The sequence below is a fragment of the Paramacrobiotus metropolitanus genome, unplaced genomic scaffold (assembly GCF_019649055.1).
Source record: "Paramacrobiotus metropolitanus isolate TYO unplaced genomic scaffold, Prichtersi_v1.0 Parri_scaffold0000035, whole genome shotgun sequence".
Taxonomy (NCBI): Eukaryota; Metazoa; Tardigrada; class Eutardigrada; order Parachela; family Macrobiotidae; genus Paramacrobiotus; species Paramacrobiotus metropolitanus.
Window position 1 is genome coordinate 18479 of NW_026570255.1, and position 71197 is coordinate 89675.

General features: G+C 46.1%; 4 protein-coding genes and 2 long non-coding RNA genes across 7 annotated transcripts; 3 read left to right on the forward strand and 3 right to left on the reverse strand.

Annotated features, from left to right (window-relative positions):
- Window positions 1-9245: 9245 nt before the first annotated feature.
- Window positions 9246-12901, reverse strand: LOC129589468 (uncharacterized). The gene is made up of 3 exons (XR_008690600.1): window positions 12674-12901; window positions 12478-12606; window positions 9246-9466 (listed from the first exon to the last, which is right to left on the reverse strand). It is a non-coding gene; the product is annotated as an uncharacterized LOC129589468 (long non-coding RNA).
- A 3502-nt stretch (window positions 12902-16403) lies between these two features.
- LOC129589467 (uncharacterized) lies at window positions 16404-20887 on the forward strand. 2 transcript variants are annotated; one of them, XR_008690599.1, is made up of 5 exons: window positions 16404-17420; window positions 18859-18961; window positions 19027-19593; window positions 19827-20229; window positions 20518-20887. XR_008690599.1 is itself a non-coding variant. In XM_055484245.1 (4 exons), the coding sequence occupies exons 1-4, from the start codon at window positions 16607-16609 to the stop codon at window positions 19972-19974; spliced, it is 1632 nt and encodes a 543-aa protein (XP_055340220.1). In that variant the 5' UTR covers window positions 16404-16606; the 3' UTR covers window positions 19975-20887. The 2 variants fall into 2 exon arrangements, 1 of the variants encoding a protein (XP_055340220.1); XM_055484245.1 differs by having other exon boundaries at window positions 19827-20887.
- An 11446-nt stretch (window positions 20888-32333) lies between these two features.
- On the reverse strand, window positions 32334-35583 carry LOC129589517 (uncharacterized). Its single transcript, XM_055484310.1, has 4 exons — window positions 34783-35583; window positions 33761-34723; window positions 32824-33068; window positions 32334-32620 (listed from the first exon to the last, which is right to left on the reverse strand). Coding segments are annotated over exons 1-4 (1878 nt in total). The 5' UTR covers window positions 35452-35583; the 3' UTR covers window positions 32334-32619.
- A 2003-nt stretch (window positions 35584-37586) lies between these two features.
- LOC129589521 (uncharacterized) lies at window positions 37587-40134 on the forward strand. Its single transcript, XM_055484315.1, has 4 exons — window positions 37587-38518; window positions 38606-38705; window positions 38985-39713; window positions 39774-40134. The coding sequence occupies exons 1-4, from the start codon at window positions 37681-37683 to the stop codon at window positions 40081-40083; spliced, it is 1977 nt and encodes a 658-aa protein (XP_055340290.1). The 5' UTR covers window positions 37587-37680; the 3' UTR covers window positions 40084-40134.
- An 8695-nt stretch (window positions 40135-48829) lies between these two features.
- On the reverse strand, window positions 48830-49546 carry LOC129589535 (uncharacterized). The gene is made up of 3 exons (XR_008690617.1): window positions 49491-49546; window positions 49193-49423; window positions 48830-49119 (listed from the first exon to the last, which is right to left on the reverse strand). It is a non-coding gene; the product is annotated as an uncharacterized LOC129589535 (long non-coding RNA).
- Window positions 49547-53831: 4285 nt separating this feature from the next.
- On the forward strand, window positions 53832-55558 carry LOC129589529 (speckle-type POZ protein-like). The gene is made up of 2 exons (XM_055484321.1): window positions 53832-54258; window positions 54684-55558. The coding sequence occupies exons 1-2, from the start codon at window positions 53954-53956 to the stop codon at window positions 55342-55344; spliced, it is 966 nt and encodes a 321-aa protein (XP_055340296.1). The 5' UTR covers window positions 53832-53953; the 3' UTR covers window positions 55345-55558.
- Window positions 55559-71197: the final 15639 nt, after the last annotated feature.

Here is a 71197-nt window from a genome sequence, read left to right on the forward strand (position 1 = left end):
TGCGCCGATGCCTGTATCGCGGCGACCATCGCATATGAGATCGGTTGTCCAGTTTGGCTGTCGATGACATTCATCTCCTTCTGAGTTGGCGTTGGTGATCTCGTCCGGGATTCTACTTGAGGTGGTGTGGCTGCATATTGTCTCGGGACCATCTCAACTTGGCCGAAACGGATGGTTACGCAGTCAGGTTGACCACGCTGACCTTCTGCCACCTTGTATTTATCTTCTCCAGCTGCCCATGAGCGGAAGAAATCCTTTATATCGACCGGTACTTCGATCTTTTTCGTGCGTAACGCCTTATAAAGATCGTTGTCAACTCGGCAGCCATCGATGAGAAAACCGACTGCCTTTTTCTCTGTGATGATTCCTTTTGCATTAAATCGCATCATGGTCGGTAGTACTGTTCCAGTGTCTCTTTTCCTAGTCTCAACTTCCTAGCCATGGCACTCACGTAAGCCATATACTTTTTCATCTCGATCTCCGAATTCGTCCTTGAACATGTTCAGCCATTCCAAGACCGTATATGTCTCTACTTCCGCCTCTTCAATATCACGTTCGCCATCAAACCAGATCTTTGCTGGTCCTTTAACAGCGCTGGCGATGTCAGTTATCATCTGGGCATCGGTCATCTCGTATGTTCGTTGGGTATCTTTTACCAATCGCGCCCATCCGTTCAACACATCGCGATTACCATCAAAGGTTGCGAGCGTGACTTTCCGACGCATCGATTTTAAAGATCTGGCCAGTTCCTTGCGTCGTTATCTTGTTCACGACGTGGAGCACGTTCCCTATTGCCTTCGTCTCGATCTTGTTGTGCGCTCCTTCTCCCATGTTCATGTCGGAAGGGTCGTTCATCTCGATCGTCTTCGTTAGTGATGACTTTCGTTTCGATATATTGTTGTTGCGAGGTCTCGCCGTACCTCATATGAGGGTGAGTCTCTGATGAGGGTTGATTATCTTTTCGGTTTCAGTTCCCGCTCCTTTTTCCGTTTTAGGACCTCCTGTGCCCCACCCGTTCGTAGCGGCATCTAGAAGTGGAAGCTCCGCCCGCTTCTTGCGCCTTACTGTAGCTGGGCGGCGGCGTTTCGGTAGTATCTCCTTTTGCGCTTCCTCTCTGCAATAGTTCCTCCCTGTGTTTAATCGTTATCTGGAGGCCTCTGTTCTCATCGTTGTTTGATTCTGAGGGTAAGCTGCTCATTCTCCGTTTTCAATTGATCCTTCTCTTGTTTAAGCGTATGCGTACAATTTTGCCTCTTAATGGTTTGCTCATCTACCTCTTTTTTGTTAGCTGCTCTCGCCTTGGTGATCTGTTCGCCCAGCTGGTTCACCTCTTGTTGCAGTCTCATATACCCGTCAGCTGCTGATCTCAGCTGGTTTTTTATCTGGGTGACTTCGTCTTCCCGTGACATCGCCGTCTGTGTCATATCGATCAGCTCCGTATTGAGTTTGATGTTTTCATCTGTTAGTTGATGGACCTTTTTCTGCAGCTCCTTCGCTTCCAGTTCAACTTTTGTTACTTTTGTATCCAGTCGTCGTGCTTCATCTTTCCATCTTTGGCCTCCTTCGGCCGCTTTTGTACCAGCTTCTTTGAGCTGTTCATTCTCTTCGGTGCCCTTCTTAATATCATCTTTAAGCCGCTCACCTTCGGTGGCTTGGAGATCTCTCAGGTCTTGTGCCACTTTGAGAGCATCATCAGCTCGTTTCGGATGATCTCCTGACTCCTTTTGGAGGATTTCGATATTCTCATCTCGTAGCTTCAGATCGTTCCTAAGCTTGAACACGTCCTTATTCACCGCTGACAATCGTTTGGTCGCTTCAGCTAATTTGGTCGCATATCCATCTCGTTTCTCCTCAGCTTCACCTGCCTTTTGGGAAGTTCATCACACTGATCTTTTAATTCACCTATATGACGTGACCTTTTTGCAAATTCCTCTGACCGACTCTCGTTGAGATCGTTTACTGCCATGTAGCTTTCCATCTCCCTATCATCCGCGACTTTTATCGATTCTTCCGCGATCTGTTTCTGACGTTCATATCGGACTTTGCATTCTTCCGCTACGCTTTCAAGAGCGCTTTGTTGTTGTTCCAGGTCATATATGCGCGATTGCAGTGACCCCAGCTTATTCCTATATTCGTGTTTCTTTTCGATTGCCTGGGCCTTTTTTCCTTTCAATGAAGTCTTAAGACCTCTGACTCGTTTTTTCAGGCCTGAAGTGGGACTGTTTGGAGATGGTGACCGCACATTGACGATCTTTCCTGTCTGATTCCGTTCAATCAGATTTTCGGGGATGTCCTAGAAGAGCGTCAATCCCTGAGCTCGATCAGCTTCCTTCATCGCGGTTTTGAGCGACATGTTCAGTGTCATGTCGTCGTCGGTGAGGACTGAGTCTTCATTACGGCGATTAAACTTCATTTCGTCAAATGCCATTGGACTCTCGAAGAGATCCTCGGTTCCAGTTTCATCGCCAAGTGTAAGATCATCACTGGAGGCCCATCATCACTGGAGATGATCTGAAACGATCTCTCCCGCAGGCGCGGGAGATCGTTTCAGATCATCACTGAGCTCTCTTGAGTAGACACTGCCTCGAGCGCCTTCAGATATATTGCCTCCGACCCGCGTAAACCCTTCTTCACGGGGATTTTGGAGCTCGGGTGTTTTTTTCATGTCCCACTGGACGTGAGTATGGGTGCAGATCTTTCTTATACGGATTATATGCGCCTTGCTGTGATCCGTCAGAGCCACGGCTCCCCCTGACTACTGTTCGATGTCGGTTCGATGGCTTTTTTTGTCCATTGTGATCGGATAACTGTGACGCACTAGCTAACTTTGCTCACACACACGTTATAATGAGATCGTTTAAATCTCTAAGGTCACTTTTCGGCTGACCGAGTTCGATCAAGTTCGGTTTTAAAGGTCATTTTTTTTTAACAAAGAGGTCGAGAGGTTTGCCTCAAACTGAGCTCGTTCACCTGCTGATATCAATGAAACTGCTAAAAAGATCGTTTCGAGTTCGTATCTAGTTAAGATAGATGATCGCAGCTTAGTAGTAAAGGTCACTATTTGATCTGATCTGCGGTCAAAGGTCACTGATGATCTCGATCTGATCAAGCTCCGAGATGGTCACTTTTGGGTCAACTCGTTTCACTTAAATTCAGCTTTGTCTAATTGAGATTAGATCGTTTACAATAAGAAAAGTTCGATTTGACTACAGGCAAGATCGTTACGAGATCGTTTTGTTCGATTTTACCAGTAAAATTTCGACCAGTCAGAACTCGCTTAACTGATCAATCTCGTGTACCTGCTGAAATTTTCTGATTGGCCTGACGTCACAGATCAACGACCAGACTTGCGCGCCGTGTGCAAAAGCTACGCCTACGTCTAGCTCAGCTCAGTACCGACCAATGAAAATTGCGCTTTTTACGCCTCAACCAATCCGATAATTATTAACGTATTTTACTTGTCTACCGTTCCGATCCCTCAAAAAGATGATCCAGATGATCTGGTTTCTTCTCCAACTCCGATCCCGCGCAGCCGTATTCCGCACGGTTTTGGCGCCTTCCTGTCCGACATGTTCCGCCTTCTGCTGGGCTTGTCAAGCCTACCAGCAGGTCGCTCTACGGCCAATTTGGTGGAGCGCGTTAAACTGACTCTTGGCACCTCCTTCGGTGCTGCCAACTCGTGGCTTCTCGGCGCTGGTGCACAACAGCCTTGACCTCAACAAGGGGTGCCCGCTGCCTAGGAGTGGAAACAGCACAAGTTCTCTGACAGGAGAAACTTACACCGCAGCCGTCTCTGATTGGATGTGCACGACGGGTTCTCCTACAGGAGACGCTCTAGTCAGTGCAAGCGCTGATGCTTGCAATCCGATCGATGAGTGCGCCTTGTTCAGATAAGGTAACCAGTGCCTTACTGGTAGAATAGGATCAATAAGATCCAGATCAATGTGGCCGCTCGCCAACAGATAAACAAATTCACTCAGAAACCGTCTGTTCACGGCACTGCTACCATATTACAGTGGACTGGATATGAGTCCAGGACAGAGATCCAGACTGACAGGACCCTGTGTAGTGTAAAACGTAACGCCTACGGGAATAAATGCGCAACGCACGACATCCAGTTAACGTTGTACACTTTATTAGCGTTTTTGATCGGGAATCATAACACACACTAACGTTCACACCTCTCAGAGAGCCAAATTCCATCTGCTCTCAGCAATGCCAAATCACTGCAAATAGTGAACACAATGAACGGCTGTAGCCGTCAACCAATCAGAAGCGAGACACGCCACAATACATTGAAATCGCTTGAAAGACTTTATCGCTGTACGTGAGCCGCTTCTCTCCTCACAGTTTCAACAACTTTATCGCTGTACGTGAGCCGCTTTTCTCCTCACAGTTTCAACAACTTTATCGCTGTACGTGAGCCGCTTCTCTCCTCACAGTTTCACAGTTTCACAGTTTTTTCTCTCCTCACAGTTTCTCTCCTCACAGTTTCAGTTGATGAATAATCAGCGGACAGAACTACTAATGAAACAGATAAAAAAGCATGGCCAATTTGAGCACTTCCGCTTCCAAACACAATATAGTACCGCGCAGTCTCATACTGCACTTTACTGCCAAACGACAGCTTGAGATAGATGGTTTATTTGTGAATATTGCTATTGGAAATCATCGCGTTACCGCGGCATAATGTGTTTTATTTCACCTGACGTACGGTCTAAATTTGTAATAATAGAAAGCATCAACATTTTTTACAACATCAGAATTTCATTGAACTTTTCTGCTCCTTCAACTTTTCTGCCCCTTCCCATAACCGACGCCGCGTTGCCGCGCTGAATCTCCAGTGACAATCTTTGGCGTAAAAAGTTCATGAGAACGGACTTCCCCCGTGTGTTGCTCGAGTCGTTTGCCCAGTGCTTTGATCATGGCGATAGCGGATGGCCCCCAAGGGCCCATTGTTTCGAAAGCTATCGGTGCAAAGATGTATCTGCCACTTAGGTACAAATAAAGCCGGGAATTCTTTTCTTCCGCTTCCAACGCCGCTGCACCTGCGTTAGCTGCCGTAAACTTGACGTGGGAAGGCGCAACCGTGTCGACACAAGTGACGTCCCATGCCAAGCACATCCCTCTCTGCCAGGCGAAGTTTGTGCAGCCATCACGACGTCGTTCGGACGTATGCGATGTGCCACGCGGCTCCAGTTGTGCCGGAATCCTAGCTGACACAAGGGATCGGCATAAGATGCTGTTCAGCCCGCCGTGTCGTGGATGTCTACCAGCAGAGAATGTGCAAGACAGACCATGGTGCCCGTATTTACCGACATGTTTTTGGCACTTCATACAATCATGATGCTCACATATCGCAACTCCCAATCTCAGACCTACGGATATTTTAAGAGTATCGTCGTCCAGAAGGTTGCCAATGTGAGCAGAGGGTAACGCATTTAACCAAATTCCGGTCTCTGGCCTTGACTGTGCAAGAAGTCGGGCTTTATTAACTTCATCGTCACGGTAAACTTCCAACAGCGTAGACAAAGAAATGTTACATAGCGGCATATCCAAAGTCTTTTGTTGCTTTCGGAAATTTGGTTCCGGCAGACCAGGTAGTCAGGCGTTCTTTTTCCACAAAACAAGAGCTTCAGGGAATTCAACAGCAGCATGACCGGGCAGCAATGAGGCTAACAATTTGAATACGGAGTGAATCGAAGCCAGAAAGGCTGGGAGTGCTAATTCCTCCGCCCGACGTATTCCGATACCGCCCCTGCTGACAGGAAGGCTAGCCTGTCGCCAGCACGGGTAATCGTCGTGACTTGTTCTGACATTACAAAAGGTTTGGAAACAGGAGCGCATCATCTCATCCATTTCATACAGTTTATCTGGATCTCCACGCGTTGCAGCATCTCAGCATGTAAATGACTTTCGGCGCGCCGAGGCAGTGTTTCAGGAGATACAACGCAATATGCTGTGGTAGCAGCTGAAGCCGTTCAGATACTCCAGTTAGTGTGGCAGCTTTCTCAGTGAGCGATGAGCCAATCGCGTCGTCCAGCACAGGGGCTCCAAGTAGTGTTAGAGTAGAGCTCGACAAGATACGGAGCTGTGGGTGTCGAGCAACAAAATCAGCAATTATTGCTTGTTGAACGCTAAGCGGCCCTCCAGTGACAAATAACTCGCACTCAGCGATATTAACGTCCAGTCCAAGCGAGCCTGCGTCTTCGGCAATTCGGGTAAATTTTCCAGCACGCTTGCTGGAGATCCGCCTAAAGTTCCGTCATCTAGAAACCAAGCGTTGAGCTCCGTGGTTAAGGTAACGACCAAAACCTGCAGAACAAGACAGAAAAGCAAGGGACCCAAAGGATCTCCTGTTGTACGCCCCATTCAGATGACCAAATGTACTGCTCCAAAAATAACGACGAATGGTATCCGTACGCAGACTGTAGAAAAGCATCGTACTCCGGGAAGTGTTTGTGCACGGCATTAAGCACGGCTGCTCTGGACACGGTATTAAAAGCATTATGCATACCTCTGCATACCATTTTATCTGATTGATCATCTGCAATTTGATATGGCGAAAAATAAATCGAAAAAAATGGAATGGAATGGAATGCAGAAATCGTGTACGATAAGTTAGCGCAGAACGTTTTTCTAAGGTCGCAAGACGCCCATCCCCATCGGAGTGGTCCCTTTGCACTTCTGGGATAATGAAGGTGGCCTCGTCGGACGAAAAGATCGGGGTAGGAAGTCAGAATTTTTTTATTTTTTGATAGCTGGGGGATATTCTTGTTGTTGTTTTTAAGACAAAGGCTATAAAACACAAGACGATAAAGTTCATTTAGGCATTTGCACATAGAAAGTGCGAAGCCAAAATGTCACAAAAAAGGAATAATACCCGCAGTGCCGTTTCACAAACATACACGCCTTAGCCTATTTATAGAAAATGTGGCGATTGCGAAAATTACCAGAAAGCCCCCAAAGAACATACAATAATGAATAAGCTAGTGAATCCTAAGTTCCCAACGACTCACGGTAGGCGACGGTTTAACAGCTCGAAAAATCATTACAAATTTCGGTAAGTTCTATTTGAAAATCCGGTGTTTTGTGATTCTGTGCGGGATCGTCAGTAGGTTCAGCACACCGCCAACTGGAAGAGGAATTGAAGCGTCAGCCACGAACAGCTTCTCAATCTGGATCTTCTTCACACCCTCCACACACCACTGCCTCCCGCAGTAATGCAGCAAGCGACGCGGATCGGCCGACTGCAGCGCACACAACACCTGCTAAAGCCAGCATGTCATCCGTGCTGTCGGTTGAATTACGGTTGTGTTAAAGTCATCTGTCTCACCTTGCAAAGAACCTGCAGAAGTTCTCGTCGCTCCGGCTCCGCAGTAGCTCCCGCCAAAAACGTGGACAAAAGGTACAGCTGCTCACCGGTGGGTGAGCAGTCAATCAGCCCCGCCACAAGCGCCCTCCACACCGCAGGGGCGACATCGCCTGCGCACGGAATACTCTGCGTAACTATTATGCTAGATCAATAATGGATCCAGATACAGTGACCTAAACGGGGTATATCCTGTGGAATGAGCAATGCTGAAAGTATTGCGAACAGCGAAATAACACGCGAGATCCGCTCAGCTACTTTCTTACTTTATGACTGAAATCAACACTGAACAACACTGAGCGAAGAGCCCGATTCAGCGGCTCTCGCATGCGCACTAGGCGCCGTCCACTAGACATAAACAATGAACGGCTATAGCCGGTCTGCCAATCAGAGCGAGACACAACACAGACACGTAATCCGGTGGCGTAGACTGGCGAGGGTGAACGCCAGTGATCCCATCGCTCACATAACGTTAAGCGGAACAGGAAGCCTCAGATCGCTGTCTCGCTGCATGGACCAAATCATGTGCTCTAACGTGACGGTGTAGTCTGTCAGCTGGATACGTCCACAAGGGAGATTGCAGCTGGCGCTCATGAAACCGGCCAGATTGATGCTGAAGTTGCGAGACGAATCACGCGGCTGATGCAACACACACACGGACGGTTCGCCGTCGGATGTAGCGGGTGGCGACCATCAGACTGAATTCTAATCGATGCAAATGAACCGCTTTAAATCGGATGCCGGAATTGTGCTGTGAAATAAAGTGGTCTATGTCCAACGTTTTAAGGACGTGGCTGCCTTCGATGCAGCGTCCGCCATCACTGAGGACACACGCTGCGTTGACGCGGAAGAGCGTTTAAAGACGGGAGCAAGGTGACAATACATCAGCCACGGTTCTTTGGTACTACGGTTCGCGCTGTCCAGAGATTGGCTGCTAAGGAAGGCGATTCCGTAATAGCGTTCCACACCGCGCAGTTTCGTCTGCGTTAAAGTGTCCAAATACGAGAAGACTTCCAGATACAGTACATCTACACTGACAACGCAGCGACCTCGTCCAATGTCGAAGTTTTGCTCTTCGGTGAGATGACCGGCGGCGAATCTCACTTCCGGGAAATGTAGGGCCCTAACTTGCTGTGGAAATTGTACAGCGCTTCCTGCAAAACAGCGCCATGAGTAGCCAAGACGGTGTACAGTTCCAAAATTCAAGAACGTGAAAAAATCCTTACGAGCTCTTTGACGGGGCTGGATCGGCGCTGAATGTAGACGACACAACCGTTCACCACAACCACGCTGGCCGCTTGCGCAGGCGAATGGAGGGCCCGGGCGCTACCGCCTCCGGGAAAGTGTTATCCGGCAACGGCAGACAGCGCCTAATAAAGGTCTATTGTCGCATGCGTTCGGGCAGGAGCTCGTTGACGGGCTGTCCTAAGCGAATCCGCGTCAAAGGAACGACATCCATATGCTCCCTTGCTTGTCCCCAACGGACGACCGCCTCCTTGTACCTTGTGCTGCGTGGTAGGCTAGAAATCTCGCCGGGGAACCATGTCCACTGGAATGACGCACTCGCCCGCATCAGGACCTCCATCGGTGGAGCTGGCGAAAGCGGCGACGCGCCGCGGCAAGTTTCTGTGCGGCAGCGGTTGCTCTCACTCAGAACGGCGCAGTCAAAAGGGATGAGTTCACGGCGACGGTACGGACAGAGAAGGTCGGCAAAAAGCCCAAATTCGCCCACGTCCACGACGTACCGGTAACGGAGAATGTCGTCATGGTCCAGTACGTCCACTCTGTTCCCGTTGGCCATGCTTAGGAATTTGGCGCTGTCGAGCAGAGAAAATGCCAGTGTCGTTTGGAATACCATTTGCAACGGACGAAGCGCTCAAGAACGATGCAGACAGCGAGAACCGGCGAATCCAGGATCAGGTTCCAGGTGGCGCAGACGGCACGCAGCCGCGTCTGCGTCACCTTGCCGAAATGGAAAAAGACTTCCCGCCACAATTCCTTCGGCAACGCACGATAGTCTTCCTTTCCAACCGCCTCTGTTGCGCGTCTGCGCACATAGTTAGATCGCCTCACATCTCTTAGTACGAGTATGTCCTGAAAATTACACAATAACGCACGATTTCAAGTACGGATTGGTCTAGTTTTGTAGGAGCATCGTATTGTATTGCAAACTGTTACAGTGCCGCCGGTACAGTACAGTAAAGTAAGCCAAGGCCACGGCACCGAGTCTAGTACGCAATATTGTAACAGCTGGTTTGACTGCTTTTCTAGCGGGTAGGCTAATCCATCCATCTGTCGGCTGTAAGTGTGGAAAGGCTGGCAAGGTCAGAAGCGATGCCGACCGGAAGCTGACTACCGTTCAAAGGGTGACAGTGATGGGAGATGCACGATCACCCCAAAGTAATTAAGCAACACAGCACAAGGTCATCGCAGGTTTTTATTAGCAAGAACCGATAGCAAGAATCAGCGAGAAAAGCAAGCTGAGGAGCAAGAACGCATAACCTAAGACAAGATGCGCGGAAAGCGCGTAACAAGATCGGAGCTGCAGCAAATCTAGTTTCTAGATGTTGACAGTCAGATGCGGTCGGTAAAATTTAGAAAAATAAAGAATCTGATCTTCATAACACAACAACCAATAAACAGTAGAGAAGGGCAAGTAACACTTTTGCTGGCGGTACATCTAATTTCCATCGCTACAATATCTATAATTCAAAGTATATCTGCAGCTCATTGTCCAGTAAAGCTGTGAACAATCTGCATCCGTTCATCCGTCAGTACTCACAGTCTGTGACTTTTCTACGAATAGTAATCTCGTACGAGTAGCTTGGGCCTGGAAACTCTGCTTCGTTTTTGGCTAGATTCTTGTACCTGTACTGGTTATGGTCTTCCTTTACTGATTATCAGTTGCCGCAGATGCTGGTTCGTCGTGGCTGGTCTTCAGCTGCCCCAGTACCGCCTCATATAGCTGATTATGTTGCGCATTTGAATAATTTCAGTCAAATTCGGATCTCAATAAGTACCGTAATCATCGGTGCAGTTTTGAAATGAATAATAATTATAATGCTGTCACATTGTAGGACTTTCGCACTGCACTGCACTCCGTAGCCCGCTGTGCTCTTCTTCAGCAGCTGAACCTCCTTCTCCATTCGTATTCTTCTAATTGGACCGCAATAACACCGTCGACGTTCTGGGCAGCGATCAGCAGATGCGTCATGCGTTCGTAGTGGAAGCGGCAGAAGGTGGTCTCTTCGTCTATTTGCGCTGTCCCCACCGGCGACGCGAATACGCGCCATTCGGCAGCATCTTCTTTAAGCGCAGACTGGATGACAACGATCTCTGCCGTTTTCGTGCTCAGCGGCGGTCCGACGTTCCGGTGGAGATTTTGGTGCCGGAGACGGCATCGAATCCGTGGATATGGCAAAACGGTGATATGAGGCTCATCCCGCGACAAATAGACGACGGGACCGTTGTTCATTGGCAGAATCCGGACACGGGACTGCCCTGCACCAACTTCGTCTCCGTTGAGCGCGTTCGTCTGCGTTTGGATGTGTCAACCCGGCTACAACAGATAACGCACTGTAACGTGCTGAAGGAAAAAGATTCGTCCCTATGGCGACGTCGGACACCTGATATTGACCGTTTTCTCCGCGCGTGTGTCCGATCAGGCGACTTTATCAAGAGCAGCGTGTGGCTGGACTAACCATTTCGCTCGCTGTCTGCTGAAATGTCTAAAACGCTTATTAGGCGAGTAAACGGCAGCGAGCCTCGGCACCGGTCAATATTTGCGGTGGACCTCGTGGACGACGAGCTGAGATACGGTTACCGGGTACACTGTGCTGAAACATCAACTGCCCAAAGAGGTTTTGTCGTTCGAGCAAGTAACTGGTGTTCTTCAGCTGGACACTTAAAAACAGAAATTTTCGTAACCAAATATTATTTGCACAGAAACCCTCCATGAGGACTGCATGCACAAGGACTTGCTCAGGATGGTGCAGTATTTCCATGACGACAAGTCGGAGCAGGCCCAGACCCTGGACGGCGTCACGCAGATGGTGTTGCCGGTAGAATTGTGGCAAGAGGTCTTATCCCACTTGAATACCGTGAATCAGACGAAGCTGTGGGCCGTATGCGCAACGTGGAACCGCATCATGGATACGCCAGCACTGCGTTTTAGGATGCAGCGATGCCCGGCATTTTCACCATCTGTCCAGTATCTATCAATGCTTACGCCCCAGCAAGCACCGTCTTAACATAAGCCTCGACAAAGCTCTGTGATGGTTCACGAATTACGCGGGATTGTGAGCGACTTGATCTAGTATGTGGCTGCGCGCCAAACCGACTGCGCACCGTGCATCTGCACCGCGTCCTGGTTCACTCGACGATTGGCTGCGGACACGATGAACCTGACGCTGCCGAATGCGCCCTGCGCCCGTTCGCATCGAATTCGAAGGATGGCATTGGTTGTCTGCGGGGTTTCATTGCCATATGCCGCCTGTTCCCATGCGATGTGGTAGACCTAACAAATGGCGTCATTCATTTGGTCAGCTCTTTACTGTAGTGGCTCGCACATCTTGCACCACAGAGTTGGTGTACGGGAAAACCGTGCATCCAGTATACACACTCTGACTAAGTTATTTCAACAGGTGGCAGAACCGGGTGGGTGTGGGCACTTCCGCGTCTATACGAAACGCGAAGAATACAGCCGGTCGCCGTCCGGTGCTGCGAGATAAAACTGTTAGGTCACGAACTCGAGCTGATCGAACAATGCGGAGTTTGAAACAGCAATAGGGCAATGCCGAGTATCACTACACCTAGGTATACCTGAAGATAACTGGTTTATCAAAAGGCCCAAAAATGAAATACGTCAACTATGCCTTCCGAGACATGCACCAGTGTGCAAACTATTTAAAAAAAATGCGGATGGCGACTGCAAAAATTCTCATAGAGCCGCGACAAAGGCAACTCACAATGAACCAGCGAATCTTAACGAGTCAACGCCGTCTCGACAGCTTGACGAATCACGCAAGATTTCGGTAAGTCCTGCCATAGATTCTAGCATTTTATGATCTTCCGCGGAATTACCAGCGCACCCAGCACACCGCTACCTGGAGGAGGAACCGCAGCGTCAGCCGCGACAGTTTCTCATTGAAAGCTCTTCACTCCATCCAAACACCACTGCTTCCCGCGGAAGTGCAGCGATGACGCGGACCGGCCGACTGCAGCGCGCACAACACCTGCGAAAGCCAACACATCAACCTTGCTTTTCGTTGATCACCGTTTCGGAATGTCGATCTGTCTCACCTTGCAAAAGACCTGCAGAATGTCTCGTCGTTCCGGCTCCGCTGGAGCTGCAGTCAGAAACGCGGATAGAAAGTACAGTTGCGCCCCGGTGGGTGCGGGTAGCCCTGCCTCCAGCGCTTTCCAAACCGCATTGCCGATATCGCTTACACCCGGGATGCGCTGTGCACCTGAAACTTAATTTGCTCTCTCGCTGCATGGACGAAATCATGTACTCCAACGTGAAGGTGCAATTCGACAACTGGAAACTTTCAGACGGGAGGTTGCTGCAGGCGCTGATGAAACCATCAAGATTTATGCTGAAGCTTCGGGATGGATCACGCGGCCGATGCAGCACACGCGCGGACGGTTCGCCGTCGGGATGCTACCGTGTTGTAGCGGGTGGCGATCATCAGACTGAACTCCAATCGATCCATATGAGTCGTTCTCAGACGGATTCTGAAATTGTGCTGTGAAATAAAGTGGACCATATCCAACTCTTTATTGGCGTTGGTAAAATCGCAATATACGGTGATAAAACCCTAACATACGCTGTAACAACACCGCCAATGTCGCGAAATTCAGCTATGCAGAACAAAATGCGGAAAGACCGGCTGACGAAGATCTCCAACATAATCTCCGGCGGATGGGAATTGTTGGACGAGCTCTCCCAGTCGTACATTCACCAACACCAGTGAGACAGGAAGCCGCAGATGCGGCCATATTAAAAATCAATATTTTGGCAGCCCAGGTAAAGCAAGCCGAGGATATCTTTTCCAATCCCATCACCCGGACTCGGCGTCGAACTTGAATTCGCAAAAGACGAGAGAGACCAATAGGAAGTCGATCTGGAACAGGTCGGAGACCAATACCGACAAGCGGAAGGGGTAATGACCGGCTGCAACACAGCAACCGATCTGTACAAGCTACCCGGCCTCAACAGCCGGACCAGCACAGCCGAAAATATTGGACACTAGCGACTGACCTAAGTCTCCGGCTACCGAGGCCCGAATAAACAACGCCATACCGGTCCTGGGGACTCTTCCAGCTCATATGCCGCCCGAGACAATCAGACTAACGGGTGAGCAAACTCATCACGGAAATTCGAGCGCGTCGAAACTTCAGCGATTCCAACAGCCAACTGGGATTATGAAATTGCTTACGAGCCCTTCACGGTTTTTTTTACAGCGAAAGGGGCGCAAACGAGTGGAAACTCCGCTTAAGTCAGACACGTTTGCCGCTTAAATTTCAGAAAAGTGTTCTCCGATTACGCCGCCTTAGATTCTTCAGTATACGTTCCTTGGCTAATGAAATATCGCACCGCACTACCTACATTGACCCCGTCGGTCATTACAGTGAATACGTAACTACTGTACATATAGAAATATAGAATTATATAAATATGAAATGTAGAATTATATAATATATATATATAATATTATATATAGAATTATATATAAATCTTGTATCTCTATATACAGAACTGTACTTTTTAAACAAAATAAAACAAGAGCATAAAATAAAGAATTCATAAGTTAATTACAAAATCAATTTCTGTATTGCGTTTTTCCATTAACTATAAAATGATATTTTAAATTTATTTTGAATAAACGCAGATTTATTTTAAATTTACTTTAGCCAAAGCCGCGCGTCGCCAGAGCTCATAGCGCGAGATGCTCTTATTTTGAATAAACGCAGATTTATTTCAAATTTACTTTAGCCAAAGCCGCGCGTCGCCAAAACTCATAGCGCGAGATGCTCTCGCCCGTAGCCAATTCGTTCAATTTATGTTTTCCATATTTAATTTACTTCTGCGACAAGACGGAAAAAAATAGAATAAGATTGGAATGTAAACATTAGAATGTAAGAGAATGGAATAATGAAGCATTATGTCTGTTTCTACGTCATAGCGCAGTTCTATCTCAACGGTCATGTTTTCAAGAAGTATAGGTGCGTAAAAAATGCTCCGAATGCACCGACCACCGCTAGATAAATAAAACAGAAGCAGATGCACTGCCAGCCGCGAGTCCGTGATTGAATTTTTTTCCGGAATTTAATTCTGAATTACGCCGCTTAGCAAATTCCGATTTATTATTCCGGAAAAAATCATTTACATTAGGTAGTAGCATATCTGGTCTCGTACAACTTGACAGTGTATTATTTACTGATAAACTTTAAATTTGCAAAGGCTTCTTGTTGTAACAAAACTTGCAGAATGGGCATTAATCACGATGAAGGAAAATCAGTAAAGCAGCGTACATGGTAACATGCTGATAGCATACTGAATAGAGAAACATAGACTTACTAGTACATACTTCTACCGCATTCTGTATTCCTACCGCCAGTTATCCCCAGCACACAGATCTGATCATCTGCTGTATTATCGATCTCCCAGTCCATAGTCGCGGACCCGCGGTAAATATAGGAATGTAGGCTGGTAACTAAACCTACTCCCTCGTTAAGCAGTTTTGACTTATGATACGGTATACAGCGAAGTGGCGCATTTAGTGGATCGTAAGGGAAAGTACTGGTTGGAACACGTTCATAATTTCTATATTGAACTGTGTAATTATTTTTCAGGTAATCTGTCTTTGAAATTTTACAAAAGAAGCACTTTTTATAAAAATTAGATTTTATTTTGGATTTTACAAAAGAAGCATCCTTTCTTACTTATTTTAAATTTAAATCCAGTAGTAAAATAACTTGTACATAAAACAGCATTACGAAAGTTATTAGAGAATGCCGAAATGGTTATAACGGCAAATAAGCTATGCTACCGTAATTCCAGTTCAGTGTTCAGCATGCACGCTGAAGGCATGGTGCAAGAGAACGGTTGTTGCACGTTGTGACATGTTAGAATAACTGTGTTGCAGTTGCTGCGCCATTAGATATCGATCGAATTTTATCGTACACTCAACCGCATCCCTTCTTCCTTTGCTTTCGCGTTGGGCCGTGCAGAGATGGGGAGTGTTATGATTGCTCATTTACTTATTGTCCTCAGACATCCAGTATAAACAATAGCTAGACTCGAAAGGCACTTTAAATGCGTTCTGTACGATACAGAGCCGGAAGTTCTGTAATTTTCGATCACACCCCCCTACCTCTGATTGGACGGCCGAGTTAAAGTGTTCTGTATCTAAAAGGAACTCTCCTGCTCCGTTACGATACAGAACTCGCATTTTTCACCACAAGTGCAGGTCGATCTCACCAAGTGTATGCAATAACAAAATATTTTCCCTTGCTAGTTGCTACTTGCTACCCTTGAACCCGAACATCTTTTTAGTGGTTTTCTGGTTTTTACCTGGTTTCTAATTGTCTTTGTCTAACTTTCTTTAAATCACTAACGCCTGGCCCAACGCGTTCCGCGCTCTAGGCAACCACAGTCTTCGGATGATACAAGTTCGGCCTTTAAACATACAAGTCTATCAGTCTATGAGTGATACTTCTAGCGCTGATTGTTCCAGTTTTGACATCACTGGATCCGCAATAAAACGTTACACTAGCTAAAATTAAAATAAACAACGCCTATATCGACCATCTATTTGTGAATAATCATTTTGTGATGTGAGTGCGAAACTCGCTGTACGCTGAAAGTTTCGACCACATAACTGGAAAATTTTGAGTTGTGGTCTCGTTGCTCTGTAACGCTCTGTAAGATTAAGCGCTGTGCCATTGGTAGATTCACTTTTACAGAACTCCCGGCTCTGTATCTTACAGAACGCATTTAAAGTGCGTTTCGAGTAGTACTAATATTAGTATCACCCATCCCAATAATTTTCTATTTATTCGAGATCGTCGTAATGGTTGGACGCACTTTGACCAGAACCGTTTTTATTATTTCCTTTTGAGGGAGCAGTTGAACGAGTCATTCAATCACTGATTCCGTATTAAGATCTGATGTGTATGTTAGGCAACAGTCCGTACAGAAGTAGTAAAATCTCTAGATAAGTCTGCGCCATGACTTCCTCGCCTTATCCTGCTCTGGCACCGAATTTCACGCCAACACCGCTTCTTTGCCGCGATGAAAAATATAATGGTTTTTTAGTAGATATAATTAGCGACACAGGAATTCTAATCCGAGGACATGTGTGTGACATGAAGGCCGGACATTTGTCCGTCAAGACCAACTTCTGGGACGAGACCGGTTTATGGATCCCGTTTAACCGTTTGATTGTGCGATCACATGGATACCTTTGGAACGCAACTTTAAGCCTTTTCGCCTGGATGACCCAACGCCCCAGCGAAGCACTTATCAGTCTGGGCGCCAATCATCCAGCCGTATGGCTACCGGCTCGCGAGGTAAAAATGCACTTCTTTGAAGGTAGCGTTAACCGTTCGTGGTGGTTGCGACATGTTCGAGTAAGCGTCGATGAAGTGATGCAAGCCGAATATCTCATCGGGGAGGACATACGCTCTCTCGTGCAGCAACGCTACCGCTACCGCGGATTTCGGAGCCCCAACGTCACTCACCAAACGTTTCGCAAGACTGCCATCCGGCTTGCACCCCTGGTGGCCCTAACGCTGCAGAAATGCCTTCGTTGTCGAGATTTCCACGCATACTGGCTAACTTATACGGGAACTCTCGTCACAACCATAATCAACGACAAAATGCACCTCCTCAGCCGCGGTCCATTGAGTATGTGTTCACAGCGGCAAATTAACGTATTTATTCGCGCTGACGCCTTCGAAAGGGTTAACTGGGCTAAATCGTTTTTTCCCACGCTGACGAGCAGACTGCAATCAATTCTATCAAGGTCGTTTTTCAGAACAGGTGAGTAGTGTTAAAGTAAGCCACCATTTCGCAAAATTCTACAAGAAATTATTGTCCAAAAATCAATATAAATTAGTTTGCGCTTTTTATTTAACGTTTACTTAATACAATTTGAAGAAAGAAACGGCAAAGCCGTAAAGTAGAATTTTTGTGAGGCCCAACTAAAAAAACGCATTCTGCGAATGTAGGTACAGTACTTAGGTCTGGATTACACCTATGGCACACTTCGTACCACTCTATAAAATCGGCCCCTTTTTTTGTTGATTATATTCCACGTATTCTTATGTATCCCACACGTATTCTGTCTGTATTCACGTTATGTTTTCCATTATTTTGCTTTTGCAAGTACTTCTGACTACGTTTCCACTGCTGTATAATACCGTATTCCCACGTATTCTACCCGTATGCTGTCCGTGTTGACAATGTATCCTTAGGTTTCTTAGGTTTTTAACTTTTATCTAGAACAACAGGGAATACGTGGTGAATACTGACTGAATATGTGGGAATGCGCTAATATGCTGGAAGTAGACAGCAGTCACAGATGTTAGATAAGCCCGTTAGGGAATACTTTAGGGATGCAGCAGAATACAGGTAGAATAAGTGGGAATACGGGCACACTCCACAGATATATTAATCTCGCCACTATGATCAAGATACTCGTACCTCTACTCTTTAGCTGTATTCCCACGTATTCCATCTGTATTCTGCCTGAAGTCCTACTGTATTCGCGAGGGATTTCCATTATATAGCTAATTTAAATATGACTGCTGTCTTCTTTAGTGTGTCCCCGTATTCTCCCGTATTTTGCCTGTATTCCCCATGCATTCTTTGGTTTCCGAACAAGAAAACTTAAAATTTGCCTTGAATTTGGGCAGAATACAGGTGGAATACGTAGGAATACGGCAGCCCACTTAGCGAATACAGATATCATACGGTCGGCACAGGGAGGAATACGAGGCGAATACAGCACGAATACAGGGAGAATACGTAGGAATACGGCAGCCACTTAGCGAATACAGAAATCATACGGTCGGCACAGGGAGGAATACGGGGCGTTTACAGCAAGAATACAGGGGGAATACGTAGGAATACGTAGACTACTGTAAAGAAATGATATGGCCGGTTTTACGGAGTGGTACGAAACGTGCCATATCTACTGGATTCAGCTCTGCTATTAATAATTTGCGTACTAAATCAGAAAATAAACCGTGTGAAATGCTTTAGTAATTGAAACTGTTGAAAACGAACGGAATGCCAACACCTTCGACGGCAGTTATAACCGCCTGTACGTTTCAACATTTACTGGGTTTACTTGCCTAAAACTTGAAAATATACCTAGGATGCTGTAAATCGTAGCAACGAACGCAAGGCCTGGCTATCACAGTGAAAATTTAATTGAGTTGAACCGGCAGTTCCACTGAGAATTTTGCGAACTTAGATTGTCATGAGACAGCGATGCTGACGATCGACGACACGCCTCTCAAGATACAACTTCTCATCTTTTCTTATCTCGATTTCTACGACCGCACGTTGTTGCAAAGGTAAACATTTTTTCGCCAAAGTTATAATTGTTTTTCCTGCAAAGTTCGGGTTTTAACGTTTACAGGGTTTCAAAAAACTGGAAGATGTCCATATGGTCGGCAGTCGTGCGCCGGGATACAATCATACCGCATCGCTATTATCGGCGCGAGTCAGCCCATGATTTAGCATATCGCATTCAGTTATCCATGACACGGAATACCACAGTCGCATATCTAACGGGACACTGGCGGGATGTCGTCGGTCCTTTAGCGCTAATACTTTCTTACATGTCCATTGGATTACACTGGCTGGTTATTGCTGACAACGCCACCGTCTGCGCCAGGGAATTATGCCCTCTTAACGGCAGGTTACTAATACAGCATTTGCAGCAAATCTGCCGTCGAATTGCTTTGAAACGATGCGGTTTCCATCTTGTGCCTGGCGTATTTAACTTCACCTATTCGTTTGCCTCTGAGTGCCCAAACGACTTGCAGATCGCATTATTTAATCACCTTAACGAGCTGATCGAGCCAGTAAAAACAAGGGCGTATATTGAAATACTGTCCCAAATCGCGATTTTGCACCCCATGACCAAGAAGCCATGGTTGCGGAAGAGCAAGTACCGGAAGACCCTTTGTTCCTGTTTCATCCAGTAGGTGTTATAACTGCAGGAACAAGTGAATTAGTTGTGTTCTTCATCTCTTCATTTCTCCCACTTATTCACTTACCAGAAAAGAAAGGTTTCTAATATGCGGTGAACTTGTAAGAAATCACAAATCGTAAATTGCACCCTTTTTTCAAAGCAAGGCATCCGTACTCTATAAATTTCTTTTTTATTTTTCCAAGTATCTTATTTCATTGGTTCTTCAATGTTGTCTATTTCAGGTGGAGAGTACCGCCACCACAAAGTATCAAAACTTTAACTGCAGATTCCCTGGAAAAACTTCCGCGGAGAAATTTAGTGCTTCAAAGTTTATTACGGTGGACAGAGTCGCAGAGAAGACCGGAGCTCAGCTGGAATGCTAAGCTATGAAGACATGAGATAAGCCAACAATACAGGAATCCGCGATTAAAGAAAACGAAGCCGAGTTTTTTAAAACTGAACTGGCAATGTGTTAACCAAGTTAAACAGCTTGGTCCAATTTAAGAAAAGTAATAAATCAATCTTTTTATGAAATAATACTACAAAAACATAATTTGAAGGATAGTACTCTTATATGCGCTGGGACAGTTAGCGCACAAGTTAACACCTTTCTCACCTTATGGAAGATGGATGTACAGTATATCTGTAAGTTCGGAAATCTTCAGTAATCGGACTCTTCGTACGTAGTACATATATTTTGAACAGCCGGTCACCGGCGCCGGCTGCCGATTCCTTTGGTCAAAGTTTTTCGGCTGAGACTTGTAGCCGGCAAGAAAGTTAACATGTTCACGGTTCACGGTGAGAGCATATGTATTTGACGGGCGGAAATGCTCACAAAATTTAATGAATCGTGCAGTCTATATGCAGATTTTTTCTGCAAAGTTGCAAATATTATTATTTCAGAAAATATTGTAAAATGAATTTCCGTTGTAGAAATTGCGCTTTCGGGGAAAGAATAATTCCTTTATCTCTTTCGCGCACGACACAACAGCCAGGACGTCAACTACTCTCTCCTCTCTCTCCGAGAAAACTACATAATCTGAGTGCCAAAATTTGGCTGATAACTATTCGTGCGCGCAGCATCCGGTTCAAGATATTGTGAATTAAAGCAGAAAAAACTGTGTTTAAAATCAGTTCTATTCTTAACTAGAACCAAATACAAAAATTAAAAATCCTCTTTAAAAGTTTGGGAAAGTACACGAACAGGTTTTATTCAGAATCATCTCCGTACACACTTATTACCTGCAGTAATCACAAGAAGAAAAATCAAAATTTAATCTGCTGAACATGACTGATCGTTCAACTTTTTTAATTCAATATACTCGTATTAAACTATTTGAGCACGCGAATGTCGCGCGTACGGGCGATTTTGAGACCAATATGTAGATTACTATTCTGGTTGCAAAATAACTTTATGATTTTTAGCACGGTGCAGGTAACCCGTAAGTCAGGTGTGTTCCACATATCCAGCATGAGAATTTAATACACGCCAAAGAGGCCATTACTCCTAATCGTAACTTCGGAAAACGTTTCCACAAACTGACACAAAGTACTAGTTTCTTTCATAATTTTCTGTAACCAATTTCCAGTGTAGCGCGAAACGAAAGTATATAGAACACGCTGTACTGTGATCATTGTGATGAGTGAGATCTCTGTAACTACAAATGTCAGAATTCATCGGTCATTCGAAGTAAAAACAACGAACACCCCTTTATTGCGTTGTACACTAGAGAACGTTAGCATTGCGCACTCTTCCGCGGTGCACACCGTATTTAGAAGCAGCGATGCTCACGTACTAAGACAATGCGGAAATCGGATACCGCTAACATTTTCCGGATACCGATTTCCGCATACCGATTTCCGCTAACACTTTCCGGATACCGATCCGATACCGATTAGTAGCGCTGTCACTCTATATTTCGTATTCGGTCGGCTCTGCCGGAGTGTAATTTCGTGTCCGGTCGATTTTGCAGGAGTGTACTTTCGTGTCCGGTCGTTTCTGCCGGAGTGTAATTTCGTATTCGGTCGCTTCTGCCGGAGTGTACTTTCGTGTCCGGTCGTTTTTGCTGGAGTGAAATTTCGTATTCTGTCGCTTATGCCGGGGTGTACTTTCGTGTCCGGTCGTTTTTACTGGAGTGAAATTTCGTATTCTGTCGATTATGCCGGAGTGTGATTTCGTGTCCGGTCGTTTCTGGCGGAGTGAAATTTCGTATTCTGTCTACTGTATACCCCGGCAGAAGCGACCGAATACGAAATTACACTCCGGCAGAAACGACCGGACACGAAAGTACACTAGGGCAGAAACGACCGGATACGAAATTACTCTCCGGCAGAAACGACCGGATACGAAATCACTCTCCGAAACGACCGGGTACAAAATTACTCTCCGGCAGAAACGACCGGATACGAATTTACATTCCAGCAACAATGACCGGACACGGATTCACTCTCCGCCAGGAACGACCGGATACGAAATTACACTCATTCGTTTTGTTTGCGACTGAAAGAGCGAAAAAAACTGGTAGTGCAAAATTTACGGCGGTCGTTTTGGCGGCCCCCGGTCGGTTCGGACGGTTTGGAGGCTGAAACGACCGGCGGTCGTCTCAGACGACCGGTCGTTTGGGACGGTTACACACGTGACTTGCATTTCTGGTCATACATTTCGTCCTTAATTTTTATCAAAGTTTTAATGTCGTCATTCATCCACGGCGGAGATGCACGTTTCATACCCGGGTGCGCACAGGGAAACATCTGTCAACCACTGCTGAGGCATCGTTTACAAAATGCTCCGCAACTGCATTTATATCACTCTCTTCATCACACTTGTAACGCCGCGCGTTCTCTGTGCACGTGTACTTGTATACATACAGTACATGTGCGGAATATACCGGAATCGGATCGATCGATTATCGCATCGATTACGTCTTCAAGGGCGCTATCCCACATATCCGATTATCCGCATGTATATTCCCTTATCTAATCAGGCCGAAGTGCCGATGTGAGAACTGTGTCATTAAGCGTCACTTAGCGTGCATGTTGTATATGTACTCTGTACATGAGTTACTACCGTCTTAATGGAAACTGGGTGTGTTAGTGCAAGTGTTGGCATTTTATGACTTTCCATTTTATCCTGTGTGTAGAATCGTGGATTTTCTCTTATAAGTCTAATGCTTTTCTCAGTTGTGAAGTCAGTAGCGTTTTCTCAAGTTTTGCTTTGGATGGGAGTTTAACATAATCGAATCTTTCTTGTTGTTGTGTTGTTAGTAAAGCTTACAAAAACCCCGTTGTCACCGGCGTATCTATGTGTACACGTTACACTGCAGATAGAATAGTTACACAGAGTAATTATCGATCCATCTTTATTCTCTCATTTCCCTGCATGGAAAAACGTTATCGCGCAGTCAGCAATTACACACAGTATCCATCATGTGTAAAGACTTACACGCTGATCATTTCGTTTTACGACTTCACTGATTTCATCCAAGAATTTGCTATCCTCCGTATAGGATTGATGTTACGCGAGCAAAGAAACTTATCGTCGGGTGGACTATGGAAATGCGGCTAAACGTCTTCTTGATAAAATTCTAGCCGTTAATCCTAAAATTCTCGAAGCCAGTTCTGTATGTTCTTTCAAATTTGTACTCAGATCTGTTAATCTGTCCCAAATGTTTTTGTTAGCAGAAAATTGTTTTTGTTGGACCAGACCTGAAGTCCCTTCGGGGTTGTCTGCTCTTGTGCCGTAGTAATAATAATAATACATACAGGTTGACATACTTGCATCCGTTAATTATGCAAAGGCATACGCAAAGGATAGGGCCCGCTACGGCCAAGACTCCAACTCTGACTCGTCCACTCTACTCAAAGTCTGACTCTGATTCTGAAGGTTTCTTAGTTTCTTAATAGATTTCTTAGGTTTCTTAGGTTATTCTTAGGTTTTTGAATTTGAATTTATTGTCTTATGCATCGGGACACGGTCCCCTCAAAGCATTTGACACTCGAGACAAAAGGAACAAAAGTAAAATTTATCAAAAAGAAAAAGTTTTCACATTTGTTAAAGGTCACTACACGTTTACGTGTTAGATGCTCATATTTCGGCAAATAAAAACATGCAAAAACAAAGTGGAAGCAGTCGTCAAAGTCGTTCGTTGTCAGTACAAATATTATACAATTTAAAATTTAGTACAACAGGTCGGTATCGCAGTTTTCATGGTCCGCTGCAGCTTACTCCACTGCAGTTTACTCCAGGTCACTCTGTCGATGGCACTATGCACACTGAGCTGGGAAGCAGAGGATGGGCATTCAGCTGCTAGATGAAAGATCGGGCGTCTTTAGTGGACATCGAAGGGAATTGCCCGCCCAGAGCCACACTCCACGCGTTAAATTCGTTTGATTCGACGCTATCCAGTCGCGCAACGTCGTCGTCGGGCGCCCAAACATGCTGCATGGGCAGGATGTCCGTGAGCGTCAGACCAGTACCCGGACGCTTGTAACGCACAACGGCCGCTCCATAATCCGCGAGATTTGTACCGCGGCCCATAACGCTCATTTCGCCATCCAGCCAAATCCGCGGACCAAACTGCGTTTCCGGCACCAAAATCTTTACCGGGACGCCGGACAGGTACCGATCTGTTCGGTGGAAAGAAGACCGTCCGACGTAAACGGGCCAGGCATCTCGGGAGAAGGCGCATATTCCCGTCGCCGGTTAGGTTCCAAGAAATCGACGACGAGGCCATCGTACTTTTCACGCCCACGACACGCCCGTAGCGCACCCGTTGATCGCTGCCGCGCACGCGTACATCGAATGCACTCATTCTGCTGTGCGCCGGGGATAGCGTTTGACAATGAAATTGGAAACGTCGATTCTGTGCCGTAAAGACTGACACCACCGTGTATCGACCTGAACACTATTATTCGCAACCTGAGATATACAGAATAGATGCACTGCACAATAATTCGTTAGCAAACAACGAGTGCTATATTTGTACCAGCAAACTGCCAAGCTTCTGCTGTAAAGGCAATGCGCAAGTAAAAATATGCAGCGGAAACAACGGCACTGAGTACGTGGTGGCGAGTTACGTTCTTTAAATACGCCGAAGAACGGTGTACGTCATACAATGACTCAATAGGTCTGCTCCCATTTGAAGCCGTCCTTCGTACGAACAGTTTTTATTGATTACTGCAGATTATTGCGCCTGTGTATGTTGTTCTACCGAGAAGTAAAAGGACTTCAGCAGTTGCTGGCGGCCTCTCGTATTTTTAGTTTTCTAGGAATACACCTGGACAATCATGCTAGCAATTCAGAGCCGGTAAAAATTTTAAGCGTCAACCGAATTTTGTTGTTCGTACGGTAGAGCCCACAAGTGTACTAGTTGTGCTTCTGATGCGAGCTTTACACGGAAGAATTTGAGAGCGCTCTTTGCTCCGATTAATCGGACCACGACAGCAGAACTCCGTTGCCTATTTCGCAACCACATCTACACACAACCGCGGTAGAATGTATCGCGACAACGCCGTTTACGCTCTGGGCAGCGATGAACGGATGCGCTACGGCAAGGTAGTGGACGTGGCAGACGATGGTCTATACGTCGATCTCTGTCCCAGTCGACGGCTTGAAATCACGCCGTTCAGCAGGGCCTTTCTTCTTCATCCAAAGAGCTCTGAAGATCTGGTGGAGATTCTGGTGCCGGAGACGCCGTTGTGTCCCTGGGTTTGGCTTCCGGGTGAGATGCTCAACGTGGGAAGTGAAAAGTCCAGCGCGTCCGCCCCGTTCACGATGCAGATGACGAAGCTGGACGCCGTGATTGTGCCCGCCGAAGTTAGTTCGTCAAGCGCAGTGTGAATCTCGGTCCGGAATTTCACTCACTGTCCGAAGAAAAGGCCGCGGCGGTTGTCAATCGCTTGAAGAGCTTTTTTCTGTGCTGTCAGAACTCGAAAATTTTTGGGACAAACCTTGTGGACGGCCAGTTAGCCTACTTTCTGAAGCCGTATGGTGAAAACGAACACCATTTTTCGGGGAGACGAATTTTTTACCACTACAAGTATACTGTTTTGCATGGCTACTTTGCTGCAGTACGAAGTCAATCGGTTCCATGAGAAGTCGATCCGCATGATCAAGTCACCTGCTAATGCGAAGAGAAAAACTGCAGCAACCACTGATGCCATGGGAATGGCGCTGCCGGTGGAATTGTGGCAAGAGGTGTTTTCCCACTTGGACACTGTGGAGCAGACGCAGCTGCGCGCTGTGTGCGCGACGTGGAACCGCATCAGGGATGTACTGCGCTCCACTGTAATCATCCGCAAGGAGGATACTTCTATGGCTGCAGCGGTTTCCTAGGTTTGGCGACCGTGTTCAAAAGCGTTCGCCCGGGCATTCAGCGCGTTATCATAACTTCTTCCGAAAACATGGACCGCAGCATGGACCATATGCTGCGTTGTGCGACATGATACAGTGTGCAGCTTATCGTCAGTTCGGCATCCAGTTACGCACCGTTCATCTGCACCTCGTCCGACTTAACTTCCTGCTGAACTGCGCTGCCCACGATCCTCACAAAACTGAATTTCACCTGCATCAGTGTATTCCTGTGAAGCCGCATATGCAACACAATTACACCTGGCTAGAGGACTTCAGTGCCCGATGCCGCAGTCTGCCGTGCGAGACACTCATCGTCCCACATTGCGGTGTCTCATTGGTTTGCGATTTCGGTATTGGACTGCGGATAAGGAAGTTCACGGCGAAGACCGGGGTCAGCATCGGCACCGTCCGATCGGAGCCACGGGATATCGGGTGTGCATTGTGGGATGCACTGGAGGCGGCGCTGTTCTTGTCGCATGAGCAGGAGCTACGCAATTTAGCTCAGCGGTTGAAATGGAGCGGAAATTTGGATCAAGACGGCAAACTGAAGAAAGTTTTCTGCGCGGTAAAAGATGACAACTTCAGTTTGCGGAACTTCTCCACCGTCTGTTTTGTGACGACTTTCACTTGATGGTTTTGTTTTCTAGGCACTCTGTGCTGTGCAGTCGGCCGATCCGCGTCCGTCGGCGCATTATCGCGGGAAGAAGTGGTGCGTTGATGGTGTAGAAGAATTGCAGTTGGAGAAGTTATCGAATATTACACGTCACTTCCTGCAGGAATGGATGAATTGGAAGGGCATAGTCTCTTAAGAAATGCTCGATTTTGCTTTCGGTGCACATCACTTAACACTTCAGCTTTTGTTTGTCAAGCTCATGGTTAAAGCTGGACGCTGTTTCATTTTACGGATAGAAAGTTTTCTGCGCGGTAAAAGATGACAGTTTCAGTTTCTTCAGAGCTTTCAGTTTCTGCCGCAGTCAGGTATGCCGCGCCAGGTTGGACAAAAGTGCAACAATTCGTGGAATACTAAGACACACGTGATGGCGAACAACTCTTTAAAGTTCGATAATTGTGCATTACTGTTTAAACAACTTTCTTTCTGAACGAAAGCTGAAACAAGAGTTCAGGCACGATGATCACGGAAGAGATCATCGTGCCTGAACAGTTAATGTTCCCAATAGACCAATAAATTTTCACACAAATATTTTTTTTGGAATTAGGATATATCAATTTTTTCCAAAATCACGTACTTCGTTCGAAACTTAAACACTGCGGTTAACATTTGTGTGACTGCAGCCAAAAATTCGTGCCACTAATACGTGGGAGCAGGTGATATATTTTGCAATTCAAAAACTGATGATGTTTACCTAGCCATTTCAAACGGAATTGTTCGTTAGCTTCTGTAATCTTTTCCGGAATGTCGTCGAAATGTAATATCTCCAAATCCAGATCTTGGTCCATATTAGTAGTATGACAATATTTTCAAGCGATGAAAAAAGCGACAATATATATAATAATATGACAAAAAATTGTAAACAACAAGATAATATTATTTTAATATGAAACCTTGTCAGTAAACTTTGTCCTCGGAGAGTACGTCTTTAATGGAATGATTTATTACATTGCAGAGTGCTTCTCTAGATTGTAAGTTTATGTTTGACCGGACATTTTGACACGTTACCGCGCAACCTCGTATACTTGTGGCTTCTGGCCTTGCGTCGTATTGTTAGTATTGCGTCTTATTGTTAGTATTTTATTTGCATGCAAGCACAGAACTATGTTCGTGTAAACATGGGTAAAACTCGCAGAACTTTTAAGTTATGTATTTCATCATTTACGGACACTTTGCGTAAGCTTGTAATTTACTGCAGCAGAAAATACTTAATTACATATCTGCACTCCACACTCTACAATCATCTGCACTCTACAGTTTTATATCTATATAATGTAATACTATTATTGTAACTAAAAAGCAAGTACAGTATTTATGTATCCACTGGTTCCGTGGTTACAATCGTTAGTCTTATGTATTCTGTATTAAGTACTGTGCAGTAAACATTTTTCGGGTGCTGTGTGCGTTTTCTATACTGAAGATCATCCTCTGACCACTTGTATTTCACAAACAAACAAAATATTGCAAACGCTGGTAATCCTACAGAAAATATGAAAATTTTTTTTTGGCCACTAAAACTGACCACTCATCTACGAATCCATAAAAACGGCGAAGAATTACGTTTTGGGCGTTAAGACTAAATAAATATGTCTATGAGGAGAAGTATAAGTATTTTGAATTTTCAAGTCGAAGAGTGACTCCGGGGTGTGTTAATGTTTTTTTGTATTTCTTGCGCTCTTCAAAGATGGTCGATCATAAACGTACGTTCAAAGATGTAGTTAACGCTCCTTCTGCAAATTCAGGTCTTTAGACATTGGGGATCTCTAAAGACGACTTTCTTTAAAGAATACTTCCTCGGACAAGTTTCTTTAGAGAATAGTTCCTAGTCCAATGATAAATGTAAAAATTCTCAAAATGATGTATTTTCAACTTCAAGCATCTCTTCACAAAATTTGTAGATATTTTGGCTCTTCAAAGAAAAAGTGCTAATGTTCGAATAACAATCGCGTTTCTTTAAAGAACTGTTTATCTTTAAAGGAATGTTACACTTTTGTCCACTCCGGCGCGGCATAGTCAGGATTCCTTCTCATTCACTGCATCTATTTTGCTAATAAATATCTGCTTCGATAGCGATAACAAAGCTCCATACTTCGCAACATTAACGGTTAATAATTTGGGCAGCTAGTTCTAAGATACAAACCATGCAAAAGCTTTCTTGAACTCTAAAGTATACTAGGAAATTAAATTTGAACTGCTGTAGAAAGCTTCTAATAACAATATCCTTTGTAGATGGCTCATGGATTTTTTCTGCAGTACATATCCTGTTGCTTTTTGTCTACGGTAGCCCGTTTTTAATCTTGGATATCGTATACAGAACTGCATTATTCTCTTGCCAGCCATCTCTACACAGCACAAACGGCAAAAATTACATCGAGTTTTGACAGAGACACGTTGTGCACCGGCGCTTTCTGTCGCTGATCGATAATATCGTATTTTGCAGACCACCACAAGAGTAGCCGACGAACAAGACAAATTTCTTTGAACAGGGGCCATGCAAACTCTACCTCCACGACCAAAGCGCTCTCAAAAAGGTTACCGGTTGAAATCGCGTTCGTGCGCGTAGCCTAGCAAATACGAACATTGCGTATATGATGTGGTCTTGCAGATGTCGTGCGGTATGCAGTCGGCTGATCGGCGGCTGTCTTCGCATTATCACGGGAAGAAATGGTGTCCCGATAGTGTGCTAGATTTACAGCTGGTGAGCAAACACAGCTGTAAATCTAGCAATGTAAAAGTGCACTAGAACACCTACGAAAACAGACGGCTCTAAGTCTAATTGGCTGCTAATCTGCCTAGTCATCTTACATAATCTAGAAAACCAGAAAAACTTTATTCGGTGCCAAGATATGAATGTGGAGCTGAGCTACAGAGCGCCAACTTTTTCTTCGTACCAGTCAATGTGAATTTCTCCTATCAGCTGAGCGTCTGGCTTAAGTACTACAAATTACAAGACAACGACCGATTTTATTTTTACAATGTAAGTGATGTAACGAGGACTAATTTTCTTTTTGCAGTTTATTACGACGTTGTATCTACGCTAATGCGACATAATTCGAGCTGCAAGTGTTCCACAATATTTTCAAACTGCGAAACGGTTTCGCAGTTTTTGTATATATTAGTAGTGCTTCTGACTTGCGCTCAAATTCAAGATTTGGGCGGATAGCTCTACCGCGCACTACGCTCCGCTCTTCCGCAGCTGCAAAACGATCATTCCAATTTTTATGCTCGATTAAATTATCAAATCCACCGAGCGGAATGAACCGCGTTAACGCGGTAAACGTCCTGGGCAGCGATCAACAGATGCGCTACGGATGCGTCGTGGACGTGGCTGAGGATGGTCTCCTTGTCGATCTCGGTCCCAATCGGCGAAGGGAATATGCGCCATTTCACAGCGTCTTTCTGGAAGGCATGCGGATTGATCCACCGCAACTGGCCTACTGCCTTGCCAAACAATGGGGCCAAGTGGAGATTCTCGTGCCGGAGACGCCATCGGGTCCTTGGATTTGGGTCCCGGCGGAAATGCGCAGTATTGGCCGTGACTTCTCCATGGTACAGTATGGAGCGGCCCTTTTCCAGTGGCGAAGTCCGGACAGTGGCGTGCTGTGCACCGACATCGTCCCCATCCAACGCTTCCGCGTCGCTTCAGTGGCCGAGAAGGCCTTCAATCCTGCTCGGCCTTCAATCCTGCTGATAGCGACAATGTGGTCGGGCGGTTTACCTTTGTGGAGCTCAGTATGGACGTAAGCACGGAATTCCGTTCATTACCAACTGAAGAAGCCGGCGCACTAATTAAGCGATTGAATGGCTGTTGCCTGCGGTTTTACTGCGTGCCGGTTGTCGCGGTGAATGTAGTGGACGGCTCGCTAAGATTCATTTGCCAGATTATGCATAGGAAACGACTCCTTATTCCCGCAGACGCTTGGTCGGTAAGTGTCGCAGCGGATTTCCAACGCTGAATGTTCCGCTTAGTGTAGATTGTTTATTTGTCAGCTGGCCCTGGCTCGCTTCCAGGAGCGCGTGCTCCGCATCCTCCAGTCTCCTCCTGAAACTCCGGCAGCGGATAACGACATGACGTTAGTGCTACCGGTGGAATTGTGGCAGGAGGTCTTTTCTCATCTGCGCACTGAACATCAGACAAAACTGCGCGCTGTGTGCACAACGTGGAACCGGATCATGGATGCGTCAGCGCTGCGCTCCACGATCGTCGTTCGAACGAGGTGTGTCCGTGTCGATTACTACAGCTATGCCGGTTTCCTTGACCTGGCGACTGTGTACAAATGCCTACGCCCCGGCACCCACCGCGTCATCATCACGTGTCCCCAGTACGCGGAGTGGGACCATAAGTATGCAGCGATGGTGTTGAATATGATAAAATCAGTGTCTGATCATCAAGCCGGCATCCGACTCCATTCCGTCCTTCTGCACCGCGTCAGATTTGACTTGCTGATTAACTCGAGTTCCTTATCGACCTTCTCGACAATTGCGGAATGTGGCCTGCATCAGCCGGATCCTGTGAAGCCGAGTCCGGGATACGGTTATTATTGGCTGGAGGATTTAATTTCCTTGTGCTGTACTCTACCGTGCGACACTATCCAGATCGTGCCAACAGCGGTCCATACTTTGGCCTGCAACTTTGAAGTAACATGGAGCAGATACAAGTTTACAACACAGGTCGACATGCGCCCTACGCGACTGCCCCCTGGAGATGATTTCGGCTGCGCACTGTGGGACGCGTTGGAAGCGGGATTGCCGATGTTGGGTGAAGATGAGCCACACAAGCTGCTCGAGTGGATAGAAAAGGGCTGGAATTCGAAGCGAGACGTTTGCACGGTAGAATCCACGGTCTACAGCTTTCTAACGCTGCTCTAGCAATCTTTCAGTGTGGTATCCGTGCAAGGATTACGTTTTGTAGACGCTGTGCGCGCTATACTCCACGGATCCCCGTCCGCCGTCGCATATCCGCGAGAAGAAGTGGTGCGTGGACGGCCTGCAAGGTTTGGAGTGGGAGAAATTGTCGCCGATGGCCCAGCGCTTTCTCGTTGCGCTGCGAGCAAAAATGTACGCATAGAAATGATATCTTTTGCAAGCTGTGGTCAGCGCTGTGCGCTGAAAAATAGCAGCTTAGTTCGGTAATTTAGCGCGTTCGTCAATCCGTAATTATTCACTTTAACTCTGTTAATTCACTTTACTTCTACTGCTAATTTCTGGCTCGCCTCAGTACCGGCGCTTTCACGTGAGGTCGCAGCCACATAATAAATTTGAGGAAAAGTATTTTTGTCGGCCTAGTTTTCCGAGAGGACATAAATTGCCTCTATAAATTGTAACGGCTGTTTATTCTATGTAAAAATCTGTGTTATATGTAAAATGTTCTATGTGAAATTCTATGTACAATGATACATGAATACGTGAAACTATGTTCTATGTTAAATTTATATGTAAAAACTATGTACTAGATTTTTTTATGCAAAAGACGAGGAGTCACTCAGTGAACCCGATACATGGGTAGCCTTTCAAATGCCGTCAAAACATCTTTAAAAGCGTGTGTGCCAATCTAAAAGCGTGTACTGTGTACTGCATGCAATAATTTAATTTTGTGTTACCTACTCGTAGGTCGTTAAACAATGAAATATAAAGTTATTATTTTGAACTTTATAATAAGCAACCACAAAATACAAATTTCAAGACTTTCTAAATTCAGAAAACTTGTAATGCTAAAAAAACGCTGCGCACACATTTAAGTGCATTTTCCTAGTAGCTGTTTTATTACGGTTTATTGACTGTATTATGCAGTTATATCAGCACACGCTTTGGCAACTCGGTTCTTAGAGTACAGGCGATGGTAAAAATTGGATCAGAAAGTGTATATGCGCATTTTTCGTTTCCGCTGCGGGAATCATTGGACACGACGCGGCACACATTCCGTTGCATGGATACTGCCATAGGACCCCAGCTTGGCCGAGTCGGTCATGCAACCGCATCCGTTGCTGCGCCTGGTCGTACATCTTACTGCTCATCTGAAATCCACGTCGTTAATGCAGTTCTACGTTTTATAACATTTACACGGATGAATTTGGCCATTTTCAACCTGCGGATAAGCGGTACAATTTGCTTAACACTAACACATTAATGATTACGCTAAGCAAAACAGGTTAACCCATGATTTTACTGGTTGCACGAAACTCATTCCCAGAAGCTCCAGTGAATGCGGGAGGCTTACCAGTCATCCGAATCCGAGCCGCAGTAATCGTACTCCAAGCCGTACTCGTACTGAGGAAACAAGCGTTCCTCAATGATTTTGATGAAATACCGCGTGGTGCAGTCGCCCTCCATTTGCGAGAGGAAGCGTAACGTAATGCGCGACAGCGTATCGAATGGAATGTCCTCGGGTCCATCCAGACACCACTTTCGTCCTCGGTGCTGCGATGCCAGACGCGGATCAGCAGACTGAGTTGCGCACAACATCTGCGGAATAAAAACAGGGTGCACCGAAGTTAATGGCGGTGTAGAATAATCTTCGAATTCTTATTTAAGCGATGCTAAAGTGGATAATTAACCTTTTAACAGAACCGAAGACCCGGCAGATCGTACCATAAGAGTATGAAAATCAGCAAATTTCAAAAAGCGATAATACTAAATAGTTACATAAATAAACAGGGAATAATCTTACGTAAGAAATATGATTTGTTGCTTTACCCAGTATGTCCAGACTTTATCCAGTTTAAAAAAGGGCAGCCCATTACATGCATATCTTTTAAATGAATAAGAAATACTAAATGCAAATACTATTTAAATACTATGTTAAAAAATCAAAGTAAAAAAAAACATCACAAAGGAATTTCAGACCAGCAGAGAAAGGATAAGAACACTAAATTAATGATGCTAAAAAATATTAATACATTAATTTAAATTTCCATTTTAGTAATTGGAAATAAATTTAGATAAATAATAACATACAAAAATTACGAAAACTGGCCAGTCGATCAAAGCTTCAATGCCGTATTAGCTTAATATTTGTTTTCAAACCGTGCATTGTAAACACATGCACAGCTGCTGCAGGCACAAAAATTTAACAGAGAAGAGGTGGCTAGAGTTTTCGTTGTATATGGAGGAAGGAGTTTTTTAATCATATGTGATCAGTCAACAGCTCGTCTCACCTTGCGCATTTCGGTACCATATACTAGTTCACGGCCGGTTTCTGCTGCGACCAGCGTAAGCGCCCTCATCCATCTCGACATCCCACTCGACCGGTCGGTGCTCGGCATCGGCAGCGCCGTCTCCAGCGCATCCCACACGGCGCAGTCGAAATCCCTGGTCACTGTTATGCCAGCCGTATCGATATAGGTTTTGTGGTGCAAATAAATGGTTTCGTGGGGCGAATATATCGTCTTCTTGTCCAAAAACGTATAATGAAGATGGACGGAGCAGTTCACAAAGCGGAAAAAATCACACGGAACGCCGCGGCATGAGGCGATGAAGTAGTCCAGCCGGAAGTAGCATCGAGCGCCCTCCACGTACACCCAATTCACCGCTTTACTTCCAGATCCATGGAGCTCGCACGCGCGCGGCAAATAACCCGCTCCGATTCGCAGTCGGCAATGGAATCCCACCAGATAGAAGGTCTTCAGCCGAGCGCCGGTATGTTCCTGGCCGATGTAGCGGAGGACATCCAGCACCTTAAACACATCGTTGTCCTTCATCAAGTGGCATTTTTCATCCGCAACAACATCCTGTAAGGATGGACGGGCGGGGGGCTTTCGCACTCGGCGCCCATCACAGACAATCAGGCGATGTGTCGCTGGGCGGAGACATTTAAAAATGGGTGCCGTCATGTAGTAGACCAACCGGTCGGACTGGGTGGCCTCGAAATCGGCGCTGTTGACGATAACGTTTGCTGTCAGCGTCGGCGAATCCAAAATCAAGTTCCAAGCGGCGCAGACTAAGCGCAGCCTGTTCTGTGTGCACGTGCCGAGATGAGAAAACACTTCGCGCCACAGTTCCGTCGGTAGCGCTGGGAAGTCTACTTTGGCACCGCAGTCAGCCGGATGGCCAGTCATCTCGGCAATCATCCGTAGAACTGATGCAGAAAGTTCGTTTTGCAGTTTTTCTAAAGCCGAATCCTGGAAAAAAAAACGAACTTTTAATTCGGAGCAAAGGATGTAGAAATAATATATCTTACCACAAAGCGCCAGCCTTCGAGGTGGATGTACCACACGTATCCGGTGACGACCTCCACAAACGGCACCGGTCCGCTGCTTTTCAGACGCTTCAGGATTTCTTTCGCCGGCAGCGTGTAGTTCACCGGCACTTTGATAAAACGCTTGGTGAAAGTGTTCCTTTTGAATCTGTCGGGCCAGCTGGCCCCCGTTGGCGGGGTCCACGTTGTAGCAACAATCGAACGCGGTTCCGGCCAACGATGCTCCGCCCACCAGTGCCTCGGGACACTCCAGCGTATCCGTTCAACCGGGACCAGATCCGTACGCTCGCCTTCATCCCACCATTTCACAACGGCCACAATGTACGTGCTATGCTGTGTCCCGTCCGTCAGATTGATCATTTCAGCCGGGAACCAAGTCCACGCGTCGGAGGAACTATCTCGCTCTAACACTTCCACGGGAACGGGAGAACGGGCGCGAGTGTAGACGCTAGCGATACGTTCGCCGTCCACCGGTGGATCTGTGCGGCAGCGAAATACGCGGTGGAAAGGAACCAATTCGCGGCGTCGTTTGGGACACAGGAAGTCGATAATGAGTCCCCGGTTCGTCACGTCCACGACACGGCCATAACGGAACAGGCCGTCGTTAGCCACAACATCCACACGGTTGGTGGCGCTGATTCCGCTCCACATGGTCGGTATTCCGTTCAAAGAGGATGTTGTATTTATTTGAGACACTGTTACTCTGTGCGCTTAAATGACTTTAAATAATGATGAAAGTTCACCACACTACAGAGAGAACTCGTTTTGCGGGCACCAGCAGCGATTCCTGTCTGTCAATGCTGCTGAAGAATTTGTATGATATATTATTAGTCTTTCGGCGTTCCTTCCGTTTATCAAGCATTGTACAGCGATACGTGCGGAATTCAGTTCCGCATGATTACTCACCCATCTCGACCTGAATGCGCTCAGTTTGTAGACTGTACAGTAGTTGACTGTAGCAAAAAATCATACATCGGTTTAACGTTTATGCCAGCACACGTCTGGGTATTGTATGTACTATCATTCTATACTCTGTACATGCGTTTGCATCACGTGCTGGAGTTAGGAGTACTCTTATTCAACATGCGATGAAATCATCCGCGCCGGTTGAATTACTATTATCTACTTCCAGAGTACTGCGGCATCGTTCAGGTAAGAAATGCTGCTGCATGTTCTCTGTAACTGCTGGCAAACATGTCATCAGTCGTACAGCATGAAACATATGTATTAACGGTTTTAACAATTAATATTTGGTATGCTCGTAATGCATACAAGCATCCTTTTTCCGAACAGGGTGTTTGTATCATGTATGTATATACTGTTCTTGAGAAATATCCGTTTTCTATGATTTTACTGTATTTGGAAAATATTCCTCTACCTATTAAAAGTGCAGCAATCGAACAAGTTAAGTCACAATTACTCACACAGACGCGGCCACTACGTGCTTGTCAGGGTTAATTGCCAAGAACAACGCGATAATAACTACGCCATAGTTACTCATTATGAAATCATGATTACATCATATGATCATACGGATGATTATCGATCACACCCTAAGCGGTACCGATCCATATATAAAGAGCCTATCAAAAGCATTCTATTTATTCGAGTATTATCCAGCCTCGTGATCACTTCTAATAGTGTACTGTATTGTGCATTAATGGTCAATGGACATTTGCCAATAAAAGGTTATTACACACCTGGATGTTTGGCTCCTTATATTTAACATAGGAACTGGCCATCGATGACCTTTACATAGGTCTCATACGCACACACACACACAGTAGGTACACACACAGGTAAAAGAACTCAGTCACACACCATTGTTGTGACAGATACAGAAATGTGGTACTTCCTAATATGTACTGGGTTAAAAGAGCACAACCTGAATAAGCATAAATGCTAACAGGTAAGTAGATGGAGAACATTAACGAAAAAAAGCAGCTGCGTAAAACAGTCTTAAAAACGATAACGCTATAAGAACCGGTAAATAGTGAACACGGAGGCACAGTCTAACTCTCGGTATATGTAGTTGAAAACACACGACGGATTTTGTGCAATAATCCCACTTATGTCTTGGAGTTTCAGATAGCGTCCCGCCGTACCAGAGTATCAGGATCAAGTTATATTTTTGAGCCCTACACAAGTGCAATGAAAACCATGAAAACACTGAGTTCAATGGTCAAGTAAATCCGAATTGTTCGATCCCGAACTTATTCCAAATTCCAGATTACACTTATAAAACGGTTCTCTTTCGCAGTTCTAGTTTACACGTTTCCGAATAATAAACCACTGCATTGTGATCAGTGAAGTATCAGAATTAGTCCTCGCAATTGGCGCTTGAGAAATGAGATCGCTTCACCTCTTTTATTTGGTTACTGGCTTACTATTTGAGTTGGTCGCCACAAGATACACGATTATGAACAAAGCAATTGGCGGGTCGGCCAAGTTTACGTCTGCCTTTTCACTTTGCCGTTTTTAGCATTACCTTTACCTTTGCGTCCGCTAAAAATTGTCACAGGGAAGTCACTGGAATATTCCCATGCCAAAATCAGTGAATGTGAGCAAATAATAGGAGACGATCGTACAGAAATAATGTATAAAGCGTTAAACATTGACAGTGCTGCCGACTACACTGTCTGTGCGAGGCTGCAAGTACTTTGTACTACCGACATTGCTGCGAGGAATAATCTATACGATCCAGTCTATCGATTTTTCTGTTAGGTGATCGCTCAAAAACCGAGCATGCGCTGTAATGCTTCCAGTAGAGCTGCTATGAACTTAAACTTGGGCTCTTGCAGACAGAAATTTAAATCAGTTCTACAGATCCTAACACCTGGCAAACCGTCTGTTGCCTAAAAATTACGGTTTCAGTTCCAAATGAGCGAAATGGCGGTTCAGTCTGCTTTAAATACGTATTTTTCGACGGGAAGACGTCGTGGATGCTTCAACCTGGGCTATGCCGTGATGGTTAATCTGATATCCGATGAATTGTACCTGGGATTTCTTCAAGACACGGACGAAGAGCGGCTCTTCATAGATTTCGACTGTGCCGATATCGCCCCTTGTTGGGTGGCAGCTAAACAAGTATGGATGACTTCCAGTCACGCGTACGGTCACCTCAACACACTGGAAGAAATGCAGTACGAACCTCTGCATGTTGCACTACGAAACACTCCCACCGGTCCCTATGTTTACCGCCCCGGGAAACTTGCGCAGCAAAGCACGGAGGGAAATTTATTTCTGAGCTGTGTCGTTGTGGATAACCTGGATAACGGGGAAGACTTTTACGTTGTACATCCCTGGCAGATAGCCGATACGAACAGCATCCCGCGGTTTCCAACGGATGAATCAAACTATCAACCTCACCCGCGAAAAGTGGTGATCCCGGTAAGCACCATGGAACTGTTGGATATCGATGAGTATCGTGTTATACGGATGCTGGATATGGTGTTCCGCGGGGGAAGACGCGAGAGGTCCTATCAGGAGTATGCGGATCGGTTGTTTGTGCGAATAAATGCGAAGAGCTTATATTTTCTTATTGGGCATATACAGTGCTCGCACGTTAGTCCACTCTGTTGCCCGAATGAATGGGAATCGAACTGGTCTTGGAAGATTAATACGGCGGAGAGAATTGCTGTGGGTGTGGAATACTATTTATCTCAGTACTGTGGAAAACCCGAACGATGTCCTGGCGGCCGCGAGTGCTCGATATCAGGTAGGTTGAGGTCATCAGAACGAAGAGAATATTCATTATTTTGTGAACGAATACGTTTGTATCAAGCATACTTTTCGTTTGGTGCAGACTGTACAGAGGATCATGAATTGTTCGAGTATATGCCGCCTGAAATCATCTCGTTCGTTCTGGAATCTTTGGATATCCACTCTAAAGTCAGGGCGAAACGGTGAGCGCTTTACCTTCTTTATATGATTTGCCGCTACTATGCTGTGCAGTCTCTCAATATCGAAGTTTACATTTCAATAATAACTAATACTTAAATGTTAATACAACTGATACTTTATTACTTAAAAAATAAATTCTCACTACTATAACCGATACTGATTCGTAATTAAGGAAGTAGCAATTATATTAGGTAATACCATACCAAGTCGTTCCCTTACGATAATGCCTAAAAGAAAAGTACATGTAAAATCTAAATACAATAAGCACATTTAGTGTACAGAACATGCGCACTGTGGGATCTCTTGCTGCCGGATCCCGCTTTTAACGCGTGCATCATTCTGGACCTGGCTAATCTCAGCACGCAATGGCCGCTTTACCGAAAAACAGAGGGCTACCTGCTAGCGCGCTTACTGCACCACACCGTTAACCGCAACACTCACGCCTTAGTTCTCCACAATCTCTTTCACCGCAACACGGACAACGGCGCTCTCAATAACTATTATCTGTTGCTTATCGTGCAGCTGCTAAAAATCAAGTGCATACTCCCGTTGATCATGCTGATGAATCTGCGCGTGCGCGTTGGCAGACTATATCCAACCGACGAAGATAATCCAGATGATGAGAATTGGAGTGTCATGTATTTCCATGCGCTGGATTTGACGGATGTGTGCCAACGGTTGTTCATCAGAAACTACACGGTGGATTTTGACGCTTCTCCATACTCCGCCGACTTTCTGGGCTGTGCGTTTCAGCATCCAATGCCGGGATTTGTCGAATCTAGGGGATCTTTCTCTATGAGTATCAGGATCCCCGAGATGAGCTTGCCTTATGCCCGTGGCAAAGCGGAGAAAGCAGAATGCCTGCAACAGTTCAAATCGGCGTTAATGGCCCACTGTCCTCCGGTGGATCCGGCAGTAAGGAAGCGCGTCATGGATCTTCACGCCAATTGGGTGAAAATGGTGCCGTATCCGGGACCGCAGTGGCTGGAGCTTCGGCAACTGCTGAAATTGTGAGCTTGCTCATTAAGACAGGCGTTTCTCACATTTTCAGGGTTATTTGTATATTGTAGCTACGGAACGTATAAAAACCCTAAACGCCGGCGATTTTGGAGATTTTGGCGGAAATTGGACGTGAGGCATTTGGATGGAGATTTTCTGGGAAATCTCCAGCTAATTATCTTGGGGCGGGAGTACCCAGACGGCGCTGATCTGGCACCCATCCCCGCGCCTACTCCCATCGATTTCGTGTGTTATGACAAAGGGGGTTGCTACCACTGTGGTTGGACAGAATGCACCGATACTCGGATTTCTAGACAGGTTTTCTTTTCCGTGGATGAACAAGCCAACCAGTGTTCAACAAATTTATGTGTTCTTCACTGAATCTGCTTTCGAGTTACGAAACTCTTCGAATTTGGAATCTGACATATTGGTGTTTCGTGCTAGGGTTTCTTTTTGATGTTTCTTATTTTGTGTTGCATAATCGCATTATACTGATAATAGATTGCATAATTGTGGGATTTTTCTTACGTAAATAACTTAAAAATGGTTGAATTGATTGAAAAATTTTCAAGATTGCACCACAGAGTCTGGTGTACGGAAAAATGCAAGTAATCCAAAACGAGCAAACTGTCCGGAATTTGCCAAAATAAAACGCTGGAAGAAAAATAACTAACTGGCCTAAGCAAACTTTATTGTATGTCGCCCATTCATTTAACAATGTGTTGTTGAGTCCACTTACCTTTTCGTATACAGATAGTGAGCTACATATATGCTAATCCAGCCTAATCGGATACCACAGCATCATAGGCTGGTCCACATAAACATCTTTACGAGCCAAGAAGTACAGCGTGATTTAATTTCTTTCTCTTGATTTATTTGAAGTGCATTTAATTAGATTGATGTTAACAACGCTGGCGACTGCACGAGGAAAGCGTCTGTTTGGGGCGTGTGTACGTACGTGGACCTTCGGCTGGCATTGATTGGCTGCATCTTTCCATTTTGCGCGGATCCGAGTGAGGTCTGCCGCATTGATAACCGCGTATTAGGTAGGCCAAGTGAAAACGGGACAGTTTTCCATACGATATGTATAAACATTGTAATTGTCAAAATTAATGAAGCAGTGTACGCTGTGCAATACTGAAGATTTTCTATTTTTACGGCCAAATCACGCTGCTGCTGCTTCGACGTTGCTTCACTGCCATGCCTATAACGCATTTCGAGAATCCTAGCAGTTTCTCAACGTGCGAAGAACGTACACGAGGAAGTCGAAGTCTTGAGACTGACGGCACAGGATTCAACATGCACCGGAAGCAGAGCGTTCGTTGATTTCGCTGCGCAGACAGACAAACGACAGACAAAACGAAAAACGGCTTCTTTTTGGGCAGACCATTCTATTCCCAACTGCTTAGTAAAGACAGATAACGAACCCGGCCAATCCATTGGAGATCCTCTTGGGGTCACTTCTTGCAAGTTTTGGTGTTTTTATTAGACGTAGTTGTTTTGTATGGACATGATACACCTTAAATAGCTTACATTACTAGAAACCGTGATTATAATAATAATAATTGTCGTAAGAGGCATCGACAGATATACGTGCGCTCGAGTGGAAGACGGCGGTTGTTTGCCGCCATCTATGTTATTCGGTTTATAGCTAGATCAGCCGCTTAAAACAGGCGCTTCGAATTTGGAAACTACAAACAGCAGAATTCGTACTTACCAGCCATGCTAGCCAGTACAAGCCAATACCTGATTTGCGATAAGCAACCGGACTAGTACACATGCCCAGAAATCGCGAGCACAAGTCATAAAAAGTAATTAAAATCAATTAAGACTGTGCTTACTAGGAACAGTCATGGTCACAGAGAGACGGGCCCGACTACCAAAAGTGACAATCGGTAGGCCGCAAGTGCACATGCACATGCGAGAGGTAAAACGATGGATGAATCACAGGAGAAGGGAGAATTTGGTCTGCCCTGTGTCTGCCCGTGGCCGGTCCATCGCGCGTGCAGTTTTTCGCAAGGCGAAAGAGGCAAGCATTCCTTTCAAACGCATGACGCGGTGCCTCCGAGTCATGGTATCTGTAGCATGGGTACTAGCCGCTTGCTTATCGCAAATTCCAAAATGTTTTGTCTGTTACGTCGACCGTCCCACGTTCGGATGGTCTTAATGCTGTTATTGTTTTGTAATGTGATGTTTCTGAATGTAATGTTTAAAATCCTCGCTAATAACCAACTCAATAAAATTAAGAGACGCCGCGCGTCAGTGCAAACAAGGCAGTGTGCCCAGTGCAGTGCCAATAGCAGTTCACGGTTACTACTTACTAGTAATCGCTACTCAGATTATGGCCGTCAAAAGAAACGCCGGCCTCGTTTCTATAAAGTAGAGCAGCCGATTTATCAGCAGAGCTATCCGCACGGCTAGTGATTGGTTGACCTTTTGACCGGTCGCCATCTTGCTTTGTTCATTCCGCTGCACAGCATTCGCCGCGCTGCGGCTAAGCTCATTTGCGTTCTTTGTCGTTGGCTGCACTAAAAATTCGGAGTTGATTTATGATTTGGAATTGGTTCGCTAGTTATTTTATTCTTCCTTTTCGGAAACAGCTCTTGCGCTTTTTTATTCGTTATTATTGATTGGTTTGACTGCCCACTAATTTTCGCGCTACGCGAGTAAAGGCACAATTTTCCTAATTTTTTAAAATTTTGTATCTGAGCTGTCGTTTCAGGAGGAATAACTAGGCTTCCAACCATGCCCAAGAGGCAGTACGCCAACAGCGTGGACATCCTGGGTGACGACGGGATGATGCGGCGTGGACGCGTGGTGGACTTGGCGTACCACGGACTCTTCATCGATCTCCTCTGTCCCGACCGACACCGGGAATTCGTCCCATTCGACAGACTCTTCCCGCCTTACAAGAAGGTAAACGGTAATCGGCCTCGTACTGTTTATAAAGAGTTTTCCACTGTAACCGTTGAAGCTCTCGTTCCAGAATCGCCGATGGGTCCGTGGATCTGGCTCCCGGGTGAGGCGGTAATTTTCGGATCCGGCGTGCCGCCGGACGAGCAGACAATCGGCCCCGTGGTCCATGTTCGCCGTACGACAAACGGAACTTCGCGCACCGAGGTCGTTCCCAGTAATCGAATTCGTAGGGAAGGTTCGCGCGAACCGATCCGTCCCGGGACTTTCGTTAAGGATAGCGTGCAGTTGGATGGTCAGTTTCGCTCAATGTCCGCGGAGAATGCCGAGACACTCATTCAGCGACTGAATTATGAAGTAAATCACGGGCACTTTGGTTTCACTATTAACGTGGTGAGTTTCGTTGACGCTCGGTTAGAGTTCATCCCGTGGCGGGATTTCACCCGCCCACCAGACTGGCATTATCGACCTGCTGATCGCGTTTGGGCTCGATCAATTGTACTGCGCGCATTCTGGAACGTCGTTGCGGAATTGTATGGCGAGCTCAGCAGAAAATCCAACGTTTCACGCGACGATCAAGCAAATAACCCACAGACGGAATCGCTTCCGTTGGAATTGTTGGTAGAGGTATTTTTTACTTGGAAACCGCAAAGCAGACCGAGTTACGCAGCGTCTGCGCAGCGTGGAACTCGATGATGAACGCGCCAACGCTGCTTGCTTGCATCATGATCATAGATGGCTATGATTATCGGTGGGATCGCGGATTCTCCGGCTTGGCGACGGTATTCAAACGCTTGTATCCTGGCACGCAGCACGTGATACTGGTGAACGATAGGAGCTTGACCAACCAGCGCATTACGGGCATGATGCGGTTGTGCAAGATGATCGGCTATGTCGCTCAGCAGCGACCCGGAATCCGCCTGCGAAACGTGGTGCTCCGCGGTTTCCAGTTCAGTGTGCAAGTGGACTGGTCCGCCAACGTGTCCGGATGTCCAGTACATCCGCCGGATCCTCCCGGGTTCCCGCGGAATGGAATGCATCTGTATCGGCTGCAGGATTTGATTGCAGCGTGCAGTCGTCTCCCGTGTAATACCATTCTCATGTCAAACTGTATGGTTCGTTTGGTCTGCTGTAATTATGTTTCAGAATTGCGGCGCCGGCAGCTGACAGCCCGGATTCCGCAACTGCCCATACGTGGGGAATTCGGCTGCTTTGTGTGGGACGCGTTGGAGGCGGCGGTGCCGATGGTGAGCGAATGGAAGCTGCAAGAGCTCTCGCGCTGGATGAAAGGCATTACGGATGGACGCAAGAAATCGTTATGCGCCATGCTGTATGCCACACAATCCTGTGATCCGCGTCCGTCCTCGCATTATAACGGCAAGAAGTGGATGGTGGATGACCTGCAAGATTTACAGGTAGAGTATCTGTCGCCTGTCTGCCGGTATTTCCTTTTGCAGCTGCAGAAGACGTTTTGATAGACTGATGATTTCGAAGCCAGCTGTGGATGACAGCTTGATAATGGTGCTTCAGGTATTTTATGGTTGATAGCTGATGCGCTTTCTCATTTTTTTCATGCAGTAATACCAAAATTGGACATCGGTCTGTTATTCGCCTGTTTTTGCTGGACAATATTTTAGGATCGTTTTTGCTGATTGTAACATCTTTCGTATGGAACTTCACGCTAAGTGGGTGAAAATGGTGCCAGATCCGGGACTGAAGTGGCAGGAGCATCGATAGCTGCTGAAATTGTAAGCTTCTGAATAGTTTTCATAGTGAAAACTTCGCTCGTGAATTTCTAAGCGTTAACTTAAGAAAGTGTACCGGGTGCAATGTAAAAGCTAAAACTTTTAGCTTTTACATAGCTGCTGATCGCACAATCTTTTAGCCTAGAAGAGTTTGCGATCCGCAGCTATTCTTCCAGCGCGCCACCTGGAAGAGGTGTAGGTGACCCAAATTTGAAACCGCATAATTTAAGTGGCTGAAATAAGAGAAATATCGAACTACTGAATGGTTAGATGCAACTGGTGTCTTACAAGGTTATTTGTATGCTGCAGCTACGGAACATACGAAGCCCTAAACGTAGACGATTCTGGCGATTTTGGCGGAAACAAGACGTGAGGCACTTGGATGGAGTTGTCCCGGGGAATCTGCAGCTGACCATCCTGGTGCGGGATTATCCAGACGACGCTGAACTGGCGCCCATCCGCGCGCCCACTCCAATCGATTTCGTGTGTTATGACAAGGGGCTGCTACCACTGTGGTTGGTCCGAATGCGCCGATACTCGGATTTCTAAGCTGTCTTTCTTTTCCTCGGATTGCTGACAAGTCAACAAGTGTACAAGTATACAAGTACAGCAACTTTATGTGTTCTTGGTTGATTTTTTGCTTCCGAGTTAAAAAACTCTTTGGATTTACTCTTTTAATTTCGAATCTGACCTATTGGTGTTTCATACTGGGGTGTCTTTTGATGTTTCTCATTTTAGGTTGTATAATCACGTAATACATTGCATAACTGTGGAATTTTATAACGAAAATAGCTTGAAAATGGGTGAATTGATTCTGAAATTTTCAAGTACCCCAAGAAGAGCAAACTGTCCGGAATTTACGAAAAATAAGCAGCTGGATAATCGGATACGACAGTATCATATACCGGCCCACCTAAACATCTTTACGAGTCAAGAAGTACAGGTTGATTTAATTTGTTTCTCTTGATTTGGCTAATGTGCACTTAATTAGATGATGGCTAACAACGCCGGCAACGACTGCACGTGGTTAAAGCTTTTGTTTGGTGCGCTTGTATGAGTTGTATGTACATGCGTGGACAGTCGCATGCCACTGATTGGCTGTCTCTTTCCATTGGGCGGATTAGAGTTAGTTTTGCCGGATAGATAACCGCGTATTCTTTAGGCCGAGTGAAAATTGGACAGTTCTACCATACGATCTGTATAAACATTTTAATTGTCAAAATTAATGAAGCAGTGTGCGCTGGGCAATACTAACGAGTTTCTATTAATACAGCCAAAACACGCTGCTGCTGTTCGCCGTTGTTTTCCTGTGCTTGGTTCACGTTTTCCCCATATATATTTACGACCGGCTGCGTTGTGTTTTAATTTTTGTACTCGTAAATCTAGAACTATTCTACTGTTATTTGGAATTTAGATCTGCATTGCAGTATTAACAGGCAGACCTTCGTGCCAAGACATCACCAGCATGATCAGCAGACTGCAACATCCTAACAGCGTGGAGTTCTGGGCGACGACGGGATAGTGCGGCGCGGACTCGTGGTAGACGTGGCCGACCACGGATTATTCGTCGATCTGCTCTGTCCTAATCGGCGCCGTGAGTACACTCCCTTCGAACGGCTCTTCCCGGCCCAGACCAACTCTTTGGAGCTTTTCGACACGCGTTACGAAGAGTTTTCCACTACTCCCGTGGAAGTCCTCGTGCCGGAGACAGCGCAGGGTCCCTGGGTGTGGCTCGCGGGTGAGGTACCGGCAGTTCCGTTCGTTGTACCGACAGACAAATATGTTTGCCAGGGATTTTCGTGAATTAAAATCCGCACCCATGCACATGCTGTTGTTCGCCTTACAGTTTTCATTAGTCGGCAATAGTTTATTAGTCATCCAATTACAATGCCTGCGAAAGTTAACATTGCGTAGAATTTTCTGATAAAGCTTCAATGTACCCAGTTCTTAGCTGAGACTATGCCTCGCATCGTTGCAATATCGATTTAATGATTCGACGGTAAACCTGCAGCCTGATGCAGTATTTGCCAATACACGCCTCGCTGGTTCGAAGTGTCTCTGCATCGCAGCTGCGGAAGACTCTAAAGTAGCGTACGAGTTCAGTGCTCGTACTCCGCTGGCGCATCGTGGATAGATTGTTACCGATATCCGTACAAGTACCGTAACTCTACCACTGTTGCCGCTGCTGGTATACTACGTGATAAAAGTCGGTGTTGTGATCAGTTGCACCCGGTGAACGCTTATACACTGTATTACATTCTAATTAGCGTTCCCGTAATAAGCACAGGAGAGAGTATCAAACGACCGGCGATGCTGCATAGCTTGAAGCAGCCACAAAGCGATTGATCCGGACTCCGGAGTGAGTAACGCCTTTTGTAAAATTCGAAAATGGCAATCGATTGCCCCAGTTCAGCTATACATGCTACTGGAGATATCACGCGGCTGAATAAAACGATCACAGAAACACTCAACGGTAAAGCATTTGACGTGACTCTCGTGAGCCATCAAATGCACTCCGAAATTATCGATCGACTGGCCCGCACGACTTTCATCGATTAAAACTGTGGTACTTAGTAGCAGTTGCATTCGGCGTTGCTTTCGGCGTTGCTTCCAAGTGTCAACTCATCGGCCGCGGTTAGGATCCCGTCGCGCTTTCGATATGCTTGTGCCTTCATTATTGCCGTTTCCCCCTTCATTATTGCCGTTTTCTCCATTGCGTGCTGTGCATCTCAGCCGACAATTATTGTGACAATAATTGATCTTTAACTGGAAGCAATGATGATCGGCTGCAATTCACAGCATCGGTCACGGTATCGGCGAATACCGTCCAGCATTACGCTCGCAGCGACTGCCACAGCGCCACGACTGGTGCGCCTTCTCTAGATACAGATTTTCGGGTAGCTAGCAATTATCTTTCGACTACCTACTCGATGCGTCGCCTGGAGTTCTGCATCAGCTACAAGCCTTACATGCCGCCAGAAGAAGGACAGCAAGGAAACAGCTGTCCGTCTTCAGCTAACATGTCAGTATTGTGGGTACACTAAGGTTTCCAAACATCTGGCTATATAGTTCGGCAACCCTTCTACATCTAAACCGGTCCAAGCGAGTAATGACAATCGTTATTGTGGCGTAGTGCAGTGGCACTGATGTCACGATAATGTTGTGTCCGCTGTGACCTCTATGCGGTGTGTTGTCCAGCACGGCAACTGCGGTTGCAGTGTGCCATTGTTGTCCTGATGACAACGATCAGTTGGTTGTTTGCGCCCTCAGTGGCGGTTCATAATATATGAAAGTTAAGTTTACTTTTTTTTGCACTTTATTTCCATGGCTCGATGACAATATCTAGGTCTATTTACGATTAAACGAAAAAGTTTACTCAGCAAATGTTAAATTGGCGCAATCTCAGTATCCCTGTACAGTTGTTTCCCTGTTCATCCCGGCGCCGGCAGCACGGCGCCGTGTGCATCTTGCCTTTCGTGCGTTACAGCTCAATATCACTCGCATTCGTGTTCTTACTGATTAATGCTGTTGCGTTGTTGAAATTACCACCCACCCGCCCTACAGGGCAAACGCTGACTGTTACTTTCTCTGACATGTTGCCGCAAGTTGTACGTATTCTGCTATGCGTATTGCACAGGTCTTTATAAATAAAAGGGGGGCGAAGGGACCGGGCACAGGCACCGGGCACAGGTCATGCCGGCACTTCTTCAAACCTCAGTTACCGCACGGGAAGTCTGCAATCTCACAGCCTACCGGGTTCCAGGATACGGAATTCGCATACAATTTAAATACGTATTGTGCCGCCACCTCAAGTCGTGACAGTTATTGACAACGGTTAATGCTGTTTTAAGAAGATTAATTTTCCCAGCTCCAGTAACTGACTCGGAACGCTCTCTCGCTTTCCTTTTCAATCTCCGGTGATGAAGTTGCCGCAAAGTGTACCGGCCACACCACGAACGAAGCGCCAAAACTGAGAGCTGAAATCAGAAATCTAGTAGCTAATTCCATGGAGTTACTGAAATTATGATTTCAGTAATTCCATGCAGTTCTCAGCTCTTCATTTGTAAACTTTTTAGCGGTGCAAAGCGTCTGTGTGATAGCGTTATGAGTGAAACAACTTAACCTTTTTTATTTAAACTTTGATACAGTTAAAGACTTAATACCTTGTCGCACGTCTCGCACCTTTCTCTGAAATTTTTTTCTTTATTTGATGGAAATGCGTCGTTCGGCCTCTTTTCGGCAATTTCAGAGGGACAACTGAAGAGAAATTAAGCAGATGCGACTACAGAAAGGAAGGAACTACTCTTCGACGGAATTTTAGTGATTTGCAATTATTATCGACAATTATTTTCAGCCGGGTGTCTCTATGCCGTTATTGCAGACTTCAGGAGAAATCGTTATCGAGATTTGAATAATTTTAGCATTGACAATGTATCAGAGAACAATAAGACACAACAGTTAGAGCGCTCGATAATCGGAATTCACGTTCAATGCTAATCAGTAATCGGCAACTACATGGCAAATGAAAGGATCATTAACGTAAAAAACTGAACGCTACGAAAGGTATTACAATCTACAAAAAGGTTGCTAAAATATTGTCCAGAACACAACAGAAAAAAAACGAGAGCGAAGTCATAAGTTGCGTGAAGAAAAAAGAAAGCGCAACTCTCAACCCCAAAATCCCAGGGCGTCATTTAACAATCTGTCATCCACGAGCCATGGCTCCAAAATCGTCAGTCCTTCAACACCTCTTCTGAACCTGCAAGAGAAAATACCGGCAGATACGCGACAGAGTCTCTACCTGTAATTCATGCAGCTCATCCACCACCCACTTCTTTCCATGGTAATGCGCCGACGGACGCGGATCAGAGGATTGTGTGCCATACAGCATCGCACATAACTTTTCCTTGTGTCCATTCGTAGTGCCTTTCATCCAGCGGGACAGCTCTTGCAGGAACCATTCGCTCGCTACCGGTGCCGCCGTCTCCAACGCGTCCCATACAACGCAGCCAAAATCCTGACGTACTGGCAATAGCGGAACCTTGGCTGTGAGCTGCACACGCCTATTTTCAAAAACATAATTACAGCAGACCAAACGAAGCTCGCAGTTTGACAAGAAAATGGTGTTACACGGGAGACGACTACATGCGGTGATGAAATCCTGCAGACGATACAGAGGCGTTCCATTTCGCGGGAACTCGGAAGGAAGAGGCGGATGCACCAGACATGCGGATACGTTGGCCGACCAATCCACTTGCAGGTTGAACTGGAAACCGCGGAGCACCACGTTTCGCAGGCGGATTCCGGGTCGCTGCTGAGCGACATAGCCGATCATCTTGCACAGCCGCATCATGCCTGTAATGCGCTGGTCAGTGGTCACGCTTTTCTCGTGTACCAGTATCACGTGCTGCGCGCCAGGATGCAAGCGTTTGAACACGGTTGCCATGTCCACGAACCCTCGCCCCCATAAGTACTCAGCGACATCTCTGATCATGATACAAGCACACAGCGTCGGCGCGTCCATTATCGAGTTCCACGCTGCACAGACCCTGCGCAGCTCGGTCTGCTTCGCGGTTTCCAAGTACGAAAACACTTCCACCAGCAAATCCAACGGAAGCGATTCTATCTTTACGTTGTTTGTAGGATCCTCGCTTGGAACTTTCGATTTTCTGCTGCGCTCGCCATGAAGTTCCGCATCGACGGTCCAGAAAGCGCGCAACACATCTGACCGAGCCGAATCCCGATCCGCAGGTCCATAATGCCAGTCCGGCGGGCCGGAAAAATCCCGCCACGGAATGAAATCCAACCGGGCGTCAACGAAACTCACCACATTAATCGTAGAACGAAAGAGACGGTTGTTCACTTCAAAATTCACTCGCTGAATGAGCGTCTCGGCATTCTCCGCTGACATGGAGCGAAATTGATCGTCCAGCTGCACGCTGTCCTTAACAAACATCCCGGGACGAATCGGTTCGCGCGATCCTTTCCGGCGGATTCGATTCCCGGGGACGATCTCGGTGCACGGCGTTCCGCTGGGCGAACGGCGAACATGGACCACGGGGCCGATACTCTGCTCGTCCCGCGGCACACCGGTTCCAAAAACCACCGCTTCACACGGGAGCCAGATCCACGGACCCATCGGTGATTCTGGAACGAGGGCTTCAAAGGTTACAGTGGAAAGCTCGTTATAAACAGTGCGAGGCCGATTACCGTTTCCCTTCTTGTATGGTTTGTAAGGCGGGAAGAGCCTGTCGAATGGGACGAATTCTCGGTGTCGAGTGGGACAGAGGAAATCGACGAAGAGCCCGTCGAACGCCAGGTCCACCACGCGTCCGCGCCGCATCATCCCATCGTCACCCAGGACGTCCACACTGTTGCCGTAATGCAGTCTCTTGGACATGGTTGAGAAGATCAGGAGTTCAAGTTTCCCGCCTGAAACAACAGTTCAGATGTGGAGTTCAGTAGACGTAGCCGAGTTGAGTGCTTAACTCGCGTAACGGAAGGTTAGTGGGCAATAAAACCGATCAAGGATAATTCATAAAATGGAGATAATATACTTCTGGAAAGGAAAATAATTAGCGAAGAAATTCCAAACCCTAAATCGATTCCTAATTTTCCATGCAGCAAACGATAAATAAAGCAAGTGAGCACAGCCGCTGCCGCGGCGCCAGCAGTCAGTGGAATGAATAGAGCAAGATGGCGTCCGGTTTAAAGGTCAACCAATCACTGGCCGTGTGGTCCGGTGTGGATGGCTCTGTGGATAAATCGGCAGCTTTGTCGAAAGGAGGCCGGCGCTTCTCTAAGCGGCTAAATGACGGCCTTAACCTAATTTAGCGATGAATTGTTTTACTTCTTCTAGTAAGTATTTGCACTGCACTGGCCACATTGGCTTTAAACCAAACAGAAAATCGTGTGTTGAACTGTCTATAATATGTCTCGTTTTCTGTGTTGTAACAAGCAATTGGGAAAAGGACGATTTAATCAAAAAGAGCCCATTCGCTTTGTGTGTCTGTGCAACGAAAATCTAGATACGCTGTGCTTTCGGAGAGTGTTACTGCTATGCCATACTCAAAAACTCCATATTCCTCGTGTGCTTCCGTGACTTTCATAACGTTTTCCTCCGGAAAACTGTTGAAAATAACGTCGGTGATGGCGCTGGTAGATGGTTGAAATTGATGCCGAAAACACAGTACAGTGTACACAGCATTACTGTGTAATCGAAAGGCGAAAGGGTACAAGAAGTTCTAAATTATGGACTAAAATTAGATTAATTTATAATATGCAAAGTCAGCGGTGACCAGATACACGATAATCAGTTGCCAGGATTTTCAAAATTCCTTATGTTCATGGCTCTCAGGGATGTCAGGACGAGGTTCTCGTATAGCAACAGGTTAGGCAGCGTTCTAGCGCTGTGTGTGTTTTGGCATTGTACGGAAGAACATTTTCAGGCGTGCTGTTTTTTTGACAAGTCCTAGAGTCCCATTCACAGCTGATATTAGCATATACACTCGATACTGATTATTCGTATTAGTGATCTATCGCAGTTTCTGTTGATTTTGTGGTTTCTCTTGCCTATATCCGCGTGTATCTGCTGCTGAACCGTTCGTTGGCGCACATTTCGGTTGTCCAATTGCTGCACTTTCTCGTGTCTTTTTTTACGAGTACAGCACGTTTCCCGTTTATTTGTAAACAATTGTAGAAAATCATTGAACAACAGTATACAGATTCAGGTCAGACAGCATTCCTATCACAACTCAAACGTTAACGAACGTACAGCGCTTCAGTGAAGAACTCCCATGCGGCTGCTTTAGTGGGTCTCTAGTCCTTATTCTTGCCCAAGTGCTTCTGCACCACGCCCTTGACAACATTGGCCGCCGCGCCCACCTTCGCGCCATCGCCGGCACTGACACCGGGCGCCAGCGCTCCGATCACGGCTCCCACTACTCCGCCCTTTCCGGCATCGGTCAGAACATTGCGACGACTTCTCTCCAAGGAATACGCATCTACACGACACAGCACAAGGGTTAAACTAAATAATCGCAATACAACTATATTCAAATACACTTACTGGCTGACACGACGAGGAAGACGAGGAAAAAACATGCTACGCGTGCCGACATTTTACAGACTGTTCAGGATTTTGCACGAGTAAAAAGTAAAGAAAAATTAATGTGTAATAATTATGATTAAGTAAAAAGCAGTTAGCTTCGCTTTTATACGCGCGTGTGATTGTTAAGCGGCAAAGAAATTTAGCCCCAAGCTGCATGATAGTGCGCAAGGTGTTATTCCGCTTAGTTTTTCGGTGTTGACGGAAATGTCCCATATAGTGAGTACGGTACTTAATTTAATCGGTTCTTTTGCAGCGACTGGTTTTGTCGAGCAGTTTAATTCGCCATGCGTTATGAGCATGCACCGTGGTTGCTGTGGCTGAATCACGTAGCGCCCGCGGCGCGGTAACAGCTCACTTTCTGCGGTTGTTTCCAGCGCAGCGGCGTTTAATTAAATCGCATATAAAATTAATTAAGAATATTGTATCGTGAAACTGGAAAACACCGCAAGAGGCTAATCTTCTCTGGCTGGCACCTAGAGAAAAAAATTGTGAATATTTATGAAGGGATGGTTGGGTGTTTCGGTCCTGCAAACCGAGCGAATATTATGATACAGTTTCACTGCGATATTTTTTATATGTGAATGTACTGTATTACCGAATAAGGTAATAATCGTCTGGAGAAACCCTGGGCGAACGTTAAAATGTCTCTTTGCACAAAACTGTCGCGCAAACTTCTTAAACTTCGCGGCACCGTAGTGGGCGACCAAGTTAGGAATATTTTATCGAAAAATCCAAATACTATAATAAAGGAACTGCAATGATTTTATACAGGTAGAATACATTAGCTGCACATTGGATAATTATTAGTTAACTCCTAAATTAACACAATTCAGAATAGCCACATTATGTACGTTCCTGCCGGGTTAGTACTATCGATATAGTCATATAGTTGTAAAACCGACATCTGTACCCGCAAATGTCATTACGATTTGTGATAAACCGTTATAATAATCATTATGACTTGCACTGCACATGTACAATTACTACAGTATACAACGATACAGTCGCTGTAAGCAGCGGCAATGGTGCAGCCGGTACATGTACAGTATATGACTGTATGTACCTAGAGCAGTACATGATGTACTTGCTCTATGTACATACCATTGTACTTGTACATAGTCCGCATGTGTGTGAGACATGGAAATGCCTTATGCGTCAGTGCACAACGATACAACTTCCGCCTGTACCGACATCAGGCACACATCACGCAAACCTTGCATGATACTACATTAGGACATGTGAGTTCGGTACATATTTGCATGCATTTTGCCTGATGAGACAATTTAATGCAGTTTGAAGCCATGTTTGTACTGAATACGTACAAATTCCAGCACAGTATCAGAGCTAACACATTACAGCAGATACGTACTAACCTTAGATAAAAATACACGCAGACACCTGTACGGAGCTATCAGTATTCTTTTTTACAATTTCGACTGGAAGCGGCTTGTATAAGACATCACGTTGCTCCACTATTTTGACCATGACCTGCCGCACTGTAACGCAGCACAGCGGCGTCCTGTATCCGATCGTCCTATTATACGAAATTCCTACGGAGCGCTTCGAGAAGAGCTCCAACGGCTGCGGCTACTGGATCTACACGGCTGATATCAGTGTGGAGGAGCAGCCGCAGCACACCGGCATTCCGCCGACCGTCTGGTGCATCACCATCACCGTCAACCAGACCAACGGCGTCGCCTCCGCCAAGATCGAGCCCTGCATCGAGCGCACACAACTGACCAGCCCGGAAACGATACGCGTGGAGTGCGCGGTCAGCGGAACCGTGAGGTAATTATTCAGCCATTTATGCCAATAATTTTAACATTATGTTTTTATTGTACCAGTCACAACAGTACTTAGATCATTTTTGCCTCCTTCTTGTTGCTTAATTTTCCAGGTTTCATGAGTGATTTTTTTGCAGTCTTTCTTCCTTATGCTTCGAAATTCGTAAGCGAAGTTTTAACTATGTATACACCAGTGTTTACTTAAATGTACATTATACTCAAGAAATAAATTATGTATCCATACTAAAATTTATATATACTTTTACTATGTATACGTATCGTTAAATGTACTGTATGCTTAAAGTGATCAAACTACCGTACGAGACGAAACGAAATAAGTTACTGTAGTTCAAATAAACTTGATTTACAAAAAGAATTTTAGGAGAGAACGCAGCAACGTAAATTAATTATATTATGTCTTGGTTATAGTGCAGGTTACGGTGACAAATTCGAGGTAACGATCGGGCCGGACGGCTGGGCCAGCCAGGAGACCGCCCGCTCCGTCTCCGTCCCCATCGACTCCGACTACTACGCCCTGTGCCGCACCAGCCACTGTCGCCTACGCAGCCGCGCCACCGTCTACGCCAGCCTGGCGTTCTACACCCAACCCGACCGCGGACGCACCGCCGCCCACCAGCGTCAGCTGCTCCACAGCCTGGGCCACCTGTTGGACAGCGGCCGGTCCGCCGACTGCACCGTAGTCTCCCGCGAGGGCAAAGAGTTCCCGGCGCATCGCGCATTGCTCGCCGCGCAGTCCCCGGTGTTCGATGCCATGTTCCACGCCGAGATGAAGGAGCGGGCATCCGGGGTGTGTCGGGTGGAGGAGAGCGCGGAGATCGTGGCGGCGCTGCTGCGGTTTGCGTACACGTGTTGCGGAACCCTGGAGCAAGGGGAGCGGATGGAGGAGCTGCTGGAGGCGGCGGATAAGTATGATATGCGGGAGTGGCGAGCGCACTGCGAGGATGTTATGGCGGATGGTCTCAATGTGGAGAATGCGCTCCGGTATCTGGTCTTTGCCAAGGAACGCGGGCTGAAGAAGCTGAAGGTCAAGGCGGCGCAGTTTATCGGGGAGAACTGCGTTGAAATTTAAATGTCAAGCCATTCCATGACAGGAAAACACCGGCTTTTTGTATCATAGTTATTGGTATAACCAATTTCCAGCGATAATAGTAATTCTACGCTTGCTGTGTGAAGCAGTTTGTAGGTTTCGGCACGTTTCGTATCGACAACTTCGATTTTTTGAAGGCAACCGTGCAAAGCTGGTATAAACTCGTAGATTAGTCATTTCGGAAGTTGGGTTAAGAAAGCGCGACGATCGAACAAAATTTAATGGGTTCGTTACGAACAGCGATACTACTAAATGTTGGTGAAATGGAAAGTACTGAATGTTAGGCTTACGAAACAGTCAGACCAAGAAGTTGTCTGTTACAAAAAGCAGTGAAATAAATCCCAATCACTGCCCGTACATCCCGATTGGGCGAAATGCTGTGCGATATATTTTTCCGAAAATTCTCGTTCACTTTTGGGGTATAAGGAAACGTCGTGCCCAAACTTTAAACAGATCCATCGAATCCAAATACAAATGTAGTAACAATGAAATAGCATAAGAGATGCAGTGAATCGGATCGAAACAGGAAAGTTGCATAGCACAAACGAATTAGTTTCATGCGTCTAGTATCACTGAACCACAACCTAAGACTAGTAGCGCACGGTGGACTCGGCCGATAAATGAAATAACGTGGAGCAGAATTTGCTGGCCTTCACGCAGATCACCATCCAATCCGAGCTGCCCACTTTTGCAGTTGAACGAGGAAGTGCAGGCACAGCAGCGACAACTTCTGCAGATGCACATCTTCCAATCCGTCCACGCACCACTTCGTCCCGTTGTAATGCGCCGACGGATGCGGACCGGCCAACTGCAGTACGCCCAGCATCTGTAAAACCAATCGGCACTTCAACGTCGTCCACGTCGTAATAGAAACTGGATGTAAAACACGCATGTCTACCTTGCAGAAGACTTTCTTCACTTCTTCCTCGCGTCTCGGATTCCCGTCCACTTGCAACCGCTGCAGCAGATTCGACAGCAACTGCAGCTTCTTCTTACTTGGCCGCGACACTGCCGCCTCCATCGCTTCCAAGAATGCGCTGTGGAAAGCACCACCGAGCGGCAATCGAGCGCTGGCAACGTTGATGGACATGGAAGCACCATAGTCAGGCTTCCAGTTCAGCGACACATCCCCGTTAACGATGTGGAGGGAATCGCACGGCAGGCTGCCGCTGATGGCGAGGAAATCCTCCAGCCAATAAAAATGCAGTTCCGGCTTGGGCAGACCTTCCCAGGTATGAGCGGTTCTCGTAGTGCCGTGTATCAACAAGCGAAGTTGGACGTTAAGCAGATGAAGGCAACGCAGGCGGATGCCGGGCTGATGGTCCGCCACGTACTGGATCATGTCGCACACCAGCATCGCGTAGTCCGTACTCATCCGCTTGTCAGACAAACACTTAGCGACCACTCGCTGCGTGCCGGGGCGTAGGCAGTGGTATAGAGTCGCAAAGCCAAGAAACGCTTCGCGTGTGGTGGTGCGGATGACGATCGTTGAACGTAGCACTGGCGCATCCACGATGCAGTTCCATGTTCCGCAGACAGAACGCAGTTTATTCTGTTCCACAGTGTCCAATAGGGAGAAGGCTTCCTGCCACAGTTCGGTTGGCAGCGCCACCTGCGTCATCTCGCAGTTGATGGCAGGGGTTGTGTCCGGAGGCCTCATGGCTGCGCGGATAAAATTGGTATGGAAAATGTCGTTTTCACTCTGAAAAGCACAGCGACACACGGTAGTAGAAGGAGTGCTTCGGCCCAGAAACCAGTTTACCACAGACTTGGGGCGAATCGCTACTTGGTGGGATAATAATGACTTTCATTTGTCTGGGATCAAAAACACAACGATCTCTTACCGACTCTTCTTCGGGTTCTTCAATCTGGTAGATGTATTGCAGCTTGCCGTTCACGAGGTCCACCGCCACGACGAAAGAGTAGCGTTGAATCCATTTGTCGTCATTCAATCGTTTGATCAGCGCCTCGGTTTCTTCCGCCGACGGCGAGCGAAATTCTTCGCCCAGGTCCACAATGCCCTGCTTTAACACGCCTGGCGTAACGGAAGCGAATTGGTGGCAGTCTTGCTGATATCCGCGAACGCGCTGGATCGGGACGATGTCGGTGTGCGGTGTTCCCGTGTCTGGACTTTTCCAATGGACGATAGCTGCGTTGAAATACTTAGTGGTCAGACCGCGTCCAATCTGCAGCAATTCTCCGGCCACCCAGACCCAGGGACCGGCTGGCGTCTCCGGCACCAGAACCTTCCCCGGGTTGAAAGAGCGGTGACGAGCATTACGAAGCTCTGTAAGCCAGCAAGAAGACGTTTGTTCTGCAAAATAGACGCGCTCGAATGGCGCGTATTCACGTCGCCGATTGAGACAGTGCAGGTCGATGACGAGGCCATCCTTCGCTACTCCCACCACGTGCCCGTAGCGTAGCCGCTGATCATTGCCCCGCACGAAAACGGCGTTGAAATCAGCCATTCCGCTGGGCATGATGGCTGACGTTCTGCACAAAATCAGATACACCGAAGATGGCTACAACGGTTGTCAATTTACCGACTAACAATCATTCGAGCTTGTAATACACAGACTGTGACAGACAGGTCAGAATCGCAATGATCTGGTTGGTAGAAAAGCGAATAACTTTATAGTACAAGAAACCAACACGTCATGGTGCACTTGCAGATTTGGATGCCAATGGATGGAGTGAAAAGCACCTGAGTAAAATGAACCGCTGCACTGAATGCAAGGCCGCTAGCTACGGTCTTTGCATTTTAAAGACGCACTCCAGAACGGACCAGAAGTACGAAGAAATGGTGACTGTGAGAGTACTTCGCCGGACAACAATATCGGTACAGTACCTCTCCGTCGTTTAAGAGCGCATCCGGCTTAAGACGTTACATGATGCAAGTACAATACTATTTCCTCAGTTAAAAACAGCTTAAGCGTCCATCAGTTTTTAAGACCTACGTATAAAGTATAGTGTATGACGCACTCGTACAAATGATGAACGAGTATCTTGTGGATCAAGATGATGTCCTATGGATAATTCGCCGTAGCAGCGGAATAGCAATGTCCAGGGTTGTTGGTGTATTTAACATTTAGTTGTCTGGTTGGCACCATAGCGAGCATCGTATTCATAAAACATATTTCGCCGCTACATATACGACATGTAGTGCAGTGTTTTTGCGAGAAGAAGCTTACTTTCTAGTCATCACTGAAAAGAGGGAACAGCTAGCACCGGAACTGAATCCACGGCTGGGTATAACCGCAGTAGCCCACTGATGGCGTCATACGGAAGCAGGGTGGCCGTAGCAGATCCTGTCGATATTTTTATATATGTGCGAGGTTATTCCGTTAAGCAGTACTAACGCGAGGTATACTTTCCGCCAAGAGACACGTCTCAACACCGTCGGGAGGCCACGAATTAAAAAAAGAACCTTATCCATGAGACCGACAACATTGCTAGATTAAATTACAGTATATCGCTCACTCGATCCGCTAGTCAAGATCGAGTGAGCGGTTAGAAATCAAGTCAATCAAATACAATTTAAATACTCAACATACTCCTGTTGTGCTCCAGTCAATAAAATTCGTGTTTATTATACTTTCAGATCCGCTCTTGCGCAAGAACGAAGCCACATATGGAAGATGCAAATCTGCCGAATTTCTGAGCGGGGTTAGATAGTGAACAATGTAAAAGCATAACAAGCGGCGCTCGTAATGAATGCAGCACACAGAGAACGGAGTTTGCTTGAAAGCACCAATAAATCGAAAAGCACGGAAAGCAGCTGTATGTTAGTTGTTAAAAATCCGGGGACAAGAAAACCTCTTCAGAAATACGAATATCAGTGCATTCCGAGCGTTTTGAACCAGCCGCAGCGACAGCCAACACCTTTTTCTTGGCAGACGAAATCGACTTGAGTAGGCGCGCAGTACGCGTCCGTTCAGCGCCGCCTGGGTAATCCCGGGCCAGGATGGTCAACTGCAGATTCCCCAGAACAACCCCATCCAAACGCCGAACGTCCACATCTCGCCAAAAGCGGCAAAGTTCAGGGCTCTCATATGTTCCGTAGCTGCAACATACGAAATAAAATTGGGAAGCAAAAGGAACAGATTCAACGCAGCATATCAGATTCATAGCAGTTTTTCCGATTTAAAATAAACTTCAAAATTTCAAAATTCATTCGAGAATTGCGGAAAAGCGCTACGAACTTGAAATTGATTTACTTCCGACTTTATGGCCATGTGTCTTTTACAGTTAAGTTTGAACAAGATCGGGTAATAACCAGACTTTTGGTACACAACAATGCATTTAAACTTTTCGCCCATTTCAGTTCGTCATATCTCGACAACCGGATGTTGCGCGAGCAAACCGTTTTCAGAACAGTGTATACAAATCGTTTATCTTCAGAATGACATAAGGTGTTTCTAGAGGATGACATAAAGTGCTAGTACTAAAACGTCATTCGGAGTGCGCAACGTAAAGTTTAAGTGTGTGTAAACCATTTTTAACACCTTGTACCGGCTACTACCGGGCTACGCTCCTTAATCAGCAAGCTTACAATTTAAGCAGATGTCGAAGCTCGCGCCACTGCGGCTTCCGATATGGCACCGTTTTCACCCATTGGGCATGGAGAGCCATGACGCGCTGCTTTACCGCGGGATCCACCGGAGGACAGTTGGCCTCTAACGCCAATTTGAACTGCTGCATACATTCTGCTTTTTCCTCTTTACTTTCGGCATACGGAAAGCTCATCGCGGGAATCCTAATGCTCATAAAGAAAGACCCTTAGATTCGACAACTCCCGGCATTGGATGCTGAAATGCACTACCGACAATGTCCGTCGAGTAAGACGAACAGTCAAAATCCACCGTGTAATTTCGGATGAACAACCGTTGGCAGACGTTCGTGAAATCCAGCGGATAGAAATACATAACACTCAAACGGTCATCTTCGGGATCTTGTTCTTTTCTGGGATTGGCTCGGCTCACACGCACCCGCAGATTCATCAGCATGATCAGCCGGAGTATGCATCGGATTTGTAACAGCTGTACAATAAGGGTCAGATAATTGAGAGGGATGCCATCTGTATTGCGGTGGAAGAGATTGTACAAAACCAGTGCGTGAGTGTTGACGTTAACGGTGTGGTGCAGCAAGCGCGCTAGCAGGTACCCTTCCGTAGTTCGTTGCAGCGGCCATTGCGAACTGAGATTGGCCAAGTCCAGGATGATGCACGCGTCGGCTGCGGGATCCGGCAGCAAAAAATCCCACAGTGCACAGGTTCTGTAACAGTTAATTAGCGGTATTGTGAACAAATTGCTTATTATTGTGCACGAGATTCTGAAACGAGTGGTCACGAACACTGCATCCGAAGGACGTAAGATTAATACGTATTAGTGTTGGTCCGTTATACGTGATCGCACGTAGTAGATAAAAATCCTTTAAATACACCTGCGGAATATGCACTCACCGTTTCGCTCTGACTTTAGAGTGGATATCGAGGGATTCCAGGACGAGCGACATGACTTCAGGCGGCAGGCCCTCGAACAATTCATGATCTGCTGTACAGCCTATACCATATGAATCGAATTTTATGTGCACTTGCATATAATGCATCTACATGGTTACAATTGACATATACATAGATCAGCATATACATATACATAACCGGGGAAGCATGCTCGCAATATTATTTAAGCGCTTGTCGATAAAAGTTCAACGGGGTAGCGCGGCGTCTGCGCTGGGCACGATGGAAGGGATTGATAAACCGAATAAAATTTTCTTGTTGCAGTTTTTGTGGTCCTTTCATTATTTTGTCTTAAGTTTGATTTGGCCAACAAAGTTTTGTATATACATAATAGGGAATTTGCATTTAAATATAGATATAGATATATATTTGGTCATATACATATTACAATACATTACGTACAGATATACATATACCGTACATAAACAGTTACTAACATAATTATGCATATACCTAATAATTACATATAAATAATATAGACATGTATTTACACAAGTTTAAGAGCCACAAAAAGACCGGGTGCGCGCAGAATATCCGACGGCTTTTTTGAACTTCAAAGAAGCCGCGCTATTGTTTACGGCTTCCGCCATTTTGGTGGCTCTTAAACTTGTGTAAATACAGTACACATACACACATATATACATATATACACATATACACATATCTATACACTTATACAAATACATATGCATTAATGCATATACTCATAAAAGTACAAATACAACTGCATATTATACACATGCATGTACATATCCATTTTATATATATACGTATACAAACACGATATTGCATGTACTGTATTTACACAAGTTTAAGAGCCACAAAAAAGACCGCGCGCAGAATATCCGACGGCTTTTTTGAACTTCAAAGAAGCCGCGCTATTGTTTACGGCTTCCGCCATTTTGGTGGCTCTTTAACTTGTGTAAATACAGTACAATTTCTGTATACATATGCAGTCACATTTCGGTAAATTAGGTTTCTCCTTATTTTGCAATCGCAAAGAATGCTATGTTAAATGTTTCGGTAATTCTGTGAATGTCCCCTACCGGATATCGTATACCGGCCATCAGGGCATCGCTCTGGCCTTCCATAGTACTGAGACAGATAATGTTCCACACCAGCGGAAATTCTCTCCGCAGTATTAATTGTCCACGACATCGGTTCCCATCCGTTTGGGCAGGCGAACGGCGCTATGTGCGAGCACTGCATGTGCCCAATCAAGAAATATATAGTTGTCGCATCTATGCGCACAAACAACCAGTCCTTCATCTGATACTCTCTCTCCCGTTTTCCCCCTCGGAACACCATATCCAGCATCCGCGTAAGACGATATTCGTCAATATTCAACAGTTCCAAGGTCTTGGCAGGGATGATCACTTTCTTTAGGCGGAGCGACTCGTCTACTTCGTCCGTTGGAAACCGCGGGATGCTTTCAATATCGACCATTTGCCAGCGATGTACAATGTGAAACTCTTGCCCGTGATCCAAAGAATTCACAACGACGCAACTGAGTAGCAGATTCGCCTCCATACTGTTCTGCACCAGTTTCCCTGGGCGGTATACATAGGGACCAGTGGGAGTGTTACGCAGTGCAACATACACCGGTTTGTCCCTCATTATTTTATGGAGAAGATCGTACGGTTTCCAAGGAAAGGTCTGCGCTTTCTTAACAGGAACCCAGCACGGCGGAATATCGGCACAATCGAAATCTATAAAGAGACGATAGCCGTCCGCGTCTTGACATGTATCTTCGTCCGTGTCTTGTACGAATCCCAGGTAGAGTTCGTCGGCAATCAAATTAACCATCACCACATTGCCGAGGTTAAAAAGTCCACGACGTCGTCCCGTCGAGAAATACGCGTTAAGAGCAGGCTGAAACGCCATTTGTGGATTGAATGGGGCACTTGCAAAGTGTGCGAATTTGCAGGATTAACTTTCTGGATACAGGAGCCCAAGTTTAAGTGCACTGCGCTGAGTTGAAATAGCACACTGAGCAGAGCACAAAGCAGGCTTTCTAAACGATAATCCAGCAAGAGAAAATCAATAGGCTGTATCGTCTAGACTCTTCTTCATAACGCAGTAGGTAGTGCTGACTACACCATATAATGTGCTTTCGCAGACGGTGACGTATGGGGAGAAGTACACATCGGTTCTCGGTACGTACGTTTGAACTCCTGTACCCCTTTACCTGCAACTCATGGGAAGTTATCTAGCCATCTCTATCTGTGATTCGTTACTACAGACTCTGTACTTGTACATAGCCATGTATATGATGCGGTCATAAGACAAAGTCTATATAAGCATAAAGCAGATAATAGGCTACGGTTTTCCCTAGTATCGGATTACGGTCGGATTTAGTCTTACTCTTTCTGATTTCCTTGAGTTGTGAAATGCGTTGTGAGTTAATAAGGGGCAGCATCTTCCGAGTTGATTGACATTCATAGTCATATTTACGGATTATAGCGTAACTGCCGCATGGTTTGCTCGTGGCTTAACTGGTTACTCATGCCTAACCCACGTAGTAAACGCAGTACCCGCGACCGGAAGTTAGACTCGTGTTCCTGAAGGGTCCCGGCTTAGGGATTCCTGACCGTTCTACCCATCATATTCCGCATCGTTCAGAATCACCATAACCCAGTTGAAATAGGAGTGTTCTTCTTATTGAGTCGTGGATGGGAATTGGATGAAACTCTACCTTGCCGTAGCTAGTCTTATTCTACCACGACTACGGAATACTCTGCACAGACAAAGCATAGCTCTGAAACGCTTTTTAATACTATTATGAGTTGCAGTCGCATAACAATACCATATGCACACTTGCAGCAACACTGTTACGCCGCAAATGTGAGTACAGTTTGTGCTAATACCGGTATACATAGATAGATATTATATTTCTACGTTCTGTCGCTCTGTACGTCGTACCTGTAATCATCCACCGGACGTGCTCGAATCGAACAGAAAATCAGTAATGCAATAAAGAATGTAAAAATCAAAGGGGATGAAATAAAACTTATAAAGCAAACGAATTTGTCCTTACAATTCTGAAAAGGGAGCGTTCAACATAACCACGAACACGGCAAATATAATGTACAATATTAGCATACTTGTGCATGCGAATGCATAGAGAGAGACTCCGTTCCGTCTACTCTAAAGGTCAGACACCGTCGTACCTTAAATGGCAGCGTAAACTCTAATAAAAATGCTTGCCACCGAAATCTGACTGCGAGATTTTCGCCGTAGCCTTTGATGTCGACACTTTTTCGGAAGCAGTTTAGAAGCAAAGTAGTTTTGGCAAAACCGAGAAAGAATCTACAAGATCGGTTGCATCATTAACGACTCAAAAGGACCGCTTTCGCGGGAGCATGCTAATGGCTGCAACACGTTTTCAATAACTTTCCGCTGTTTTCGTAATAGCCTTGTTTTAAGCAGTTTTGAAGTACCGTTAGCGCATTGCACTGGGTCCAACCGGAAGGCAGTTGAGTGCATCCTGAACGTGCAAAGCGTAGTGCGTGCATCCCTGCGTAGTGCGACTAGCGAACTGTAGTGCAGTGCATTACAAGCTTGTCCGGTAATTTCTGCCGGTTCAAAACAGCGAGATACACAAATTTGCGTGTTACGCCAAACGTAATGTAGTGGCAATCGCTATAGCGCAAATTCCGCGCTAAATATGTGCTATCTGTACCTTTACGACAGAAATTACCGGACAAGCTTGTACAAGCCGGACTACAAACTGAGCATATAAAGGTAAAGGTTGAGCGAAAAGCGCACTTAGAATGATGCCACCACATTACATTTAACGCAACAACAGGTTACACTCCGTAGTTAGATCGCCAGTGTACTGCATCGACTTTAATTAGCCACTACCCTCTAGGCGACTCCGGTTAATCTATTAAAATATTTGGTGTGCACTGGCAAATTCCACGCCAAATGCTTGTTACGGGCCTAAATGGTGCAGGGTAGCGTGCAGTGGTATGAAGTTAGTCAAGTTTGGCGCAACACGAAATTTGTTACTCTCGCTTTATCAGTTTATGGTCAATTTGTTGCCTGGATTTTAAACAAAATTTCTAGTAAAAAGTAAATTTGTTATTCTCGCTGTATCAGTTTATCATCAGTTTGTTGCCTGGCTTGTAAACAAAATTTCTAGTGGACTGTAGCGACGCTAGCGGTAAATGACCCTTCTAGGCGCTTTTGCTGTCTCTATTTAAATCGCACCGCAAAAGCAGGTGATTAAAACAGATACAGCAAACGCAGCTTATATCGCTTCAGTGCCGACAGAATTGTACACGGAGGTCTTTTCGTATCTGGATACTGTAACGCAGATGAAGATCGCCAGCACCCGGAACACGCTGCGTCACAGGGATCGGGAAGTTCGGGATGAGTTCACGGCGGATCTCCGTGGGTGACACCCTCACACTCCAACGTGATAGTGTACCGCGTTAAGTGGATATCTCCACACTGCAGATTGCCGCACGTGCTGATGAAATCCGCAAGGTTAATGCTGACGTTACGAGACGGTGCACGTAGCCGATGCAGCGCAAAAGCGGAGGTCTCCGTATCGGATTCTGTATCGTAGCGGATACCGATCCTCAAATACAGTTTTTTTGTACAGCATGTTCAGCCAACTTGGTCTTTACATAGTACTTGAAAATTTTAGAATCGGTTGAACCGTTATTCACGTTGTAAAGACCCAGTGTCGAAACGCTGAAGCCACGCCACAAGACCCACTACACTACGCCAACTTATTTCACTCATCAACCACACATGTGCGGTTGCAGCAAAAACTCGCTTTATGTGTGCGAATATGATCACACAAGTAACCGGGATCAAACTACGTTAAAAAAACCATTAAAATTAACAGTTAAATCACAAACCAAAGCATTAAAAATCACAAGTTAGCGAGCATGCAAAAAAATTTCAGATTATTCACAGGTTTATACTTGCGCAATAGTTCTGCACACACTTCTTCATCGATTTTCGAAACCAGCTGATTGCTTCCACTGGCTGGCTGGCGGGCTAAATCTAGCTCCGTCGAGCCAGCATAGATTTCTTACTTTTTCTTCTGTAAATGCATGAAAATGGGTTCGTTTTTGGTACCAAATTAATTCTAAATTTTTCCTCTTTCTTATGAGTGTAAACTTGTAGGGATAGTGTATGTTTTCGAAAAATGCGCTCCAAAAAATCCGCTCCGCTTGCGACCGTTGTATATAACCACCTGAACATACAACGCATGAACAGCGAAAAACTCGACGTTGTACAACAGTTACTCTTGTCCGATGATAATTTAGTTAAAGTGCTTTGTATTACTGAATCACATTTGTCTGAAAAGGATCCTTCGCAGCTATATGAGATTCCAGATTATGTGTTGATCAGAAAGGATCGTTCGCCTCTATATCGTAAACGCAGTGGTGGTGGCATTCTGAACTATATACCTTCCCATATTCCACATTCGGTTATTGATATTTCCTCGGATAATACTGATGTCGAAAGCCTTTGGGTACACCTTCGTTTTGGAAAAAGAAAAGTCCTCCTGGTGACCGTATACAGAGCTCCTGACACCAATGCATACAACACGGAGTGCCTTTTCGACCATATCCGTGATGTTCTCTGTAAGTGCCCTGACAGCGACTACGTGATTACAGGGGATTTGAACATTAGCGCCAGTAACGCCAATTCGCCGTTCCATCGCCGTTATAATGAGTTATGCAGCGAATTCGACCTGCAAGATATGGTAATCGGAGACACTCGGGTGTGTAAACGTCGCAAAAAGTCCGAAAATATTCCCTTCTTCACCAGCTCCAAAATCGATGTCCTGTTATGCCATTCGCCCGCTAATTACACCAAGTGCAACGCAGAAGACATCGACATATCAGACCACCGCGTATGCCAAACAACCGCGTCTTATAAATATCCTGTCCCCCGCCACAGGACTGTCTCGTATCGTTTATGGAAACATACGAAAGAAGAAGATTTTGCGGCGAAGTTGAAATGTTTCACGATGCGAGACGAATTCCAAGTTGAAAGCGCCGATGTAAATTCACAAGTGAGCAGTTTTGTGCAAGGTGTTTCGAAGTTAATTGATGACTGCTACCCTGTCCGTACAAAGCGATTCAGACAAAAAGAAGCCCCATGGATTACCGGAGAAATTCGCGTCCTTATTAAAAAGAAAAACGAAATTTACCGTCGCAGATGCGAAGCAAAAAATACTCAAGAATATGATGTTCTACACAGAGAATACTGCTCCACACGCAACATGTTACGTACCCAGATTGCAGCCGCTAAGCAGCAGTATTTTTATCTCAACCGCAAAAAAACAGCAGTAGTGTGGAAAGAAATGTCTCGCCTTTTACGAAAAACGAAAGACTCTTCCAAATGCGCAGTGAACCTAGACGCCCTTAATCAGCACTTTGCATCCATGGGCCAGCATGGATTTCCGCATGTCGTACCACCACCACCCACCGGGAGCGTACTCCCGTCGGGTGACGGCAACGCTAATAATTTGTTTTGTAGGTTGAGCGTAGTCACACCTGCAGTCGTGATGTCCGTAATTCAGAGCATAAGAGCGAAAAAGAAAGCATCTGGTCCTTTTGGCATCCCAGCGGGCTTACTCGGCTCAGTGGCTTCGATTCTTGTTCCACCATTGACCTGCATGATCAACAACTCGTTACGGTCAGGCATTTCCCCCTCAGTTTTCAAGATGGCAGATATTTGCCCGATCCCGAAAGTGATCAACGCACAGCACCCAGATGACTTCCGCCCAATATCGTTGTTGTGCAATATGTCCAAAGTTTTTGAACGTTGTGCCCAAATTCAACTGAATAATCACTTGCAAGCGTGTGAGTATTTATCCCATCGCCAGTCCGGCTTTCGCAAAGGGCATTCATGCGAGACACTGCTGGTGAAAGTAACAGAAACGTGGAAGTGTGCGATGGACGACGGTGATGTGATTGCAGTAGCCTTTCTTGACCTTGAGAAAGCCTTCGACTCGGTTAACCACCAGCGGCTAATGCTAATGTTGGAAAAAGCCGGCATTAATGGCAGTGCACTGCATTGGTTTTACTCTTATCTCACTGGCCGTCAGCAGCGTGTGAAGACAAACAGAAGGACCTCGAAGTATTTACCGGTGATTTCCGGTGTACCGCAAGGTACTGTGCTTGGTCCAATTTTGTTCATCATCTACCTGAATGACTTGTTACGAAACAGCGGCATTTGGTTTGAAATCGACGCGTTCGCCGATGATACCATCGTTTATTGCCGTGGGAAAACAAAAGCTATAGCGGCTGAGAAATTGAATACCGCATTGGAGGAAGTCGCAACCTGGTTTAATGACAACAGTCTGGCACTGAACGTGAAAAAATGCGCCGCAATGATTATATGCATCAATACCAAATCCAAAGAAAGTGACCCAGTGGTAATGCTGAACGGTCAAGCGCTGACCGTAAAACAGCATGTGACGTACCTGGGAGTTGAAGTCGACCATCAGCTGAAATGGGATAAGCAGTTCCAGAAAGCGAAATAAAACATTAATTTCGGTATCCAGAAGATTAAGCGAGTCAGAACCGGTCTCAGCATCCCTCAGCGAGCCACCCTTCACCACGCCTTCGTCGAGCCGTACATAGATTGCTGTGCACTGGCTTGGTCGACGGCGTCTTCGGGAGAGCAGAAGGAGCTGAAGAAACGGCAAGACGCGGCCTTGCGGACCATCACCGGCGGCAGTTGTCGGGTAGCACCGCAACTGTACGAGCAGCTGGGCATCACACCAGCGACCGACCGATGGCGGCAAAAGGAAGCGGTATGGCTGTACAAGATACGTAACCGGAGCAGTTTTAATGTGCCGTCTTACATGACCAACCTGCTGCCATTCAAGGAAACGAGTGCGAGGTACGAGCTTCGCCGTACAGAGCGGATCGATGCCACAACGCGGCTGTGCATCGGGAAGACAACCCTGAAGATGAGGCTGAAACAGTTGTATGATAAAATAACGGGAAAAATGTTTACTAAAATTGTTGATGGTAAGACTAAAAAACTACGTGGGGAAGAGGTGTTCGGTTGTGGTTCTATTGAACTTTACCTGGCTACTTTACGTTCAAATGATCTGCTGTAGTATTATGTGACCTCGACTGTTCTACCATCTGAATGTTGTTATGTATTTGTTATTTTTCTATTATTATCTGACCAGACTAGCGAGTGCCTCAGGGTTTGTCTGCTCTTGAATAAACTAAACTAAACTAAACTAAACCATGCGGGTCTGGCATCGGGTTGTTTAGACGTACTTTTATTAGCGCAAGCCAGTCATATTACAAATTTTGTTACAAAAAGCGATTTTATCACAACAACAAAATTTCTGTTAAATTATCCGTTCCGTCCATGGTTCCAAGAACGGACGTAGCGCTGCCTCGTTGAATTGCGATTGACAGAGGCTGGCGGACGTATTCGTGTGAGCGAGGTTCACCAGTGTGCCGCTGCAGACGCAGTGACAGACGCTTACCGATTTCCTTCACTAAGATAGATGCCGACTTTCCCCAGGGCCCAAGTGTTTCAAATTCAAAGGCTAGTGGTGCAAAATGTATCTGCCGTCAAGATACGCGTACAGCCTGGTTTTCTTGTCCTCGGCCAGGGCAGCGGCTAATCCCGCGGCTGACGAAATAGACTTGATATGCGATGATGCGACGTTCCCAAGCTAAGCACATGCCACGTTTCCAAGCAAACGTAGTGCATCCGTCCGGGCGGTGATCGGATGTATGGGGTGTGCCGCGGGGTTCAAGCTTCGCTAGGATGCCCGTTGGAACTAGTGATCGGCAAACTATCCCGTTCAAACCGCTGTGGCGGGCATGTCTTCCAGCGGAGAACGAGCATGACAATCCGTGGTGGCCGTACATGTCGACTGGTTTGTAGCATTTTGCGCACGAGTGTGCTTCGCAAATAACTGCATCCAACCTTAGCCCGACAAATAATTTCAGTGTTTCGCCATCAAGAAGGTTGCCGATATGCGCTGAAGGTAGAGCATTCAGCCAGATACCGGCTTCCAGTCTGGACTGAGCGAGTAGACGGGCTTTGTTGATTTCGTCGTCTCGAAAGACTTCCAGCAGTGTTGCAAGCGATGCACTGCAGATCGGTATGTCCCACGCTCGCTGTGACGTTGGAAAGCTCAGCTCGGGGAGGTCTGGCAAGCTGCTTTTAGCTTTCCACAGTTCCTGAGCGCTAGTGACATCCATGGCCGCGTGACCAGGGAGCACAAGCGACACCAGTCTGGATGCGGAATGAATCGAAGCCAAACACGATGGGAGAGCTAACTCTTCCGCACGACGAATGCCGATGCCGCCTCTGTTCGCAGAGAGGGTTGCCTGACGCCAACAAGGGTAGTCTATTCTGTTGGTCTGGACATTGCACAATGTTTGAAAACACTCCCGCATTACTGCGTCAATCTGGTATAGAAGTTGTGGCTGTTTCCAAGCGTTAGAACACCACAGCATGTATATATTCTTTGGGGCACCAAGACAACTCTTCAGAAGGAACAGCGCGTGGTGACGTGGTAAAAACTCCAGTCTCGCTGATACCGTCTTTAAAGAGACAGTTTTCGCCGCAATTGTGGTTCGATAGCGTCATCAGAAACGGGAGAGCCTAACAGACCGTCTGCGTAAAGTTGTCGCGGGAAGACGTAGATTTTCGCGGTGTCGCTTACAGAAACACCGTTTTCTTTACATCAGTGCAAGCTCGTAGAATACGTTTTCCATTGTACTGCTTTGTTTTCGCTTGTTACTCTCACAGTTCTCAATACAATAGTGCACCATGGGCGTGAACGCATAAAATATCTCTATATGAAAACAAGTTTGAGTACTCGCTACAGCCGCACACATGTGGGTGGTGCGTGAAATAAGCTGGCGTAGTGTAGTGGCTCTTGTGCCGTGACTTAAACGCTTCGTCACTGTGTTTTACAACGTAAATAACTAAAAACAACCGATTCTAAAATTTTAAAGTACTCTGTAAAGAGCAACTTGTGCTGAACATGCTATACAAAAAACTGGAGGAAAATCGGTTCTGGGGCAAAATCACTGATGAAGTTGAAGGTATGTCGCCCATTGACTTAACATAGGTGGCCACTTGAAGGTCTCTACGGATACATAATGAAGAAAAAGCTGAGAATCATATTCCATTAACATTGTCGTGCCCTAATCACACATTTATACGAAATACAGACAAAAATCATGGAAGGCTGCCACATGCCCATCTTACTTGACGAAACAGAAAAAAAAGGCGTACGCCAACTGGAAAACAAGCACGCAATTTGGCAAATCTCGACGAGATGACTACTAATTCTAA

Bases quoted from the DNA above. Each gene is read 5' to 3' on its own strand.
- LOC129589467 (XM_055484245.1), top strand. From the start codon at position 16,607: ATGACTTCCTCGCCTTATCCTGCTCTGGCACCGAATTTCACGCCAACA. The intron at 17,421-18,858 runs GTGAGTAGTGTT...TTGCGAACTTAG, and splicing joins AAGGTCGTTTTTCAGAACAG to ATTGTCATGAGACAGCGATG. The intron at 19,594-19,826 runs GTAGGTGTTATA...TGTCTATTTCAG, and splicing joins CTTTGTTCCTGTTTCATCCA to GTGGAGAGTACCGCCACCAC.
- LOC129589517 (XM_055484310.1), bottom strand. From the start codon at position 35,451: ATGTGGAGCGGAATCAGCGCCACCAACCGTGTGGATGTTGTGGCTAAC. The intron at 34,724-34,782 runs GTAAGATATATT...TTTTTTTTCCAG, and splicing joins TCGAAGGCTGGCGCTTTGTG to GATTCGGCTTTAGAAAAACT. The intron at 33,069-33,760 runs GTGAGACGAGCT...TTTATTCCGCAG, and splicing joins ATGGTACCGAAATGCGCAAG to ATGTTGTGCGCAACTCAGTC.
- LOC129589521 (XM_055484315.1), top strand. From the start codon at position 37,681: ATGAGCGAAATGGCGGTTCAGTCTGCTTTAAATACGTATTTTTCGACG. The intron at 38,519-38,605 runs GTAGGTTGAGGT...CGTTTGGTGCAG, and splicing joins CCGCGAGTGCTCGATATCAG to ACTGTACAGAGGATCATGAA. The intron at 38,706-38,984 runs GTGAGCGCTTTA...TTTAGTGTACAG, and splicing joins TCTAAAGTCAGGGCGAAACG to AACATGCGCACTGTGGGATC.
- LOC129589529 (XM_055484321.1), top strand. From the start codon at position 53,954: ATGACCTGCCGCACTGTAACGCAGCACAGCGGCGTCCTGTATCCGATC. The intron at 54,259-54,683 runs GTAATTATTCAG...TCTTGGTTATAG, and splicing joins GCGGTCAGCGGAACCGTGAG to TGCAGGTTACGGTGACAAAT.